General features: G+C 40.3%; 2 protein-coding genes across 2 annotated transcripts in view; both read right to left on the bottom strand.

Annotated features, from left to right (window-relative positions):
* The window catches only part of LOC110706145 (D-3-phosphoglycerate dehydrogenase 2, chloroplastic-like), a gene marked incomplete at its 3' end in the record, with an annotated part of 21,137 nt that extends 9,401 nt beyond the window's left edge, over positions 1-11,736 (bottom strand). The window contains exon 1 of the mRNA XM_021884052.1: positions 10,857-11,736. Coding sequence (XP_021739744.1) covers positions 10,857-11,523 — 667 coding nt within the window. The remainder of the gene's footprint in view (positions 1-10,856) is intronic.
* A 22,887-nt stretch (positions 11,737-34,623) lies between these two features.
* On the bottom strand, positions 34,624-38,169 carry LOC110706134 ((R)-mandelonitrile lyase-like). The gene is made up of 3 exons (XM_021884040.1): positions 37,812-38,169; positions 35,102-36,614; positions 34,624-35,005 (listed from the first exon to the last, which is right to left on the bottom strand). Exons 1-3 carry the CDS (start codon positions 37,942-37,944, stop codon positions 34,966-34,968), a joined length of 1,686 nt encoding a protein of 561 aa, XP_021739732.1. The 5' UTR covers positions 37,945-38,169; the 3' UTR covers positions 34,624-34,965.
* Between the last annotated feature and the right edge of the window lie 33,920 nt (positions 38,170-72,089).

Below are 72,089 nucleotides of genomic sequence, written 5' to 3' on the forward strand. Positions count from 1 at the left end.
AACTGATCCAATCTTCAAAACTAATACGACCTGTCCCAACATCATAGCAGGCGTCCGACGGCATCCCTCCGGATGAAATTTGTCGCAGAGAGCAGCTCCCTTTTGGTGGAATATTGCTCTATAAACTAATTACACGGCACCTATACGACTGTCCCCAAGGGCAACCACGTAGCCGTTTTTGAGACAAGGATAACTCTATCACTAACCAAACCAGTGGTAGCAGTTGACATCTGAGTCAGATGACCGCCTGTATTACTTGGGATAAATGCAGGGGGTAACTCTTGAGTTAATAGCCAACAAACATTGGCGAATCAAAAGGTTCAGCCGGCCTCCGCCGCCTGGTACCTTTACTACTCAAGCAGGAGTGACGGCGACTGAGTAACTCCAAAGTTAACTCATAGTCACTCTCTCAAACTTAGTATGGAGCCTAAAAGGTATGAGTCGTCCGCCTGTTTTTAGCAAACAGGGGCTCTCAACCACTACTCCTGCTAGGTTAACAACCTATGAGTTAAAAGCCAACAAACATTGGCGAATAAAGGGGAACAACCGGTACCCACGGCTTGATACCTCTACTACTCAGTTACTTGGCGACTAGGTAACAATCATGTTTACTTGGTCACTCCTTAAAAATTTAGTATGAAACTAAAAAGGTGTTCATACAGCACCCGTTCACACTAGATTAAATATGGCGGGGAGCAGTCGGCCTAGACGGCCTAAAGTCTCTAGCCTAAAAGCATGACAAGTAGGAAACCACTTTCCTACTTGGTTAATTTTACAAATGACAGGACCGCCTGCCTAAAGGGGATCCAGTCTTTAAAATGGTTCGAATACCGATTGGATAAATGGCCGACTGATCGTCTAGCCTGGAAACAGACAACCAGTCGTCCAGGGGCATAGGCGGCGTGACTAACTATCCGTACCTGTCTGCAACTATTGGCCATGTAAAACAGTCGGTATAGTGTACAATTGGATATCAGAATATTCAATACTTAAACAAATTTGAAGCAAAACAAAATATTCATTAAAAAGAAGCTGGTCATTAAAGACCGGCAAAATATTCAGAGCCCCGGCCCCCTGGCCGGGTAAATACAAACAAACGGCACGCAGGCCGTGGAAAGAAGACATAAAGCTTAAGAAGGGGGCAGATCTTCAATATCAGCAGCTGCCGCCTGGTCAGCACTCTTCTTGCTGGACTCGGTTTCAGCTGCATCCTTCTTTGATGCATTACCCCCAAGCGGCACAAGCGCCACTACCGGCTGCTCCTCCTCCTCCAACGCCTCCTCCAACGCCTCTTCCTCAGCAGCCGCCAGGATCTCTTGATTATATCTATCAGAACACTGGCGGTACGTTTTTTCCCATGAGGCAAAGTCGGCATTGGGGAAGAGGCGGCCCCAAGTCATGCGCTGGATTTGAGCAGAGTCTTCCATCATCTCCTGGACCAGCTCTTTCTTTTCTTGCTCGGCCTTTTCCGAGAGCTCCTGAGTAAGACTCTTCTCCTGGGTCACCAGGCATACCTTTACGCTCGCCAAGGATTTCTCCAAGGTTTCGTATGAGGACATCTTTTGGCGAAGAGGTCTCAGCTCGGCCTTGAGGTTGTTGATGGTCGCCTCCAGCTCGCTATTCCTCTTCTGGGCCGCCTCTAACTGAGCCCGGATAGCGGCGGTAGCCTGCGCCTGATAATAAAGAATATCAATGGTCAGAACTTCATTTTGGGCAATTTGAAACATTGCCTTATCACAGTCAGAGGCGGCCATAGCTTTTGCAGCCTTTACCTCTTTGTTCTTCCGGTCAAGCGGCTTGCGAAGGCCGTTCACTCGGAGCAGGGCCTAAGTACAAAGGGGAACAGGCGTCAGTTTCCAAACAAAAAGAAAACAGGCGTCCTGGAATTCAAATACTCAAAAATATGCTAAGTATACCTCAGCAAGGACCCCTGCAATCCCGTCTAGGTCAAGGGTGCCGACACCCCTGACCGCCTCCCTTTCAGCTGGAGGAACGGCCTTGATCATAGACTTGGCCACCTCGACCAAGTCAGGCTCCTGAGGGCCGGTTGCATCAAGCATAAACAAACGGATTAGACCTAGTAAAGAAGGGAGCAAGTCTAAAATTTACAAGGACAATTTCATACTTCTACGTGGCCCAGCTGGAGTTTTAGAAGAAGTGGCCGGCTGTTTCTCAGCCGCCGCATGTTTCCTGGCAGAACCAGGAGAGCTCGCAACAGTCGTCCTCCGGGCCTTGGGGTCCGGCTGTTGGGAAGAAGAAGCTCTTGGAGCGCCCGTCTAAAAAAGAAAAGAGTCAGTATATACATAAACACAACTCCAAAAAGAGGGTGAAAGGTTCGAAGCCCACCAAGGGTGCCCCCTTGATGGGGGAGTCGGTTGAAGACTGTTGCATGATGGAGGCCCGCAACATGGCCGCCGCAGTCTTGGAGGCGGTAATTTTGCTCATGGCGTCCGCTGCAAAAACAAATAGCAAAGTTAATAAAAGTCATAACAAGAAATGCACGGAACAACAGAGTATTCGACAGGCCGGCTACCTCTTGAGCACCGACTGCTGAGGGCACAGGCGGCCAAAAAGTACTCGTCGTAGAGCCATTTGAAGCTCGGGACGCAGTGCAGGGGTACTTGCTCTCGTACCCCTGAAGTAGAGTTCACCTTCGACTCTACTTTGAAGAGTCCTTTATCTAGGATCTCTTTCTTAGCCTTGGGGGGAACAGGCGGCATGCTGCGGCCGCCTGCAAGAAGGGGCGGATTCCTGTTCCACCTGTTGAAGCGCTTGTTCAGCTCTGTGTCTGAACTCTCAATGATGAGGAAGGTGCTCCGCCAGTCCTTCCATTTGTTTGCTTTACCTCTCGTCATGAGGTAGCCCCTGTGGCTCGTCAATTGATATCAGCCGGTACCGCCTGCCTTAGGGGTCCGGCTGAGGTAGTTCATGTGGGCGAAAGCCTCGAAGCTCGGCTCCACCCCGTGCAGTTCGCACCCGGCCACATAGCCAAGTACGTTGACCCAGGAGTTCGGGGCTAACTGCCATAACCCCAACTCATACCCATCCAAGATCCCCTGAACAGCCGGATGTAGTGGGAAGCGCAGCCCAGCCTTGATGGCCGCCTCGTAGCAGCCAAAGCAGGCGCCATCATAACTGGTACCAGCCGGCCAGACGACTGTGTCTTCTGGATCCGGTATGAACACTAAAAAGCCGGGGCCCATTGTGTGGTTTGCGATAAAGCTCTCCACTTTCTCTTGCATGGCTGTGATCCGGCCCCGAGGTACCGTGCAGTAGTAGGGGGTATTTTGCTCTCGGTGAGAGGCGGATGGCTCCGCCCAATCGTCCCCCTTCTCAACTGCGTGAGAAAGCCTCGCCTCTTGCAGGCGACTGTTTTTCTCTTCTGTGTCCAGAGAAGCATGGCCAGAAGAGCTAGACTCGGAATCTTCCTCTGACGAGTCCGAAGAGAACGACTCCTCCCCTCTCCCGGAGGGGCCCGCCTCCTCTCCTTTAAAAGGAGCAGGAGAGAATGTAGAATTGTCAACTGTAAAATGGGAAGGGGTCACTTTGACTCCTCCCTCAGAACTGCCGGCTTTCAAGCCGCTTTGTTTCACTTCCACATCTGGCACCTGGTCAGATGTTTCACTAATCGGCACCCTGTGGGAGGAGCCGTCTGAGTTTGAGATCCTGACAGTCTTTTTTGTTCTGGCCATCATGCTCTACATAGACACAGATACAGTCGGACTTTGTATAAAGGGCAAAGGGCAGGCGGCACTCCTAGTCCTAGATTCAGCCGTCCCCGGTGACCGGCTGATCACTAACCTAGGTCGTGTCGTGTGCTTCCGTGGTGCCATTTCAAAAAAGAATAAAGTAAAGAGAAAATTAAGAGTAAGAGAACCGACGGTTACCTGAACGAGTGGCGATTGATGAAGTTCTGAAAATCCTTTGCAGTCGGCTTGTCAGAACAGGCGGTAGGCAGAAAAGGTCCAAATTGTCAGAGCAAGTTCAGGGGTCCGAATGTTCTCTCACAAAGTTTTCAAGTGTGAAAATGACCGAAGTCAACACTCCTTTATATAGGCGAAGTGAGAAGGCAAAGGGTCACTTTCAGAATTCAAAATTTTGGCGGGAGAATCTCTCGGCCTCTCGCCGAGTGACACCTGTAGCAGGCCGTCGCCTATTACAGGGCGATACCTGTCACAGGTAACACGTGACTAGTCACGTGCCACCTGTGAGGGGCAAATGATTAGGGGATTTTTCCCCACCAATCACCATCTGACAAGTGGACCAATCAGATTCCGCCATGTGTCCGTCACATGGGCCAATAGGAGCCTGCCACGTGTCAAGCACTGATCCGTCCACCATGGACCAATTACGACACGACACGTGTCCTTCCCATGACACTTGGGATAACCGGTCACCTAGGCCCAACTCCCGAGGGAAGCCCAATCAGTCCAAGGTTAACCTAAACCTAGATTGTCACGTTTCCCGAGGTTATAAATACCTCCCTTAATCCTCATTAAGGGGGAGAACACGCTAAAAACGCAGATTACACACATTAAACACTCTCACCTAGAGAGACCCAATCACTTTAATTTCCGCATTAATTACTCCTTAATCAAGTACTAACTTGACCGTCGGAAGCGGATCTCCAATCATCCGGAGCATCCGTTTGTTTTGCAGGTACAGGCGTCCGGTTCCAGTCTCGGAATTGTAACTCTCCCGCAGGACATCAGAAAACCCCGAAACATGTTCATTACATTTTAATAATATGTTTTTTTTTACTCTAAGTATATGTTCATTACATTTAATAGGATGTTCTTTTCATTGTATTTATATGTTCATTACATTTTTATAACATATTCATTCCTTTTTTTTATAATGAAATGTATGTACCATTGCCTCCACAAACCAGGTATTGTACTTGATTAGTACTTCGTAACAAAAATACATCTAACAATATTGTCTTGATAAACTTTTTTTTTTTTCCGAATTTACCTTAATATAATTATACTGTCAATATCTTTACACAGAATTAAAAAGCAAATCAAATCAAAGTATTAACCATACCTTATCAAAATTAGATCGGTTATCAATCTTTAGTTATTTTTTTAAAAGGTAAGATGAAACACCCTTATCTCAAAATCATAATGTGAGTTCCCCACTAACTCTATCAAACTGGTCATATCTTAGTTAAAATGAACAAGTTATAAGATGCAATATAATGAGCAGATACACAATAAGTCAATAAGAGTAGAATAATTAGAAAAGGACAAGATCCAATTTTCCTCGGGTGTCGAAAATAAGATCTAACCACCAAATTTAGACATTAAATTCTCCAACACAGTACTACTTTAATTCAATGTTAAATTGATGTCTGATCAATAAAAACAAAATAGGAAAAGTAGTTTATGGGCCACTCGCTCTGGACTCTGGACTGCCCACAAGACCAGGCCCACATATTGATGAGCTGCCTTTTGTTTTCGCCGTTTCGGAAAGAGAAATACCAATTTTAAACAGTTTAGTGGTGAGCAAAATAGGGTGGAGCACTTTCGCAATTTCATCATGTTAGTATGGTCTTTGTGACTAGGGCTGGAAAAAGCTGACCCGACCCGATAATCCGACCCGAACCCAACCCGAAATAAATGGATTTTGACAGAGAATTTCAACCCGTTTACGTAATTGGGTCAACCCGAACCCAACCTGAAGTTAAACAGGTCGGGTTCAGGTTGGAAATCCCAACCTGAAACCAACCCGCCTAAACCCATTTATTTAATTGGGTCGGTTTCAGGTCGGGTCAACCCGAACCCAACCCGCCTAAACCTGTTTACCACTCTGTTTTTACAACCTAATTTTTAAATACAGGCCAATTAAGCCCAAACTATCTAATGAAAAACCCTAAAAAAAAATCATACCTCACGCTGCTTTTCATTCAATATTTACTCATTCTCTTTCTCTCTCTTCTCTAGTTCTCTCTCTTTACCCTCTTGTTTTTAATTCTTTTCCATTAAAATTGTTGATTGAAGCTTAGCTTGCTGAATATTCATCTCAACATTCCCAAGGTCATTTACTTGTTAATTTCATTCTCTTTACTTAATTTTTTTGTGTTTTGATACGTTTTTTTCGTCAATTTCAGTAATTTACATGTTATTATGCGTTTTGTTTCTTCTATTTCAATAATTTACTTGTTTTAATCTGATTGAAGTTTGTTTGTTTATGGGTTTATTTGTTTATGCTATTTTTTCATCACTTTGATTATGCGATTTTATTTGATTTTTTATCATCTATTTATGCGATTTACTTTGATTTTTTATGAGTTTATGAGAATATTTCAGCTTGTTTATGAGTTGATTTTTTCATCATGAGTTGGAAGCTTGGAATGGTGTGAATGTTGTTAACTAATTTTTTGCATTTTTTGTGATTTCTCTCTGCATTTGGCTTAATTATTTATTTAATTTATTTTTAATCAACAGATAGTTGACAACCTCATTCCTTCTGAACCCATTGAACATGTGAATCCGAATAAGATGATGAAGATACTGAATTATGTCGAACGCAGCAGCACCTGTTTCGATTTTAATGCCTAATTATTTATTATTTATTTGATAATACCCAGCCAGTTTATCATATTTAATTTTATTGTTGTAGGATTGTATGAAGTGTAATGGAATTATAATGGATTTATGTTTGCTTTGAATTTGTATTTTATGTTAGTTGAATGATACATGTATAAATACATGTTAAACAAATTACAAGGGTATTTTTAAAATAAAAAAAAAAACAGGTTTAGACGGGTCGGGTTCAGGTCGACTCGTTTAAAACCAGGTCGGGTTCAGGTTATTTGACCTGTTTAAGTAAACAGGTCGGGTTCAGGTTGGGGGGTCCTGACCTGTTTATGTAAACAGGTCGACCTGAACCCGACCCGACCCGACCTGTTTGCCATCCCTATTTGTGACCTCTATTTTTTTCCTTTTTTAAACCATTTGTCGTGTATTATTTGCACTATTTTCTGTGTGTTTTTTTTTTAAAAAAGTCAAATCGTGTATCTTATAGGCGAGTTTAAGGAGCAATAGTAGAAAGTAGTAAAATGTAATGGAAGTGGGGTTAGTTGAAAAATAAAAAAAAATCCAAAAAAACAAAAGTGAGTATAAGTGGAAAGGAGAGAGAAAATTAAAAATACTAAAATATGATATAAGGGGATCTAGTGAGGAGGAAAATAGTAAAATTCTAGATTAGTCTCGTGTGATGCACGATTTTGACAAATAATTTGTTAAATTTTTAACAATTGCGAAGTTATTATCACATTGAAAAAATAATATCCAGTAAAAATAATTCAATTTAGTAAAACTAATTTTACTTTAGTAAAATTAATTTCAGTAAAATTAATTTCAATTCAGTTTAAATCAGTAACTTTAAGGAATAAATGTAATAGGAAATCAATAAAAATAATTTTAATTCAGTTAAATTAATTAAGTTCAACAAAAATAATTCTAGTTGCTTCAAAAAAAAAAAAATCCAATTCTATAAAATTAATTTTAGTTCTTCAAATATAAGGTGAAGTAAATAAGGCTTAAGTTTGAATATTAATTAATATACTAATTTTTAAATTACAAAGAAAAAAACATGAAAATTACACATGCATTTTTTTTTTTTTTTAATTTTGGAATTGGAGTATTAGTGAAATAGCTGACCGAAAATTTATCATAAAACAAAAATATAAAATAATTTGATGACATCACATATACTTTAGGTTAGACCTGATCAAACATCGGGCCGGGCTGGGCTGAAGCTAAAAAATTATGCCCACTTCTCGGGCCGGAATTATTGTGCCCAAACCCGCCAAAAATGGTGGGGCCGGGCCTAAAAAATTCAACTAAATATGCATAAAAACGCATTCCCAAACCCGGCAAAAAAAAAATCGGGCCGGGCCCAACCTGATTTCAGGCCAAAAAATTCTGCCCAAAATCAAGCCGGGCCATACTTGATCAGGTCTACTTTAGGTGCAAAAAAATTCTACCATAACTTGACATGATGTTAGTGGTGGTTATTTTAGGAATAGTTGTATATTATTAGAAGTTGCCAAAAAAGAAAATGGAGCAAGTAATAAACACGGCCGCTAAAGGAAAGTGGAACAAGTAATAAAATACGAAGGAAAGTATCATTTATGTATTTTCTCCAAAAATTGTACTTCACTGCCAAAAATTGTTTGGTTGTTGGATGTCGAAATTTCTATTTCCCATGGGAAGTTCCACTTACCTAGGGGGGACTAAGTAAGTTAATTCCTTCATTTTGAGAATGTATAACTTCCTAGGAAGCCCACTTCCTATGTGTTATTGTCAACCAAGCAAGTACACGCATATCCATTTTCTAAGATTCCATGAATTTGTTTGTCAACCAAACAACCACTTAAGCATCAAAACTCTCCTCTCCTCTTTCTTCTCTCCTAAACCCCTCCATTGTTGATTTTTTGAGGGGCTTCCATTGGTGTAACCGGTGGAAAGCCCCAATCGTCCTTGTTTCGCTCTTTTTTTTTTTTTTTTTTTAAAAAAGATTTATAATAATGTTTCTTTCTTTTGAAAGGAATTTTTCTCTCTTGGAAGAAAGGGTTTCCGATCACCTTCGAAAGATAAGAATTTTACAACCTCCTTCGAAAGACAAGGATTCTCTCCTTTTTTTCAATGGAGAATTTATTAGTTTTAAATCCATGATAATAGATCTAATGGATTGTTGTGAAATTATTTCATTGGTGAAAATTTATGTAAGATCGCAAAGGTTATCAAGTTTTCAAATACAATTAGATGAACCAGGAGGAAAACATTAAGGATCGTTAGATTGTCTTTTCAACAAGGCTATATATTTTCAGCAATATAAGCGAGAAATGATTCACAGTGCAAGATCTACTCGACAATCGTAATTTTTACGAAGGAATTTTTTATTTCATTTAAATCTTATGTACTTATTAAAAACGATTGATTCAGATTGCTAAAATTAACGTACACCCGCCTTAAACAAAACTCATGTCTCTCTTCGATTTTTTTTTTTTTTATATATATATATATATATAAATTTGTATCAGTTGTAATCTTCTTATTGAGTAGGAATATTTTTTTTCTACTATAAATATTTTTTTTTGATAAATATGAGCATACTCATGTTAGATGTTTTTAGGTAAGCCTTAATGTGTATTTACAAAATTTTAAATTTTTATAATTTCTTATATTGACAAATATAAAATATTATTGTTTATATATTTAGTAATGAAAATTGTATAAAATAACAAATGATTTCATATTTTCATTGAAAATTCCTAATAAGAGTTATAAGAATTGATTAATTGATGTGGACTGTGGTATGACCAATAATATCCACTTGAATAAAGTTGAATTGTAAGAGTGAGCACCAACAAATGATTACTTTTTATTAGAAGTATAATCCTATGCATATGTGAGGTTTTTACAGAAGGTGTTTAAGAATATACTCCAAAAAATTTAATAGAAGTATTATATCAAGTCTAGATTAATTTTTTTCTTTAAAAGTGAGATACAGTACTTTAATATATACAATTAGGTTTGTTTACTCTCAAAACAAAGATCTAATCTATCAAAAAAAAATTTAAAAAAATTTAGGAAATTTACTATCTAAAAAGGGTATATTTGCTGGTGCCTATATGTCGTGTGACCCAGCAAGACGGCACTCTACTTTCTGTCTACAAAAAGCATTCCAATTTTAATGGTTTATGAATTGTGAATTTGTGATTGCCCCTCTAAAAAGCAAAATCAAAGCAGAAATAAATTTTATAATGAATTACCATTTAAAAAAAAAATATAAGTTGCTTATTTGTGGCGTAAAATCAAAACACAATTTATATATCAGTGGCAAACTTGTAAATAATTGTAATTATTACTTTTTTTTTCATTTGACTTTTTGATAAAGCTGCTAATTTGGGTGACTGGATCAGGTTAATGTGATCATCAGATCGTATCGGGTCCATTTTAAATTTGAATTATGTTAAATTTTTGCGTTCATATAAGTCGAAATCTAAATTAGCTTTTATTTGGGTAGGTTTTGGGTCAGTTTTTAAAACCTTTACCTTTTAACCTTTATATATACAACCTACAATATTTGGTTTCAAAAGTACATCCACTCTTAAATGTTCAACATGTCAATAGAAGAAACTTCATTAATAATAAATTTACTAAAATACCCTTTGTGTATCTAGTGAAATCTAAACTATCACGTGATATATATTTGCTCAAGTAGTTAGAACTTCTCTCCTAATTCCAAGAGATATTAGGATTGATTCTCATCACCTGCCCTTGTGGCTCTCTAACACAAAAAAAAAAAAAAAAAAATCCTTTGTATATACTTGAACACCCGGCCTCCATCCTAATATAACTATTAAGTTTATTTATTTATGAACTTTTTAAATAAATCAACTGTACGTTAAATATTATTTTACATTGATTTTAAAATTATTCCAAAATGTTTAAAAAATGGTTACCATGATATAATAAAATTGTCTATATTTTATTGATAAATTTATATTAATCTCTTTTGAGTAAAAATCGATAAGTAATCAAATTATTCTTAGAAAACTCATTTTATGGTCTATTTACAATAAAACCATACAAGTATTAAGTTAAAATTTCAAAATCACCTTAAATTAACTAAATGTTACCTTTAAGCTATTCCATTTACACTAATATTGTGTACACAAATTTTTTTGATTATTTATTACTATTCATATTATAACTTTTATTATTATTATTTAAAAAATCTAATCCAAAAACGACATATCACCAACCCACAAATACTAATAATAAGGTAAGAAAACAAGAAAAATAAACATAGAAAGGTAGGTCCCATAATAAAATTCATACCAGCTTTCATGGAAGCATCAGCCTGAGCAACATTCCTAGCCATAGAAGTGAGCAAAGCAATCCCATGTTCAGCAGCCGCAATAGTATTAGCCGTCGGTGCATTCACTACTAAACTCCCATGCTCCGTCGCTGCTTGAAGATCCACATTATCAATCCCAACCCCTGCTCTTCCCACCACCTTCAACCCCCCTTTCGCCGCCTCGAATACCGCTCTATTCACCTTCGTCCCACTCCTTACGATCAACGCGTCGTATTTTGTTATCTGCTTGCATAGATCCTCCGGGGTGAGGTCGTATATACAGTCGACCTCACCATACTCGCGTAAAACCGCGAGTCCTGCTTCTCCGAGTTTCTCGGAGACGAGGATCATGGGACGGTTTTGCTTCTGTACCAAACCCGTCCCATTGTTTACAACTGAAGGTTCTTTAGGTTTCGTCGACACGGGGGATGTTGTATCTAGGGTGTTTGTGTTGAGGGCGTTTTTTGTTACTAGGTTGAGATTTTTATTATTATGCTTTGATTTTGTGTAGGAGAGCTTAAGAAAATTATTTTTTGGGGATGAATTATCGAGAAAAGAGAGATTAATTTCATGAAATGATGAATTTTTTGGTTGTTTTTGGTTTTTGAGAGATGTAAATATTGATGAAGTTTTAACAGATGTAGCCATTTTTTTTTTCTGAAAATGTTGATGATTGAATGAAGGAAGAATTGAAAATAAAATATGAAGGGAAAAGAGGGAGTTTCTGAAAAGTAAAAATGGGGTGAGAGGTGAGATTTAAATTGTTGTTAATTCACCAACTTTTGGGAAATCTAATTTTGGGGATATATTTGAAGGATGGAGGTGGGGTCCACATTTATGATTAAGAATGGTGGTGGGTAAAAACTCGATGGAGTGGGAATCCTCTAACTTTAAAGGCATCAGATCATCATCCTATTTTTTAAAGTATGAATTGAAGTACTTCGTATCTAATGAAACTTTTGACTTAAAATTTGGATGTGTTCACTAGCCATGTCTAGTGTTCTTGTGTGTAGCTAGTAACATTGTATGGTCACTAACTCACTATAACACTGATTAAGTAATCTCTGTAATACTACTCGAGTAACCTTTGTAATAGTGATCGAATAACCCCTTTAACATTGACAAAGTAACCCTTATTACACTAATGAAATAATCCTATAATAGCTGGCCACACAGAATCAGCCACATATAAGAATTTGTGTAAGCATTAAATATACTTTCTAAAATAGAATTAAGCTGAGAATTTATGACAAAATCACCTGCATATCGATGTAATTAATGTTAATTAATACTTAATATTTCCTTTTAGAACTTCTTATACATGGCCATCATTTTCCTATTTTATATGAGTTTTTTTTTTTTTTTCTCCTTCCTTCCTTCTTTAAATCTTATCTTATTTAAAAAATTTATTTGTAGTTATTACTCCATAGTTCTTATTTTGTCTTACCTGAATCAATAATTACTTAATAGAAGTGAAAAATAAGGTGAGAATAGAGCCAAACTACTGTCTAAGCTCTAAATTATTGGACACAAATTGAATTTTTTACTATTCCTATATTAACTTTGTCTTTATAATTTTAATTAAGAAAAATTGTTAAAAATAAATACAAATTTTGAGCGGTCAGCAAAAAAAAAAATCAACCTTTTGTTTTGATACAAACTTTGAGGAGTATTACCTTAAACATGTTATTTTACCTGCAACCTGAATGACCGGTTAAATTTTTTTTCTTTTTAATAAATTCATTTAACAATGTAATTAACTCTTAATAACTACTTCAATTGTTGTTAATTAACAATGAAAATATTTTTAAAATTTTCTTCAAAAATAAAATATTAAAAAAAACCATTTCCTCCACCAGCCACCACCGGCGTCAGCCTCCCCCTAGTGTCGGCCATGCCCAGATTCTCCTCTCACAGCGCTGGCGCCGACCCCCCTTCCCCCGCTCGTCATCCCCTTCCCTCTTCCCCGGCGCTGGCCTGAACCACCAAACCCCCTTCCCCAAAACCCTCCCTCTGCCGCAAAACCACCAAAAACCCATCCCTTACCCTCGAAAAACCCTAACCGAACCCCTAGCGATGGCTGGGGAGGTTCGATTAGGGTTTTTGGAGGGTGGGGGATGGGTTTTAGGTGTCATTACTCTCTTGCCTCACAATAAACTACTTTGGCCACGTTACATTATAAGATTAAACATATAGTAGCGTGGCCAATTATAGAATCTTCTGAATGTATAATTTTTTTATATAATATAATTTAAAGTTATTGATAATTAAAAATATTAATGGTCAAAGTTTGGATGATATATGTGCTAGTTAAATTAGCGCACTGTTTTTGAAATAGAGGGAGTATGTAAAATGTTGTCTAGTAGTGTTCTCTTTATTTTTAGATGACACGTTTTGATTTAGAGTATTATTCATATAATAAGTTTTTTTAACACTTTAAACTCAAGAAAAAAAAAAGTTAGTTATGTGGGGACAATGTAAGATTCGTGACAATGTACATAAGAATGAACATAAAAGCTAGCGAGATAAAAAAAAAATGTGAATAGGTGGAGAGTGTGTAAGAAAAAGTTATCCCTACCTTTTTAAAAGTATGAATATACACTTATGAATAGTGTAGGGAAAATTATGCTCCTAAAAATTTTATTTATATATTTACCCCTTTTTAAAAGTATGAGTAAACTTTTATCAATACTGTTGAGACAATTATGCTCTTAAATTTTTTACCTTTTTAAAGTTATGAATATATTCTTATAAATAGTGTAGAGACAATCATGCCCCTAAAAATGTTTATTTACATATTTACGTACCCCTTTTTAAAAGTATGAATAAATTTTTAGTAATAGTGTTGAGACAATTATGATCTTAATTTTATTTTTCGTTTTTTTTTTTTTTTTTTTTTTTTTTTTTTTTACAATATTTACCCATAATTAAATATATTTGCTCTATTTCATTGTAAATTTAATTAATTATTTCTCTTTATTTTGAAAAATCATAAATGTAAGTTTCAATCACTTTGAGAAATTATGCAACAAAATCTATGCTACTTCCAAAAATCAAAAAACATTTTGCGACATATCACTTTGTGGTATTATTATAACGTTGACATCAACCTTGTTACTCCCTTTGTCCCAGAAGACACATTCAATATTACACACATGTTAATGTACTGCACTAATTTAACTTTATTTTTATATAACTAAATATTAATAAAAAATATTATAAAAATTATATTATGAAACTTTATACTAATACCTATCTAATACGGTAACATATTTAATAATAAAATATTTTTTTTTTATTATTATTATGTTAGTATAAATTATGGTCAAAGCTAATACATGAATAGTGAAAAAGTCCAACGTTCTAGATATTTTGGGATGGAGGGAGTATATCTAAAGAATGTGTAATATTTTGAATAGAGTTTGGACAATTATACCTTCTAACATGTTTATTTACTTATTTGTCATCATTATTGTTATTAATTGCCTTAATTTGAACTCTTAAGAATGGTGCATAAATGTTTATACCTAGAAAAAATTATTTACATATTTTGCCTCATTAATGTTACTAATAATAATTGAAAAAACTTTCCAGACACAACTAGCTAGCTATGATACACGCATCGTGAGCGTTAGCCACCCTAATAATATTCAAAGTGTATGTCATGACGGATCTTGAAATTTTATGTAGATTGGGGCAGATTTCTAAAGCTTATTCATACATCAACTTAGATTTATTTAATTTTTGATCTTTAGGACAAAGAATAAGAAAGAAAGATAAAAAGAATTGAATTAGTTAAGAAATAAAAATAAATAAGTGGGCTGCTGCTGGTTTTGAACTTCTAACCTACATTCAATGAGATCTAAGCTAAAACCAAATCAACCAAGTTACCTTGTTTTTTTTATTCTAGTGTAGCTTAAACTTCTTAAATTTTTTTTGGATCATGGGGCAGGTCGTGACCTTGGCTAGCTGGCCACCCCCTGAATTTGTCTTTAGTAAAAAGATTCATAAAGTAAAGAAGTGTACAACAAAGCTTAGATTCGGGGTAATAAATTAAGGGAGTTATAAAGTCAAACTAAGAAAAAATTAAGATTAGAAGTGATTAGAGGAGATGTTATTTGAGAGATTGTGATTACAAATAAAATAAAGTGATTGTGACATGAAGATTGAGGATAAGAGAAAGATGGAGGGATTATTACCTTCATAGTGAGGTTATGATGGTAGTAAATACTAAATACCCACCCTCACCTTACGATACTATTACCCCCAAAATAAGGGATAATAGTTCCTTTATTTTATGCACCTCTCACCTCACTATCACTGCATAATCTCCTTACAATTACACCATTACTATCTCATTTATCTTAAAACTCGCTTTCATTTTCTTTAGTTTGACTTTTATACCCTATCAATGCATTACTCTCAATTCAAACATGACCTAAGTGAAAATATTGTAGGGGTAAGAAAGGTAAGATGGTAAAGAAATTTGTCAGAAATGGAAATATCTTAATTAAGAACGTTATAAGACGGATAAAAAAGGATATGATAAGAACATTATTATCTCTCTTACTTTATCAAACTTTTTTCTTACACCTACTTATCACACCAACACTCTGTCTTCAATTGTCTAAATTCTTGTAAGAATAGTAGATGTTAAGACCGTATAGGACTGAAGATATACTATTTTTCACTATTATAAAGATTAAAACCATATATGTTATGTCAGATGTATGTTCTAGGATTCGTCTTAAAATGAATTTTCAAAATATGAATTTTTAAATTTTTTACTCAAATTATAATGAATATATGCATGATCAAAGATGTACATTGGAGACAATAAATGTTAAACAGTAACCATAGAACAGAGACAATGAAGTAATATCTACTAAAGATAAATATCGAAAAATATATGTGAAATAAATGGAAGTAATAGTATCTAATTAAATCTTTCTTGATATGGTCTCATTTGTTAGACTTTATGAGAATAAGTAATTATTTTCTAGAATAAGATAAATAAACAAAAGTTGTACTATGCTTAGAAAAAAATTAAAATGCCATAGATGGTTGGAAAATTGAATCTGGAAGTCAAATATGACTTAGGTCGCGTTCTTTTCACCAAACAATAATATTTAATAAAAAAATAAGTTCAGTTCACCAAAAATAAGTTCAAACCAGTACAAAAATAAAGTAATTTTATTTCAGTAAAAATAATTTCAGCTCGGCAAAAATAATTTTAATTTGATTAAAATAATTTTAGTTTAGTTAGATGAAAAAGATGATAGAGTTATGAAAAAAAGAATTTTAAAAAGCTTAATTATATTGATGAGTGTACAAGAGTATTTATTGTACATAAGTAAGCATTAGACGATGACTAGATACATTAGAGTATATGTCTAGGTACATTTGACAATCAACCTAATTGTGTAAATCAAGGAGTAAATCAAGGGATAATGATATTGATGATATCAATATCCTTTACATGCTCTTGCAAGACGGACGACGTCCGGACCGACCTTGGATATAATATCGCAAATCTTGTTCATGTAGGAAGTGAAGTGTAGGTGAGAAGGATTGCGTAGTATTGTAATTCTCTGAGAGGGTTTGGAGAAAGGATATAATATGAAAAGACAATGTATAGAGTCTTATAAGTGTGATTTAGCGGCAAAAGAGTATCTATACTACGTATTACTTCATCCATTCTTTTTTACTTAACTTACTTTGACTTTTACACTATTCACCATCCCTCCTTTGGCCGTCTTTTGTGAATAATATGTAAAGAAAAACATATTCATGTGTGATCTTTTTAAATTCGTCTCAATAAATATTATCATAATATATATAAATTTTATAATTTTTACTTATGGAGAATTAAAGTAATTGATCATTAAAGTTTTTCATTTGCAAGTGTGATAAAAGAAACAGGTCTAAAAAAGAACAGAGGAAGTATAAAAGTTAATAGGTTGTGAAAACTAAAATTAGACACACCCTTTAAAACAAAAGTAAAGGCATAATGGAATATAAATATAATCTTTGTCTAATTTATAAGAGTTTCAACACTAAATCTTTTATACTATGAAAGCATTTATTAATCACAAACTATTGGGTGCGGCAGTTCGCGCCCAACTGTTTGTGCGGCTGTTAAGTTTCTCTCACTTGAAACTGCAATATAATCACAGGATTCACAGCCTCATCAAACCTTAGTTTCTCTCTCCTCATTTCAGCTTCAATGGCAGACCTCTAAATCTTAGAGAATTGGATGTCGGTATTCAACCACAATGAAGGAGTATATTTACTAGTGAAAATATCAATCTCTGATTCGCCATTGCCGGAATAAATCTCCGATTCAAGCTTGGAGAAGTTCATTGCTGATGAAACTTCGTAATCGTCGATTGCAGTGTTTTGTTTCACAAGTTTCCGATCTTCTAGAGTTCTTGTATTTTTGCACATTTTTCTTTTTACCCTAATTCAAAGTTGTAGTTAATTGATAATATATTGCCATTGGCTTGAATTTTTTTTTTTTTTTTTTTTTTTTTTTTTTTTTTTTTTGGTGTTTAGAGAGCCACAAGAGCGGGTGATGAGTGTAGGACTTTAGGTACTATAAGCGGAATTTCATGAATCATATTCATACGCACCTAAAACAAGATCGCATGCATAACACTCAAGAATCACATAATTATATCTTTGAAGCGTGAATTCCACGTAGCTATTCGATTGACAAATCAGGGAGAGAATAAAGCCCCAAGCGTGACTCCTCTACTTAGTCCACGGAATTCGAACAAGCGTCCACCAATACTAGATTGGTCAAGTGAAGGGGAAAACCGCGATCACCACCTTTAATGGATAACCGACACCACCACGATCACCACCACCACCGAGCACACCATCGGCGCAGAGAGGGGAGGAGAGAGTCGTGAGAGAGAGAGAGAGAAAAGGAGTTTGAGGGGGTTGGTTTCGTGTTTGCTAATTAGGGTTTCAATTTAACAGTATACTATTCTCACTGAAAACCTAGGCACCAAGTCTAATTATAATCCTATTGTAATTAGACCAGGTTAGGAAGCCCAAAACCCTCCAAAACAACCCATATGGCCGGCCACCTAGAGAGATGAGACCCATCATGGGCCTCGTCCTCTTATACTTGATCTAGGCCCTTTGTGTGACCTTATAGCACCTGTCCAATTAAGCTTTGGCCTATTTTACTAGCCCAAAGATCGTTAGTACCTCTAGCTATGGTATAACGATGACCCAAATGGACGAACTTAATTATCTTCATAATTTGATCCATTATATATCTAGTAATTGCACTTGACGAAGACATAAATCCTTCAATCTCCCACTCGTCTGAGACAAGTGTGCAATATTCAAATTCCTTAAGTTAATATACTTGTCGATTTGATAATATGGTTGCATCTCATGTCGAGATCATATTAATCTACAAATCATTTCTTAAAATCTAAGTTAAAATTACACAACTAAATGATTATTGAGTAATAAATTTGAATGCAGCCACGTATTTTCTGAATTCTCCTTCTTCAAGCGACCATGACACATTTTCTAATTAAATAGGTAGACTCAATCCAATCTTGTGGCAACAAGGCTCCCACTCAACTTTTGAAGTAACCAAGAAACATCTTGTATAGTCCCCTTTTACGGAATGTCGTTTGGATGTACCGTAGTTAAATCAATCATTGAGTGAAATCAGTGTTCCACTCATGTCAAAGGAATCCACTAATATATCCGGAAGTTCTATACTTGAACTTCAAAATAGGTCAATAGTTCGATCATGCATCATTTATGCATATCCATGTGATTGACCGAGCATCTCTATGCCCCTATAGCCCATGAAACTACGCTATCCAATCAATCTTACATGCCAGTCCATTTATTGAAATCATTTATGTCCAATTTAATGATTTCAAACTAGGAACTTAAATAATTTATGAATTTAGTTCACCTGTGGGGTTCCATTCACCAAATCATATATTTGATGATCTCATCAATTCATAATTATTTTGGACATTTTATTTAATATCAAAAACCATAATTAAATAAGAGAAATGAAAATTTATGATTAAACATAATTCTGCAAGTTAATGTATTACTTATGTGATATGTTTTCTCAAAACATATACAACATAAATTACATAACTTGCTTCAATCCAAGAGCCTTATTATAACTCTCATACTTTGGTCTGTGGAAGGAGTTTAGTAAGTAAATAAGTGATATTTTCACTCATATGAAACTTTGCAGATCTTGACATCCCGCTAGCCAATGATCTCTTGAATGAGGTGATATTTCATATCTATTTGTTTGGATTTGTAATGTGACCTGGGCTCCTTTGATTTGGAAAAGGTGCTATTTTTGTCACAAAACAGCTTGATCCAAACTTCCTCCTTAGCTACTTCTCCTGCAACAAAATACTTATATTATGTTATTGAGTCTGCGACAGTGCTCTGCTTTGAACTCTTCAAGCTGACTGTTCCTCTATTCACACATAAAATGTACCCAAATCAAAATCTAAGATCATCTTTGTCTGTTTAGAATCTCGCATCCGTATAACCTTTTTGACAACCAGTTCACTTTTGCCACCTTAAACTAGAGTCATTCCTTTAGTCCTTCTTAAGTACTCAAGGATTTGTTCTTAGCAGTTTTCAGTGTGCTTATTCTGAATTTGCTTGAAACCTGCTACACATGCTCAAGGCATATGTAACACCTGGCCTTGTACATATCATGGCACATATAGTGAACCCTATTGCAGAAGCATATGGTACATTAGCCATACAACTCAACTTTTCTAGCTTTTGAGGGCATTGAGTTTTACTGAGTGTAATACCATGAAACATGGGAAGAAATCCTCTCTTAGAGTCTTCCATTTCGAACCTGTCAAGAATCTTATAAACATAAGTCTCTTGACTTAGTCAAATCATCCTTCGAGACCTTTCTTGATGTATCTTAATTCCCAATATGTACTTGGCATCTCCTAAGTCTTTCATATAGAAACAACTCTGATCTTCAACCATTACTTGATTGACTCAAGGATTGATATGTCATTCCCTATAAGTAGTATATCATCTACATACAAGACTAAGAAAACTAGATTGCTCCCACTAAACTTCTTGTATACACAAGATTCTTTTTGTTCTTTAAGGAAATCAAACTGTTTGATTATTGCCTCGTTGAAACGAATGTTTCAACTCCATGATGCTTGCTTCAATCCATAAATGGATTTCTGAAGTTTGCAAAACTTTCTAGGATTTTCTAGATCTACAAAACCCTTAGGTTGTGTCATGTACACATCCTCCGTCAAGAAACCATTCAAGAAGGTGGTTTTGACATCCAACTGCCAAATTTCGTGATCGAAAAATTTCAGCAATCGCTAGAAGAATCTGAATAGATTTAAGCAACCAATGGGTTTGACCACTGTAGGACTTTAGGTACTATAAGCGGAATTTCATGAATCATATTCATACGCACCTAAAATAAGATCACATGCATAACACACAAGAATCACATAATTATACCTTTGAAGCGTGAATTCCACGTAGCTATTCGATTGACAATTTAGGGAGAGAATAGAGCCCCAAGCGTGACTCCTCTACTAAGTTCACGGGATTCGAAAAAGCGTCCACCAATACTAGATTGGTTGAGTGAAGGGAAAAATCGCGATCACTACCTTTAATGGACAACCGACACCACCACGATCATCACCACCACCGAGCACACCACCGGCGCCGAGAGGGGAGGAGAGAGCCGTGAGAGAGAGAGAGAGGGAGTTTGAGGGGGTTGGTTTCGTGTTTTCTAATTAGGGTTTCAATTTAACAGTAAACTGTACTCACTGAAAACCTAGGCACCTAGTCTAATTATAATAGGATTATAATTAGACTAGGTTAGGAAGCCCAAAACCCTCCAAAACAATCCCTATGGCCGGCCACCTAGAGAGATGAGGCCCATCATGGGCCTCGTCCTCTTATGCTTGATCTAGGTCCTTTGAGTGACCTTATAGGATTCGTTTAATTAGGCTTTGGCCTCTTTTACTAGCCCAAATATCGTTAGTACCTCTAGTTATGATATAACGACGACCCAAAAGGACGAACTTAAGTATCTCCATAATTTGATCCATTATATATCTAGTAATTGCACTTGACGAAGACATAAATCCTTCAATGAGAATCGATCCCAAGATTTCTTGGAATCGGGATGGGAGCTCTAACTACTTGAGCTATTCCTCACTCTCGACTTGACTTGTTTATGAAAATTACATGGTCGTTTCCATGGCAGTTGGTAAGCATTTAGTGTGTGCTTCTCTTTCTCACTCACTTCTCACTTTTATTATTATTATTATTATTATTATTATTATTATTATTACTACTACTACTATTGTTATTACTACTATTGTTATTACTACTACTATTATTATTATTATTATTATTATTATTATTATTATTATTATTATTATTATTATTATTATTATTATTATTTTTATTAGTATTATTATTATTATTATTATTATTATTATTATTATTATTATTATTATTATTATTATTATTATTATTATTATTATTATTACTGTTTCGGGGTTTTTTGATGTCCTGCGGGAGAGTTACAATTCCGGGACTGGAATCCTTGCGCCTATACCTGCAAAACAACCGAGACTCCGGGTGGTGGGAGCTTTGCCTCCGACGATCAAGTTAGTACTTGTTTGAGGAGTAAACGGTGCGGAAAGTAAAGGTGGGAGATCTGGTTCCTCTAGCGGAGGAGTGATCAATGTGTTTTGGCTTCTCTAGGTGAGAGTAGTTAATGCTTAACCTCGTTTAATGAGGATTAATTAATGTATTTATAGCCTTGGGAAGCGTGCCCAACTTAGGTTTAAGTCAACCTAGGGCTGATTGGGCCTCTCCCGGAAGTTTGGCCTAAACGGCCATATTCCTAGATGACAAATAGTAGGCCACGTGGCGTGGCACGATTGGTCCATGGTGGACAAATGGCTGTGTGCCACGTGGTAGGCCCTAATAGGTCCAAATGGGGGACACTTGGCAGGGCCTGATTGGTCCACGTGGCGGACACTGATTGGGCGAGGAAAATCCCCTAATCATTTTCCCCTCATAGGTGACACGTGACTAGTCGCATGTCACCTGTGATAGGTGTCGGCCTGTAACAGGCGACGGCTTGCTACAAGTGTCGCCCTGTGATAGGCCGAGAGTTTTTTCCCGCCTTATTTCAAATTTTGGGAGTGACCCTTCGTATTCTCATTTTACCCTATATAAGGGCATGTTGACCAAGTCTTTTGTTCACATTTTGCGAAATTTTGCAAGAGAACTCTCGGACCCCTTAACTTCAGCTCTGACTTTCTGGATGACTGTTTTTACCTACCGCCTGCTTTTATTAGACGCCTGTTCGACCAAGCTTCCTTTCAGAACTTAAGTTTCAGGTAACCGTCTGTTCCTTTAACCCCTTTTCTGTTTTGCTTTTGCATTTTTTCTTTCTATTTGAAAATAAGGCCTCAAAAGCATCTGACACGACCTAGGTTAGCAATCATCCGGTCACCGGGGACTGTTGAGTCTAGGACTAGGGGTGCCGACTGCCCTGCGGTACTTCAAACTTTACGCAAGTCCCGGAATCCAATTGTCTTTGTATCTATGTAGGACAGTATGGCTAGAACCAAAAGAACAAAAAGGATTGAAAACTCCGATGGCTCTTCATTCCGAGTTCAAGTTAGCGAGCTATCAGACCAGACGCCTGACACTGCCGGGACCCGAGGTGGCCCTGCTGCTGAGAGCTCTGAGGAGGGGGTCAAGGTGGCCCCTTCCCATTTTGCAGTTGACCTAGTTGGTCAGCAGTCGGCCCCTTCTGAAGAAGAGGGGTCGGCCCCCTTACAGAGGGAGGAGTCGGGCTCTTCTAAAAGTGAGTCCGAGTCCAGCTCTTCAAGTCGTCTGTCTCCAAGTTCCGAAGAAAGACATTCTCGCTTGGATGAGGCAAGGTTATCTCACTCAGTCGAAAAGGGGAACAACTGGGCAGAACCATCCGTCTCTCATAGGGAATTGAACACCCCTTATTATTGTCATGTTCCTAAAGGCCGAATCAAGGCCATGAAGGAGCGAATAGAGACCTTTCTGTTGGACCATGTGATGGGTCCGACTTTTGAGTTATTTGTGGCGGACGCTGAAGATACAGTCGTCTGGCCTGCGGGGTCTAGTTACGGGGACGCCTGCTTTAGATGTTATGAGGCGGCCATTAAGGCTAGACTCCGCTTTCCTTTACATCTGGCAGTTCAACAAATCCTCGATGGGTACGAGGTGGGGCTCTGGCAGTTAGCCCCTAATTCCTTGTTCAACATCCTTGGCTATGTGGCCGGGTGTGAAATGCATGGGGTGGAGCCGAATTTTGAGGCGTTCACCCATATGAAATATTTAAGTCGGACCCTAAAAGCAAGCGGTACCGGATGTTACCAAATTACGATCCACAAGGGCTATTTGATGACAAGGGGGAAGGAGAATAAATGGAAAGATTGGAGAAACACTTTCCTCCTTGTTTCCAGTCCCGACACGCTTCCGAACAAGTGTTACAATAGGTGGAACAGGGATCCGCTTCTTCTTGCAGGCGGCCGTAGTATGCCGCCTGTTCCCCGCCGAGCCAAGGAGGAGATCCTTGATCGAGGACTCTTCAAAGTAGAGATAAGAGCAAACTCTACTACTGGGGTACGGGAGCCTTTAAATTGTGTTCCCAAATTTCAATGGCTATATGATGAATACTTTTTGGACGCTTATGTCCTTAGCAGTCGGACCTCCAGAGGTAGATGGCCTCTTGTGCCTCTACATGTATTACTTGACTTATTTTTGTATGTTTTGCTAACTCTTTTGTCGCCTATTTTCGGTCGAAGCTATGGATCAAATCTCTGCATCAAAGAAGGCGGCCGCCCTTCTTCGGACCTCTATGATGAGCCTCAAGCGGACCTCATCCAATTCTCCTACCAAGGAGACGCCCATAATGAGTTTCTGCTCTTCCGAGTTTCCCTTTGAACTCTTTTTTGCCATTACTGACTTTCCTGTGGTTCTGTAGGCGGGCTCGTCCAAACCCTCTTCCTCCCAATAGCCGGGCTCAAAAGTTCGGAAAACGACTGCTGGGAGTACGCCTAGATCTGCTAGGAAGCAGTCGGCTGATAAACAGCCGCACACCCCACAAAGTGGGGGCAAACAAACACAAGTCCCTAGGGACCGACCTCCAAGAGGTATAACCGACTCCTTCGACCCTTATTAAATTTGTATTAACCTTTTCTTCAATACTCTCTTCATGTTCTGATACTTTCATTTCTAAATGCAGGCGGCCCTCAAGAACCGGACTTGGTCCAAATGGCCAAGTCTATGGTTAAGGCCATCCCTCTAGAGGAGAGGGATGCGGTCAAGGGAGTCGGCACCCTTGACCCGGAAAGTATCATGGGTCTCCTCGGAGAGGTATACTTAGCATTTTTTGTAAAATGTTGATTGACTTCGCTTGCTGCCTGTTTTTGCAAATCTGACGCATGGTGCTCCTTTTTCAGACCATGCTCCGCGTTCACGGCCTTCGTAGGCCGATCAGCGCTAAAAACAAAGAGGTAAAGGCTGCTAAAGCTTGGGCCGCCTCTGATATTGATAAGGCAATGTTTCAAATTTCCCAAAATGAAATATTGACAACTGATATTCTTTATTGTCAGGCGCTTGCCACTTCTACAATCAGAACTGAGTTGGAGGCGGCCAAAAAACGAAACGAAGAGCTGGAGAAGACGGTCAAAAGTCTTCGAGACGAGCTACGTCCACTCAAAAACATCGCCCATAAGGCTGAAGGTCTGCAGATGTCTCTGGACACACTCAAGGAGCGCTTGGAGAAGCAGGAGGCGGCCATCACCAAAGCTCTTAATGCGAAGGCCGAGACTGAGAAGCTGGCTCTAGCCTAGGCCATGATGGAGGATTCGGCTAATATAATGAAGATGACCTGGTTGTCCCGCTTCCCAAAACCAATAGAGACGGATGCGTCTAGAGCTCCTACCCGTGAAAACGAGTCAACAAAGGAGGATGCTTTGAAGAATCAAGCGCCCATCGTTGAGCTCGATCAGCCGACAGTTGAAAATTAAGCCCCTCCCAATGTTTAAAGCTTTTATTATTCAAACTTTACTCCGGCCTACGTGCCGTTTGTTTTTTTGTATCTTTACCTGATGAATATTTTGCCGGTCCTCATAGCCGGCTGTTTTATGTATGAATTCGGCAACCACGTTTTGGTTGCCTTTTATCACATCTTGTTTATGCTCATTTTTGCCAAGTATAGAGGGTCCTTGATGTCTGCTTGAATGCTATACCGATTGTTTTTGTATGCTCTCTCTCTCTTTTTTTTTCCCTTTTTTTCTTTTTTTTTTGAATTTTGTAAGCCAAGTTTATTAAATACTGACCGCCTATGCCCCTGGAAGACTTATTGTCTTGGCTCCAGATTGGCAACCAGTCGGCCATGTATCCATTCGGTTTCCCAACGTATTTTAAGAATTACGTTAGGTTTGCTCAACTTTTTCAAGTTAAAAAGGAACAGGCCGCTTGTAAATGGGCCGCTTGTTTGCTTAAGTAGAAACAGAGTCCATGCTTTCTTTAGCTAGGCGGACTTATCATAGCTCTTTGAATCCACACCAAGTGTGATAGAGTAACTATGAGCCATCTTTGAGATTACCCATTCGTCATTTTCATGCTTGAGTAGTAGAGGTACCAGGCGGCGGAGGCCGGATGGCACCCTTGATTCGCCAAGTGTTGCTTGGCTATTTACTCAAAAGGTGTTCACTTAGTAGGAGTAGTGATTTGAGAGTTCCTTCTTGCCAAAAAGCAGACGAACTCTATATGCCTTTTAGGTTCCATACTAAGTATGTTGGAGTGATTATGAGTAATCTTTGAGATTACCCAGTCATCACCTCTCTTGCTTGAGTAGTAGAGGTATTAGGCGGCGGAGACCGGCTGATCCCCTTGATTTGGCAATTTTTGTTGGCTATTAACTCGGTACCCCCTGCACTTATCCCAAGTGATACAGGCGGTTATCCTACTCGGATGTCAACTGCTAACACTTGTTTGGTTAATGTTAGAGTTATCCTTGTCTCGAAACGGCTACGTGGTTGCCCTTGGGGACAGTCGTCTAGGTGCCGTGTACTTAGTTTATAGAGAAATATTCCACCCAAATGGGAGCTGCTCTCTGCGACAAATCTCATCCAGAGGGATGTCGCCGGACGCCTGCTATGATGTTGGGACAAGTCGTATTAGTTTAAAGATTGGATCAGTTGGCTTGGTGCCTGGACTGACCATCCGGCCATAGGCCTTGTTTAGTTCAGGGTGAACAAGTATAGGAGAGTAGCCGACTGTAAAGTTACAGGCGGCATGCCCCTATGAAATAGTACAAAGTAAAGAAAATGGAGAGTAGCCGTCTGCCCATGGAACAGTCGGCATGCCTCTCTGTTTAATATAGATGAAGCAAATTTTGCTAATTTTATTAGCTGCTCTCGGCAATTACATAATTCAAAAGTAATACTTCTTTAAATTATCTACATTCCAAGTTCGAGGTAAGGGTTGGCCGTCTATTGTATGCCGTCCCTGACCTCTTCATAGATTTGGTAGGGTCCTTCCCAGTTGGGAGTTAATTTGCCTAACTCATTAGCCCTACCGACTGCTTCCATCTTTCGCAGTACAAAGTCCCCCACTTTGAGTGGACGCATGTGTACCGTTTTTTTGTATGCCCTTGTCATTCTCAGGCGGTAGATTTCATGGCGAAGGGCTGCATTGCCCCTCCGCTCTGGGAGTGAATCCAGTGCCAGGCGCATGGACTCCCAATTTGCTTCTTCATAATATAACATTATACAAAGAGTTGGCTCGTATTGTTCAATTGGTAGAACATCTTCTTCCCCATAAGTTAGGAGGAATGGAGTTTCTCCAGTCGCCCCTTTTTCAGTCGTCCTAATGGCCCAGAGAACGTGTGGTAGTTCATCTGCCCATAGGCCGCCTGCTAGTTCAATTTTCTTCTTGATACCGTCTGAGATGATTTTATTAAAAGCTTCTACTTGGCCGTTTGCTTGTGGTCGGCTTACTAACGTAAAGCAGTGAGAGATTCCTTGGTCTCCCAACCAATTATTGAGAACAGACGTCTCAAATTGGGGACCATTATCAAACACCATAGACATGGGTACCCCGAACCGAGTTATGACGTTTTTCCATATGTATGAGATCACATATTTTGTCTTGATACCCTTAACAGCTTTGGCTTCCACCCACTTAGTGAAGTAGTCGACTGCTACCAATATGTACCTTCTGCCGCCTGTAGCAGGCGTATAGGGACCTAGGATATCCATGCCCCATTTAGCAAATGGTGTGGGACTATGGATGGCCGTGAGGTCAGTGGCCGGACGATGGATTAACTTGCCGAACCTTTGGCACTTGTCACATTTTTTCACCAACTCCATGACGTCTGCTTCTAAGGTAGGCCAAAAGTAACCTTGCCGCCTTGTTCGTTGAGCAAGCGACTTGCCGCCTGTGTGAGAAGCGCAGTATCCGGAGTGCAGGTCTTCTAAGACCTCTCGTCCTTTTTATAGGGTAACATATTTCAAGAAGGGCTGAAGATACCCTATTTTGAAGAGTTCCCCCTTTCGCATCTCAAAGCTAGATGCTCGCTTTTTTAGTAGAGCCGCCTGGGAACGATGACTCGGCAAGGTGCCGGATGTCAAATAGGCTCGGATGTCATCCATCCAAGTTGAACTTCTATTAAGGATTCCAATAGGTTCTTCCTCAATGCTTCGCTTTTCCATAACTTCCCAGAAAACGCTCCTTGGAGTGTCACAAGAGGCCGAGGATGCCAACTTTGAGAGAGCATCCGCCTGGTTATTCTTGGACCTAGGTACTGGAGATAAATGAAACTCTTCAAGTGACCCGGCCGCCTGTCATACCTCCTGCAAATATTTAATCATGGCCGGATGGGTTGCTTCGAATTCACCGTTGTACTGGCTTACTATCAATTGTGAGTCAGAGTAGGCGTCTATTTTTCTTGCCCCAGCCGCCTTGCACATGTAGATACTGGCCAATAAAGCTTCATATTCCGCCTCGTTGTTTGAGGCTTGAAAATGAAAACATAGAGCATACTCGTACCTGTCGCCTTCTGGCGATTGACATATGACACCTGCACCACAACCATTCGAAGTGGAGCTCCCGTCCACATAAACCTTCTAGACTTGGTCTAGAATTTGAGAATCAGAGGGCCGAGTCATCTCTACTATAAAGTCAGCAAATGCCTGTCCCTTCATGACTTTTCTCGGCTCGAACGTAATTTCAAGGCTCTGAATTTCTATTGCCCATATGATCATTCGGCCTGACGACTCCATGGTTGTCAGTGGCCGCTTGATTGGCTGATCTGTGTATACCACTATCGAATGTGCCAGAAAGTAAGGCTTCAATTTTCTAATTGCCATGAAGAGAGCAAGGCCAAAATTTTCCACTAGGGGGTATCTCAACTCGGCATTCTTCAACACGTGACTGACAAAATAGACCGGGAGTTGTCAGCCGTCCCTCTCAGCAAGCAGGACGACACTTAGAGCATGGTTAGACACTACTAGATACATATAGAGCACTTCTTTGGGCAAAGGGCTGACCAGCCTTGGTAAAGAGTGCAAATGTTCTTTCAGCTTTTGGAAGGCCGCTTTAGCATCCGGCCCCCATTCAAACATAGCTTTCTTTTTAATTGCCTGAAAGAAATAAAGGCATTTGTCGCCTGATTGACTGAGAAATCTTCCCAGGGCCGCTAGACAACCTGTTAATTTCTGGACCTCTCGGACTGTGCGGGGCGACTGCATGTCTATGACCGCCTGCACTTTTTCTGGGTTAGCCTCTATGCCCCTTTGAGTGATAAGAAATCCGAGAAACTTCCCAGACTCAACTCCAAAAACACACTTCTTGGGATTGAGCATGACTTGGTGCCGCCTGAGTGTGGTGAATGTTTCTCGGAGGTCGCCCAAATGGTCAGTCTTGAGTTTAGACTTCACTATTATATCGTCTATGTATGCCTCGACGTTCCTTCCAATTTGATCAAAGAACACCGTGTTTATCATTCTCTGGAAAGTGGCCGGGGCTTTCTTTAAACCAAACGGCATGACCGTGTAACAGTATAGGCCCTGACCTGTGACAAAGGCCGTCTTCTCTTGGTCTTTCTTCCATAGAGGAATCTAATGGAAACCAGAGTAGGCGTCCATGAAACTCATTAAGGCGTGGCCGGCTGTAGAGTCGACTAGACTGTCGATCTTGGGCAATGGATAACTATCTTTGGGGCACGCCTTATTCAAGTCTGTGTAGTCCACACACATGCGCCAGGTACCATTCGGCTTTTTCACGAGTACAACATTTGCAACCCAGTCAGGGAAATAACACTGCCTAATGAACCCTGCATCAAGTAATTTTTTAACCTCAGCGGCAGCCGCTTGGCTTCTTTCTTCACCATGTTTCCGTTTCTTTTGCCTGACTAGCTTCTTTTTCGGATCCACAGCTAACTTATGCACTGCCAAGTCTGGACTGATACCTGGCATCTCATGTACCTCAAATGCAAAAATATCCTTGAATTCCTTCAAAAGTTGGTGAAAATTATCACCAAGTGCCGCAATAGCAGTCGTCCCAATCTTAACTGTTCGGTCAGGGCGTAAGTCGTCCAGACGACATCCACATGTTCACCAGTCGGCTGAGGGCGGAACTCGTCAGACCGCTCCTCGGCCAATGATTGCTATCGCTTTTCCTTTCTTTCGGCCCCAGTTGGGCAGCCTTTCTTTTCTTGCCGCCTGCTGCTTGGGCAGGCGCATCCTCCTTGATTTGCTCAAGGTCCGTTTTCTCTCCACTTGGGCCAGTAGTCGCCACAGTGGGTTTAATATCCGAGAGGTAACACTCTCGTTCCATTTTCTGGTCTCCCCTTAGGGAGCCGACTGTCCCATCATCCTTCTCAAACTTGAGCAGCATGAGAGATGAAATGATGACAACTTTCGAATTGTTCAGGGTGGGTCGCCCTAAGATCATGTTATAGGCCGAGAGCTCTTCAACAACTAAGAACCGGACCACCATGTGACGACCCTCCCCTTTCTCACCCAGACGAATGGGTAGATCCACTCGTCCCACTGGGTGTACAACGCTTCCTCTAAACCCCACTAAAGGGTGAGATACCGGATGTATGCAGTCAGGTTTGTACTTGAGCTTTGCCAAGCACTTGTTGCTGATTAGATCAGAGGAACTGCCGGTGTCTATGAGGATCCGGCCAACTCTCTGGTTGGCCACTTTATATTCAATAACAATGGGGTCGTCATGCGACCCCCTAACGCCTCCCAAGTCTTCCTTTGTGATGACAATTTCTGGGAATGAACTCTTGGAGGTCCGTCCTTGGTTGACGGAATTAACATCTAACTGCCTAATGTTGTCTTTGTTGCCCCTGATTGTGGGGCTGCCTCCTGCGAAGCCGCCTGCTATAGTATAGAAGACGACGTCGTTAGTGTCAGAACTGTCAGCCGACCTGTGCTTCTTCTTGGCCGCCTGATTCTGTTTAGGAGGAGCATTCCCCTTGGACTTCTTGACATAGGAGTCAAGATCACCTTTTTCTGCCAGGCAGTCCAGAAAGCGCTTTAGGCTTATACACTCATTGGTTTCATGACCAATGTCTTCATGAAAATGGCAGAATTTGCTTTAGTTCCGGTTGCTAATCGAACCTTTCATGGCGGCCGGCTTCTCAATTGAGATCCGGCCCTTGATTTCATTGAGGATAGCGTGGCTATCCTTGTTGAACTCATACTTGGGAGAGTATGGTTTATATTCTTTCTTCTTTTTCTAGGACGGTTGTTCAGAGGAGTCGGCCGCCTAGATATCTTTTCTCTTTTTCTCTTCTTTGTTTGCCGACTGCTTTTGTCGGGCCTCTTGCTATCCGACTGCTTCCCAGTATTACAGAAGTCAGTTTCCTGAATATAGGCATCCGCCTCCATCATGGCCTCTTGGAGGGTGGTCACCCTTTTTCTGACAAGGTCAAATTTGAAGGTCGACCCGTCCTTAAGTCCTCTGAAAAAATCAGTATAGGCTACCTCATCCGGCAGTCCTTGTATCCGAATTCTCATCAGGTTAAACCGCCTGATGTAGGAACGGAGTCCCTCCTTCTCTCCCTGCTGTATTGTCCGCAAGTCAAGGGTCGTCTTCTTAGCAGGAATGTTCATCGCAAAATTGGAGGTAAATAGGTAGGCCAGGGTCTTGAAATTGTTTACGCAACCAGTCGGCAGGTTGCCGAACCATTGTTGAGCAATGCCCTTTAATGTGGCTGGGAAGCACTTACACCATGTGGGATCATCCAACCCTTGAAGGTACATAAGGTTAGTGAACGCCATCAGATGATCTTCTGGGTTTTTAGTGCCATCATAGGCTCCTACCAACACATTCTTCACTTTAGCCGGCTGGGCGGCCTCAATTATTTCCTTGGAGAAGGCGGACGGCAGTTCTCCAAGTCTAAGCAACCTAAGTTGCCAGTCCAAAGGTTGGATGTTTCTTGCCGCCTGTCCTCCAAACAGAGTAGGCTGCATGAAATATTGAGGTTGCGGCACGTATGGCTGGGGTGGCACATGCGGTGCCGCCTGGTTTTTCTGAGAGTCGGACCGGTGGGAGGTACCGCTTGTCTGGCTCTCATAGTTTGAGTTTGAATACCTCAAGGAGGTATTGTGTAAACTGTCTCGAAAATCAGACATTGAGGCCGACTTTGAGAGTCGGTCACTCTTCTTTTCTGCTCTAACAACGTTCGAGCATCAGAGTATGTTCTCTTTGACCCGTCCGGTTGAACATAACGGATGGGCTTTCTCTTTCCTGGTGAGGGAAAGTGATAATTCGTTAGGTCAATCACTGGCGGCTGCCTTGCCCCAGGCTTTGGGTAAGGGGTCGCCTCACGATCTTTTACAAGCTTCTTCCTCCCAGACTGGGAGGGTCTTCTGGCCGACTGCTCCTTGTATGGAGCAGTCATCTTCTTATTGATGAGATCCTGGATCTCCCCTTTGAAATTATTCATGAAAGTCATGAGTTCACTTCTAGTAATGGGGGTAGATCCCTCGGCCGCCTGTTGATGATCAAACGGCTGGCCGACAGGTTTACTAGATCCATCCAGGCAATCCTGTCGTTCCTTCCTTTCCGAGGAACGAGTCCGTCTAGCTCTTAAGGTCCCGTCTGGGGCCGTGTGAGTCTCGACCTCGACCTCATTGTTAGTATCCCGGTCACTATAGACCTGAGGGTTGTCCATAGGACGCTTCTCGCTTTGATTCGGTACAGACTGTAATGCCATCTCGAAAGTACTCTCCCCACAGACGGCGCCAAAATGTTTCGGGGTTTTTTGATGTCCTGCGGGAGAGTTACAATTCCGGGACTGGAATCCTTGCGCCTGTACCTACAAAACAACGGAGACTCCGAGTGGTGGGAGCTCCGCCTCCGACGATCAAGTTAGTACTTGTTTAAGGAGTAAACGGTGCGGAAAGTAAAGGTGTGAGATCTGGTTCCTCTAGGGGAGGAGTGATCAATGTGTTTTGGCTTCTCTAGGTGAGAGTAGTTAATGCTTAACCTCGTTTAATGAGGATTAATTAATGTATTTATAGCCTTGGGAAGCGTGCCCAACCTAGATTTAAGTCAACCTAGGGCTGATTGGGCCTCTCCCGGAAGTTGGGCCTACGCGGCCATTTTCCTAGATGACAAATAGTAGGCCACGTGGCGTGGCACGATTTGTCCATGGTGGACAAATGGTTGTGTGCCACGTGGTAGGCCCTAATAGGTCCAAATGGGGGACACTTGGCAGGGCCTGATTGGTCCACGTGTCGTACACTGATTGGGTGAGGAAAATCCCCTAATCAATTACTATTATTAATATTATTATTATTATTATTATTATTATTATTATTATTATTATTATTATTATTATTATTATTTCAATTTCTATTTTACTGGGTTTTTCTTTTTGATTTTATTTAGTGAGAGAAAATTTCATGTGGTGGCGTGAGAAAATTCCATTTCTATTTTGATTTTGATTTTGATTTTGGGTTTTGAATTTCTGGGTTTTGATGCATACCAGCTACAAGGTTGTTACTCATATTAGCCAATAAATGACGCATATCAGCCAATAAAAGGAACATATCAGCCAATTGATGTCTGATATTAGTCAACATTAGGGATATATCAGACATTAATAAAAACAAAAGGAACATATCAGCCAACAAAAGGAACATATCAGCCAACAAATGAAGAATATCAGCCAACAAAAGGATGAAATCAGCATACAAAAGCAACAGGTAAGCAAACAAAAGCAACAGGTAACCAAAACAAAATAAACACATCAGTCAACAAATTGAAACATATAAGCCGACAATTAAAATATACATATCAACCAACAAAGTAAATATATCAGTCAACAAAATAAAGATATTAGCCAACTAAAGAAACATATCAGCCAACTGATCCAAACAACCAACACGAAAACCATATCAGCCAACACATGAAACATATCAAGCAACAAATAAAATATATCGGCTAAGCCTGCCGCACATAATTATGCGTGCGGCAGTCTGCACCCAATACCATCTCTTTATTAATTTACACCATATATTATTCTGGAGGAATAATGTAATTTTTTTATTTAAAATAATGTAGTTTCATTTTAAAATAAAACAGCAATTCGATTTTATTTATGGTAATATAACATAAAGGAAAAAAGAGGCGATTTTCAAACATTAATTAAACCAAAGATTGATCAAGAATTTTTGAAAGATATGAATAGAAAGAAAGAAATAGTAATTAGATGCAAGAATAATGAATGATTATATTACAATAATAATAGAGCTAATTTAAAAATATTGAGGGTCCATACATAAAAATCCTTGAAAGAATTTTCTCTTTAATTAGCCACCATGCTTTTCAATTAGCATGTATGGACTCTATGGAGTACATAATTTTTCAGTACTTTTAGGAAGGGTTCTTGTATGTCTCTTTATCAAGTGCTCAAAGTTAAGGGCAAGGCCCTACATTAAACTAAAGTCAAGGTCCTACATCAAAACATACGTGAATTACCTTGTGCCACCAACAATGCTATCATTGCAAGACATCAATATTAGGCCTACAACTCAAGGAAAAAAAGTGGGTTGAATTTTATTATTGTACCTAAACAATTTTAGTATCTTGATTTTTTTATGTTTTTCTTAAATTATCTTATTTGAACTTATTTGAATTATAGTATTTTGTTTGAAGTTAAATGAATTCATTCATTTGAAATTATTTGAATTGTAGTAATTTGTCTGAAGTTAAATGAATTTATTGTAAAATAACTATAAGTGGAAATAAAGTAAAAAAACAAGACCTAAATTAGCGCTTTTATGACATTTTTTGTGATATGCAAGGTTTGTATATCAAAAAACAGATGAGTTTTTATATCCCACAATACATTGGTACTACTAATGCTGCACTTTATTTTCTCTGAAAGCTAGAACTTAAAGACCTCTCTAACTTGAAACACGATTGCTGATTAAATTCGTCAAATGAAACGAGGCTCCAATTAATTTGCAATATATAAATTTCCAGAATGTTAGATTTTCACTGTTTTCTAACCTTAATCACATAGCTTGACACATGTATTCAAATCACATCCAGATGAAGCATGTCTGACCGCCGAAGAATGCTAGTTTTGAGATCAAGAAGACATAAAAAACAATGAACAGAAGAGGAGAAATGGGCAAAAGGAAGAAAAGTCAATCGTAAGTTGGGGTTGTAATTCAGATGTAATGATCAAAATCTAGATGTATGGATACTTGGATAGTATCCCATAAAACTTTGAGATGACCCAAATCATGGGCACAATGGTGCTCTATATAGAAACAACTCCTATGTATGTACAGCCTCAGTATTCTACTATTGGTGCAGCTAACGAAACAATTTCTCATACATCTACCAACTATGAACAAAAAAATAAGCATAAAAGAATCATACACCAGCAGTTTGCAGTGTATATTGAAGGAACAAATGATGTGCATCTACTACTGCTTGGATTGGCTATGGCTACCCCAAGTCCACAACGGACATTTATCTTGTTCGTTCTTGAAGCAACTTCAGTCCCATATATCTGGCAAAGAAAATAGACACTTTAGTCGTTAAGAACATCACACACTAGTAGAAAATCTATAAGCTTATATAAATAGTTTACAGCCACTTCACGTACCTGCCAAGCATCAAAAGGGTGGCTTGAGGATTAGTTCCCGGAGACACTGTTAATATTGAGCCATCAATGATTCTGAGCGCATTGACACCAATCACCCGAAGATCAGTGTCCACAACCTTCCCAACGACGCATCCACCATGGTAATGCCATATAGTGCTCACAGTCCGGCGACAAAATTCACCCATTAGTGTGTCATCTGATTGGTCTGTGGGTAGTGCAGGTCCTAGAAATCTGAAGTCTCTACCTCCAGCCCATGTAAACTTAAAATCTTCCATGGACCTGGTTCTTAGAATATCCCCTATCTTACGCATGCCAACTATGCACAAATCCAGGTCTTTTGGGTCACTGAAATAGTTAAACCTGATGCTTGGATTGAGCCTAACATCAGTGGATGCCAGCCGAAGTGAACCAGATGAAACTGGACCAGAAATTTTCTCCATGATTGTGGCCACAGTAAGATAAAGAGGAGAAGATGGTGACCATGCAAAAGCAGGGTGGGTAAGGGCAGCAAAGGGGATTACATTTGATGCAGCTTCCAGGTACGCTCCTGATTCAGTGATGCCCACAACTTGAATAAGTGAATGTTCTAAAGGTGTTGGAGGCACAATTGATATTCCATTTCTTGGGTTGTCATAGAGAAATTGGCCCACATAAGGCGAGTGATGGGAAACTGGAATACCCCATGATGACAGGTATGGCCTTGAACCAACTCCGCTGAGTAAAAGAAGCTGAGGACTCCCAATGGCTCCAGCTGAAAGAATAACCTCTCCCTGACCACGCACCATTGCATGATGGTAATGCCCCCGTGTATCACGGTACACCACTCCGATTGCTGACAATTTTGAGCTGTCAGCTGGAGAAGATGTGGCAAGTATAATCCTCTCTACATTTGCATGGACAGCTACCTTTATATTTGAAGCTGTTCCATAGTTCAAGAGGTCTGCAGCACTATGTCTTCGGCCAGAGCTATCGAATGTGGATCCACCAATTTTTGTTCCTAAAACATGTTCCAAACTGAAATCATTATATGGACTCACCCCAGCTTCCAACAGGCTATCTCTTACAGAAGATTGCCAACTTCTTAAGTCAGGTCGGAACACAATAGCATTCTCCACCCATTCATAAGACTGATTCACCATTCTCAAATCCCAAGTAAGGCCAGATTTGGCATAGAACTCTTGATCAGCTCTGCTGTAAAACCCAGCATTTATAACACTGCTTCCACCAAGAACCCGACCACGAGTATTGGGCACACCCTCCTCTGAAGTAAATGCTTGTGCAGGAGAATCAAATGGATCAATCTCCAAAATGGTGGCCAAGAAGCCTTCTTGGGTCATCAAGTTTGGAATCCCATATGGCACTCCTCCTCGTTCCAGCAACAGTATCTTATAATTCTGTGACAAGGTAGCTGCCAATGGACATCCAGCTGTTCCACCTCCAACAATTATATAATCATAGTAGTCTTCCACAGGGAATTCAGTAGCATTTGCAGTAAATTGAAGATAAGCAGGAGCTACAGAGGACGATAAATTTGCATCAGAAAATTATGTACTGGAAGACCACAAAACCCTTTCCTATTGTAAGAATTATGAACATACAAGCACTCAAAAAATTATATGAATTTCTGATGAAAGTATGAAACTACTCAAGAAATGTACTTAAAAAGTATAGCATACTACACTGCATAACAAATTTGCTAATTGAATATGTCTTAATAATTTAAGCTAAGTGCAGATTGTTGAGCATAAATTTTTCAGGTTGTTGACAGGCAAATTGATGATCATATCAAACTCTATATGCATATCTTTGTACAAAGCAATGACTACTTAGTCATTCCACTAATCCACCCTCCTGATCCAATTACAATTAAGCATATACTCTAACGGATCAGATCAGAAAATACAGGCCAATTGATAACAGAAGCATACAAAAATGTGAGCTCAGAACATCATCTGATATAACCGCAATTAAAATTCCACAGAACAGGCTATGTAATTAATCGGTAAATGATTATTTGATATCTAAATCAAGAAAAACAGAATCAGAAACTAAAATTAGGCTGGCCTGTAAGCCTTTACTGCTGCTAGGGTCAGATTTCTGAACCATCCAAGAATTTTTCCCATAAATTTTAATATTGTTAATTAGATCAATAGAAGTAAATTGCAAAAGAAATTGGTTGAATTGCACAGAAAGTTCAACCCATATTAGTATATCAGAAATTTCATACACATTTTTACAATCTTCTTGACACTCAAACTTAAGATTTTTCCAAAAATCGAAAACTACACAATTAGTGATATTAAAATTACAACTGCTGAACAATACGAAGTATAGATTACTTTTCTCGACAAATGGAATGTGGACAAACCCTAATCTACTAATAGACCAAACACCAAAACCTGTATTTTTTTAGAACTATGATCACCAAGCATATAAATAAGCAACATAACAGTTATAAGTCATGAATTATACAACATGTTTCAATATAATGCATCAACTACAACACCCAAAATAATTATAGCAAGCTAAAACAGTAAGAAAATTGAAAATTACATGCATAAAAAGCGTACTCCAAGAAAAAGGGTACCTAAAATCGAAACCCAGAAATCTTGGAAACAAAAGAGTTTTTTCAGAAGCATTTCAACGAAAAGGTAGTGTGCATAAACAAAATGGTGAAATTAAAGCTTAAGCAGAGAATTTGAAAACATACCCTCTTGAGGTTGTGCTCTACTAAACCCAAACAAAGTAAGGAAGATCACAATTACGAGCAATCTACTGAAAATTTCGCCATAATACAATCTGGGTATCTCCATTTCCGCCATTTTCTTGTGAAATTCCTCCATTTCTTGGTGTTTTCTTGAAGAAGAGAGAAATGGGTATTAAAGGAAACGAAAATGGGTAACCCAAATACGCAGCTATGGAGTTGCAGAGGTCAGTCAGAAGAGAGAGAAAGGAAGAAAGAAAGAGAAAGAGGGAGAAGGAGGTAGTGGGTGTCGCTAGAAATTCGGTTAGAAATTGGTTTTGGTGTAAGATTTTATAATGATGATCAAAAGAATGTTGTAATCTTAACCGTCTTTCGTATCCTTGGTTTGTCTGTTTCTGTGCAATTCACCCGCGTTTTATGTGTTTTGTACTTCGTAGATTCTCCTTTGTTTTTTAGGTTGTGACTGCCTAAATGGGGGTCAATGGGTCATTCACCTAGTGAGTCCAGCATATTGCACGACACGACCCAATCCGACATAAAATAAAGAGAGAGCCCCAATTTCTCAATTTAGCAAAAGTTCTTTCAAATTAACGACAAATGTAAATAAAGTTTGGAAAATTTGTCAAAAAAAATCTTTTATATGCATCATTTTGCGAAAAAAACCTTTTAAAGCTTTTTCGTAAAAGAAAACCTGATTTTTAACATTTTAGCAAAAGAAAACTCAATTGTGAATTTTTTTTGTTGAAGACAACCTAATGTCTCTAATTCACTTAATTAAGCTCTAATTTCTTCTAATTATTCTCTAAGTCTCACCTAACCATTTATTAATTAATTTAACTTATAAATAAAATAAAAAAACCCAAAACCACCACCCCCACCACCAACCAGCCACTCCCTCCTTTTCCCCCTCCCATGGCAGCAGCCCCCTCCCCCGAACCGAGCCACCGCCTTGAACCCCCAACTCCCGGCGACCCACCTCGACGGCCAGCCGACCCTGCTACCCTTCATGCGCGCTTACCCTGCTGCAACCCTCCCCCCTCCCTAAACCCTAAAATCGAGCAATTAATGGGTGTTTCCGGTCAGGTGGCACGCTTTTTCTCCCTCTTCCTTTTCTCTCGTTGACTCACTCTCTCTCCCTCTTTCTCGCAGTCGCTGCCGCGTCGTCGTAATCTCCGAGGATCCTCCGCCACTCGATGTTGATGCTCTCATCGCTGTCTAAGGGGGGAAGGTGGATGGTCGGTGTTTAGGGTAAAAATACCCTAAGATACGTGGCCCAATAAAGGCCTGCCACGTGTCAAGCTTGCAATGGTCAGCAAAGGCCCAATCCCTTTGCGACACGTGTCATTTTACCCTAATTGAGGTACAGTTCTCCCTACTATAAATAGTAAGGGCAGACCTCATTAATGGAGATCGAATCATTTTCCCAAAAACCAACAAAACACAAATCCCCTTGCAAACGCTCTCAAATAGAGAAGCTTTTATTGTCTTATTTCCACATTTAGAAAGAGACTAACTTAATCTTCGGAGGTGGAACACCCCAGCCCCAGCCGGAGTATTCCGTTATTTGTGCAGGTACAGGCGAAGGAAGGAGCATACTAGGAAATTGTAACTCTCCCGTAGGACACATAAAAAACCCCCAAACATCTGGCGCCGTCTGTGGGGAGAGTACTTTCTAGATGACTTCAGAACCGGTATAGCCGGGTAAAAGTAGTCAACCTGCTGGTGAGGTTGAGGTCCACTCGGACCAAGACACAGCCGACAATCATGAGATTGAAGCCTACACAGCAGCCGACGGTTCCTTCAGAACCAAGCATACTCGTTCCAAAGATAAGAGGGAACATGCAGAGCAGCAGGCAGGCCCAAATCATCTTACCAGGGGACCGCTTGGGTTAACACCTGCTTCAGAGGGAGCCACCCCAGTCTCCAGAGATGAACTCATGAACATGATGATGAGCTTCAAAGGAGAGATCAAAGGCCTTTTGGGCAATACAGCCGGCCCCCGTAAGGGTCAGGCGGAAAAAAGGCGCCTTGGTAAAAAGACTGCCAAAACAGTCAAGGGTAGAGCATCTACCCCGCATCCGAAGTCAAATATGCTGGCTAGGCCCTTTGATTTCTCAAAGATACACACTCCCATAGATGGAGTCAGAAAGCCCGTCCGGCACATTCAGCCGGATGGAACCAAGAAAGTCTATTCTGATGCCCGGACGCTCATTCAAGATAAAAAGACTCAGCGATCCGAGTCGGCATCAACATCGACCTTTCGAGACAGCTTCAATGCCACATCAGGGAGGCACTCGAGAACAAACAATGACAGCCGGACGAGCGAGGTTTCCGCTCGATCCGACCCTCATATGATCCAACCGGCATTGCATGGAACACCATACACACCTTTTGGATCTCCCTATGCCCAACCGGGTCTTTTCGGGGGGCATCAGCAGCCGCCTCTCCAGCCTATGGACTGGCAGCTCCGGCTGCTCAACCTTGGGGAACAGCCAACGGTGTTTTCCAGGGAAATCACCAAGATGACCCAGCCGGCTAAGATCAAAAACGTGTTGGTAGGTGCATATGACGGTACCACCAACCCGGAGGATCACCTCATGGCATACACCAACCTGATGTATTCGCAGGGTTTGGATGACGCCTCATGGTGCAGGTGCTTCCCGGCAACGTTGAAAGGGATTTCTCAACGTTGGTTTGGTAACCTCCCAGCCGGATGCATCAATAATTTCAGGACCTTGGCCTACTGGTTTACGTCCAACTTTTCTATGAACATCCCTGCCAAGAAAACAAGCCTTGACCTAGGGGCAATCCAGCAGGGAGATAAAGAGGGGCTCCGGTCATATGTCAGGCGGTTTAACCTGATGAGGATCCAAATCCATGGATTGTCTGATGACGTTGCCTATACTGATTTCTTTAAAGGCTTAAAAGACAGATCAACTTTTAAGTTTGACCTGGTTAGGAAGAGGGTCTCTACTCTTCACGAGGTGCTCATGAAGGCGGAGGCCTACATTTAGGAATTGGAATTGTGTGCTGTGAAACTTCCAACGGATTACAAAAGATCCGATAAAAAAGAGAATCGGCCTACCCAGTCGGCCAAAAAGGAAGACAAGAGAAAGGGGGTATGGGCGGCAGACTCATCCGGAAAACCTTTCCAGAAAAGAAAGAGGTCGGATCCGTATGTGCCCAAGTACGAGTTCAGCAAGGATTGTGCCTCCATTCTCAACGAAGTAAAGGACCGGATGAATCTTGAAAAACCGGCTCCTATGAAGAGTCCCTTAAGTGCCCGGGATAAGAGCAAATATTGCCTTTTCATGAGGAAATTGGCCATGACACTGAGGGTTGCTTTAGCCTCAAGCGGCTCTTTGACCGACTGGCTGACGAAGGGGCTCTCAAATCATACCTATCCAAGTCAAAGGGTGCTCCGAAACAAGGACCACCCCCAAAGACGCTGGCTACTCAATCGGATATGGATGAGGATACCATCCTGACCATAGCCGGCGGATTTGCTGGAGGCGGGCCTACCATTCGGGGCACAAAAGATAACATTCGGAAACTGGTCAACTCAGTAGATGAGGGTCAGTCGTCTGAATATTCATTTCCGGAAGTTAACATCTCCGAGAAAGATAGAGGAGAGGTCAGGCGGCCTCATGATGACCCAATAGTCATCGAGTGCAAAATTGCCAATCAAAGAGTTGGCCGAATCTTGATTGGTACCGGGAGCTCATCCGACCTCATCAGCTACCGGTGCTTGGAAAAACTCAAGTATAAGCCCAGTAGCATGCATCCTGCCTTATATCCTCTTGTAGGTTTTGGGGGAGGAGTAGTACATCCGGTGGGCATGATTGATCTACCCATCCGGTTTGGAGAAAAGGGAAAGGGCTGGCACATGGTTGTCAAGTTTCTTGTTGTAGGAGAGCTGACTGCCTACAACCTGATTATTGGCCGCCCAACCCTCAACATCTCTAAAGCAGTCATCATCCCATCTTTAATGTTGATCAAATTTGAAAGGGATGATGGCACAGTCGGTTCCTTGAGTGGGGACCAAAAGATGGCGAGAGAGTGTTACCTCTCGGACATCAAACCAACGCTTGACACAGACGGTCAAGAAAAAGAAATAGTTGAACTTGACAACTGTGATCAAAGCCTACCGGATACTAAGCCAGCCGGTAAAAAGAGGAAGGCGGACCAACTGGCGCCTGTAAAGGAGAAACAATAGCAATCACTGTCCGGGGAGAGGCCAGACGGCCTTCGCCCCCAGCCGGCTGGAGAAATAAGACATTGTCCTTGAAGACAGCCGGCCAGACAGAACGGTCAAGATTGGAACGGTTGCGTTTGAAAGTTTGGGATCAGATTTACTCCTTTTGCTGAAGGAGTTCAAAGATGTGTTTGACTTTGAAGTAGAAGAGATGCCGGGTGTAAGTCTGGATCTTGCTGTTCATAAACTCGCTGTGGATCCTAGGAAGAAGCCGGTCAGGCAAAAGAAAAGGAACCATGGCGAGGAAAGGTCCCAGGCGGCAGCAACCGAGGTCAAGAAACTATTATATGCTGGGTTCATCCGGCAATGTTACTACCCGGACTGGGTAGCCAATGTCGTCCTTGTGAAAAAGCCGAATGGAACCTGGCAGATGTGTGTAGATTACACGGACCTGAACAGGGCTTGTCCAAAAGATAGCTACCCGCTTCCAAAGATAGATCATTTGGTAGACTCTACAGCCGGCCATGCCCTGATGAGTTTCATGGATGCCTACTCCGGCTTCCATCAGATACCCTTGTGGAAGAAAAACCAAGAGAAGACGGCTTTCGTCACAGATCAAGGGTTATATTGCTACATGGTGAAGCCGTTTGGGTTGAAGAATGCGCCTGCTACTTTCCAACGAATGATGAACTCGGTCTTTTATGATCAGATTGGAAGGAACGTGGAGGCGTACATCGATGACATGATAGTCAAGTCAAAGCTACAGGCGGATCATCTAGCCGATCTCCGAGAAACCTTCACCACCCTCAGGCGGCATAAAGTCATGTTAAATCCAAAAAAATGCGTCTTTAGAGTTGAGTCTGGGAAGTTTCTCGGATTTCTGATTGATCAGAGAGGCATAGAGGCCAATCCGGACAAAGTGCAGGCGGTGATTGACATGCAGTCGCCTCGTACCGTCAGGGAGGCGCAAAAGCTTACCGGTTTCCTGGCGGCATTGGGGAGATTCCTCAGCCGGTCAGGTGACAAGTGCCTGTATTTCTTTCAAGCAATCAAAAAGAGGTCGAGGTTTGAATGGGGTGAAGAGGCTGAGGCGACATTTCAACGGCTGAAGCAACACTTGCATTCTTTGCCAAGATAAGTGAGTCCCCTACCCCAGGAGGCTCTCTACATGTACTTGGCCGTCTCGGATCATTCCTTGAGTGCCGTTCTCCTTGCTGAGAGAGACGACAACCAGCTCCCGGTCTACTTTATAAGTCATGTCCTCCGGAATGCTGAACTTCGATATCCCATGATTGAAAAATTCGGTCTGGCTTTTTTCAAGGCAGTCAAGCAGTTGAAACCGTATTTCTTGGCTCATCCGGTTACGGTTTACACTGACCAACCGCTCAGAAGGCCTATGACCACTTTAGAGTCATCCAGAAGAATGATTAAATGGGCTGTGGAAATTCAAAGTCTAGAAATCACTTTTGAACCCAGGCGGGCAGTGAAGGGTCAGGCGTTTGCCGACTTCATCGTTGAAATGACAAGGCCGATACAGCCGGATAAAACTGATCAAGTTTGGAAAGTTTATGTAGACGGGAGCTCTACGCTGAATGGTTGTGGGGCAGGCGTAATTTGTCATTCTCCAGAGGGGGACAAATACGAGTACGCTCTACAATTCAAGTTTCAAGCTTCGAATAATGAAGCTAAATACGAGGCCCTGCTAGCCGGTATCCGCATGTGTAAGGCAGCCGGGGCAAGGAAAGTTGACGCCTGTTCTGATTCTCAACTCATCGTTAGCCAGTACAACGGCGACTATAAGGCCACCCATCCGGTGATGATTAAGTATCTTCATGCGGTCAAAGAGGAGGCTGGGGCATTTGATGAATTCAATCTAAGTCAAGTACCTAGATCCGAGAATAATCAGGCGGATGCATTATCAAAACTTGCATCATCCGCCACGTGTGATACGCCTAGATCAGTCTTCTGGGAAGTCATGGAAAAGAAAAGCATTGAACATGACCCCATTGGAGTTCTAGATCGAAGCTCCACTTGGATGGACCCCATCCGGGATTACCTGGTAGACGGCACTCTACCAGGTGTCTCATCAGAGGCGGCCGCTCTTAAAAAACGAGCATTAAGCTTCGTAATGCACAAAGGTGAACTTTTCCGGAAGGGTTACTTGCAGCCGCTATTCAAGTGTGTTACCCTAGAAAGGGGAAAGGAAATACTGGAAGATCTGCACGCCAGCTTCTGTGGATCGCACATTGGCGGGAAGACCCTAGCCAAAAGAGCTAGGCGGCAAGGATACTTTTGGCCTACCCTCAAGGCAGATGCATTAGATCTGGTAAAAAGATGTGACAAGTGCCAAAAGTTTGGCCGGCTGATCAGACAGCCGGCCACTGATTTAACAGCTATTCACAGCCCAATTCCCTTTGCCAAATGGGGCATGGATATTTTGGGGCCATACACTCCTGCCCCAGGCGGCAAAAGATACATCTTGGTGGCTGTTGATTACTTCACCAAGTGGGTTGAGGCCGAGGCGGTAAAAGGCATCAAAACTAAGGATGTCATCTCCTTCATCTGGAGAAATGTCATCTCCCGGTTCGGTGTACCAATGTCAATGGTCTTTGACAATGGCCCCCAGTTCGAAACGCCTGTCCTAAAGACTTGGCTACAAGATCAAGGGATTTCCCATTACTTTGCATCTGTTGGTCGTCCTCAAGCAAACGGTCAAGTTGAGGCTTTTAACAAGCTCATCTCAGGCGGCATAAAGAAAAAAATTGAAAAGGCAGGCGGTCTTTGGGAAGAAGAGTTGACTCATGTTCTTTGGTCTATCAGAACTACTAAGAAGGGGTCAACCGGGGAAACTCCATTTCTTATGGCATATGGCACCGAGGCGGTACTTCCTATTGAATTATATGAGCCAACACTTCGAATCATGTTATATGATGAAGAGGCAAATTGGGAAGCCATGCGCCTGGCATTAAATACTCTTCCTGAAAGGAGGGGCAACGCCGCCTTGCGTCATGAAATCTACCGTATGCGAATGACGAGGGCCTACAATAAAAGGGTGCGTAAACGCCCCCTCAAAGTTGGAGATTTTGTTTTACGGAAGCTTGAAGCAACCGGTAGGGCACACGAACAAGGGAAACTGACCCCAAACTGGGAAGGACCCTACCGGATTTTTGAAGAAGTTCGAAACGGCACATACCGCCTGGAAACCCCAGACGGAATGCGGCTGTCTCGTACCTGGAATGTAGATAACTTGAAAAAGTACTACTTCTAAGGATTTTGTAATTTTTTGTAAATAGTATTGAAATGTGAAAGCATATAGTTTCCATTCATACAATTGTATTTGCACCTGTCTAGTGTAAGATCACAGACGGAAGAACACTTGTTAAAACCACTGCTCCAAAAAGAGCAGTCATCCGGCGACACCCATCTGGGTGAAATCGTTGAAGAGAACAGCTCCCTTCCGGGTGGTACATTGTTCTAGCAATCCAACAAATCAAACGACATTTTCTTAAAAGAACCTTACAGCCGTTAGAAATGATCCATTGTATCTAGGTTTCACCCGGCAAGGATCCAAAAGAGGTCCATCCGGCAGAATGAAATTCCTAGGGGGTTACGACAACCGGGTATTATCTAAATACAACCCATCCGGTATGTTATTTAAACAGCCGGGGTAGGGTTAGATCAGTCACTGATCACCCATCCGACCGACAATGAAATGGTTGCCTATTTAACAGTCAGGGCAGGGTTAAATCAGTCACTGATCACCCATCCGGCCGACAATGAAATGGCTGCCTGTCTACTGTTGGAGTAAATAGTTAGCCATTTCAGGGGCATAATATGGTATCATCACTTCATACGGCATATATAGAACGACTGATCATGTAAACCGGATGAGTAAATAAACATGAGAAAAAAAAACGCATTCATACGCAAATAGTAGAAATAGAAAAACCGACTGCGTCGGTTAAATAGATTAAATATTTAGAAGAATGTTAACCGGACCCCCGTCCGGGAAAGATACATCAAAAGATACTCGGCTCGCAGGCCGGAAAAGGAGATAATTGTTTATGGTTGTTACTGTTGAGCTTGTTGTTGTTGAGCTTGCTGCTGTTGAGGAGCCGGCTGTTGGACTGCATCGACTGGAACTTCAACCGACTGCTCCACCACTTGCTGATCCTCCGCCTGAGCATCCTGATTAGCCCCATCTGGCTAAATCACATTGTTGTGCTCAACCCACTCGTCGAAAACGGGAGGGGGATCAGTTCCGAGCACCTTGGCCTAGTAAACTTCAGAGGCATACTGGTATCGAAGATTCCAGTATTCATACTCGAAATCCGGGTGGATCAGGCTCCAAGCGAGCTTCATTAGTTCTTCACAGTCGGCCTCATTTTCAGCAATCAGGCGGAGTTGTTCCTGTTCCAGCTCTTTCTTATGAGCTGCCTGATTGTTAGCAAGTTCAGTCACCAGCCGGCTATTGTCCTTCCGGAGATTGGCATTTTCCTTGTCAATATTCTCCAGGGCTTTAAGGTCAGTTTGAAGATTTTTGACCTGGAGCTCAAGCTCATCAACTCTCTTCAATGCCGCCTCCCCAGCCTCAGCCGCCTTCCTCAGCAGTTCCTCCTATTGCAACTTCCTTTGTTCAGTTTCCAAGTCATATGAAATGGCATTGAATTGGCAAACGTCAATACTCTCAGATGCGCGCTTCTGAACGTCTCTTACCTCCTCCTGCTTCTTGCGAAGAGGGACGCTAAGCCCATCAACTCTCAGCAGCGTCTGCAGCATTAGCCGGAAAAAGTATTAGGAAAGATTAAAGATAAAATACATGCATCCGGTAAAAAAGGGCATTGCTTAAACATAGGCCATCCGGTTTATGTACCTCAGCAAGAAGAGAAGTGATCCGGTCAAGATTGACCGTGTGCACAGCCGGCACAACTTCTCGTTCTGACCGAGTGATGGTCCTGACCATCCTCTTCGCATACTGCTGGTAGTTTGGACGGCTGGAGGTGGTATCTGCAAGCATAGAATCATCTGTAAGGTATTGGGCATATGCCTCGCCAATATCCAGGCGGTGTCCAGAAGAATCTCCGGATTGGCTTGCTTGGGTTTTTACTCTCATATGCCCAAGCGGCCAGGGGGGATCGAAGGCAGAAGTGTTACCTCTCTCGGACTGTGGGGTCAAAGCCCCCCCAACCGCTAATGAACCGGAGCCCGTCTGAGTACGAGCAACCGGTATTGCCGACTCCACCACCATTTCAAAGTGGGGAGTGAACTGCAGGCTCTTACCTCCAGTTGTTGGCCTGTCCTTGTCAGACGTCTTTTGTTTATGACCTGCAGCCGGGGCAGGAGCCGCCACCCTAGGCACTTTGGCGGCTGGCGTGGGAATAGTCCTAGCCGGACGTTTCTGCATACTCGCTACAGAGCGAGGTATGACTTGGCTCCCAGCCTGAAAACAGTCACAATAGGAAGCATCCGGTAAAAACCTTGTATCAAGGTAAAAAGTGCATCCGGTAAAAAAAAAAGGGGATGGTTCAGAAAAGACTACCTCGACATTTTTGGCGGCCATCACCGCTTTCTTCTCCTCTAGCTGTTTCTTCCTCAAGAGGATGGCAGAGGTAGCCGGAGTCTTCTCTGGCGGAACCATTCTTTCTGCTTCTTCTGCAAGAATTAAGTAAACATGGTTAGAGAACAAACAAAGCATACCCATCCGGGAAAGACTTGATAAATTACTAAACCTACCCTTGCTGAACATAGTGCTCAATTTACAAAGTGACAAAAAACCCTCATCCTTAAACCAGTCCGGATGGGGCACCCAAAATTTGGGAACTACGATCTCACCCCCGTCGTCTAGTGGGGCGGTTGTCTTTAGAAAGAGACCTTTCTGCATTATCTGGTCCCATGCCTCTCCTGGAACTCTAGGGAGAGCGCATTTCCTACCCATTAAGGCCGGGTGCTTATTGTATCTACGCAGCCGGCGGTTGAGTTGCGGGGAGGGGGAAGAGACTACATAAAATTTACTCTTCCAATTACTCCACTTGGACGGCTTGTCCAAGGTCATCATGTACTCTGGAAGCGTGGTGAGAGTGTACCACGCATTCCACCCACCCGTCGCTCTGCTTAAATAATGCATGTGCGCAAACGCCTGCCAGCTTGGCTTGACACCCTGCAGTTCGCTGGCGGCAATATATCCAAGAATGTTGACCCATGAATTAGGGGTCAACTGCCATACACCTAAGTCATACCCCTTCAGTATGGCTTTTATGTAGTGATGGAGGGGGAACCGGAGGCCGGCTGTAAACGCCGCCTCGTAACAGCCGAAGAAGTTGTCGGCATGGTCCACGTCGTCGGTCCAAACGACGCTTGCCTCTATAGGCGGGACGACCACTTCCCATCCCTCTCCAACCGGTTTTTTCTGTAAAAAAGCAGGGATTGTGGAGTTCAAAGTGACCACATCCCTGGCGGACACGGTCATATTAGTCAGGTCACCCTTAGCCGGCCATTTGTAGGCCTCTTCTTCAACGGGAGCCGCCTCTTCGGAAGACTCTTCCTCAGGGCCAAGGCCGGACTCCCCATTATCAGCCGTCCCTTCCCCGGATCCTTCTCCGGACCCCTCTCCGGATTCCTCAGCGTTGGAACCAGAGCTATCCAAGATACTGTCACCCGGGGTACTAGGTGTACTTGGAGAATTTTGCGGGACTTCCTCATTGGGAGCCACCTCAGCCGGTTCCTCGGTTTTTTCTTGATATAAAGGGTCAGCCGGGTCAGCGGCTGCATCTTCAGACTGGTAGTCAGGGTCGATTACCGTCACTCTGATCCGAGCCATTCTGTCCTGCACAAGAACAGAGACGGTCGGATTCGAAGGTCGTTCCAAGCACCCCCAGACGGCAATCCCAGTCCTAAACTCAGCCGTTCCTGGTGACCAGCTGACCACAGTCGTAGGCTGTGCCGTGTGTGCATTGGTGGAGTCCATATCCTAATGCTATGCAACCGGAAATAAAAGAATGTGACAAGTATGGGATGCAGGCGGTACCTTTGAAAATTGAGATTTGATTAAGATGATGGCTTGAAACCTCCACAGGCGGAAGTCTCTGAATGTGTTTGAAGCTGAAATAAAGAAAAAAGGATCAGATATATTAAATGGACTCATTCAAAAGACCCTCATACGGTTAGATGCCGGATGGGGTCAATTTGTATGTTTGAGAAAAAGCTAGAGGCTGCTCAAACAACCCCCATACGGTTATATGCCGGATGGGGTTTATTTGTATGTTTGAGAAAAAGCTAGAGGCTGCTCAAACAACCCCCAAACGGTTATATGCCGGATGGGGTCTATTTGTATGTTTGAGAAAAAGCTAGAGGCTGCTCAAACAACCCCCAGACGGTTATATGCCGGATGGGGTCTATTTGTATGTTTGAGAAAAAGCTAGAGGCTTCTCAAACAACCCCCATACGTTTATATGCCGGATGAGGTCTATTTGTATGTTGTTTGAGAAAAAGCTAGAGGCTGCTCAAACCACCGCCATGCGGTTATATACCGGATGGGGGTTATTTGAATGTTGTTTGAGAAAAAGCTAGAGGCTGCTCAAACTATCCCCATGCGGTTATGTACCGGATGGGGGTTATTTGAATGTTTGAGAAAAAGCTAGAGGCTGCTCAAACCACCCCCATGCGGTTATGTACCGGATGGGGGTTATTTGAATGTTTGAGAAAAAGCTAGAGGCTGCTCAAACCACCCCCATGCGGTTATATACCGGATGGGGGTTATTTGAATGTTGTTTGAGAAAAAGCTAGAGGCTGCTCAAACCACCCCCATGCGGTTATGTACCGGATGGGGATTATTTGAATGTTGTTTGAGAAAAAGACAAGGCTGCTCAAACCACCCCCATGCGGTTATATACCGGATGGGGGTTATTTGAATGTTGTTTGAGAAAAAGCTAGAGGTTGCTCAAACCACCCCCATGCGGTTATGTACCGGATGGGGGTTATTTGAATGTTGTTTGAGTAAAAGCTAGAGGCTGCTCAAACCACCCCCATGCGGTTATGTACCGGATGGGGGTTATTTGAATGTTGTTTGAGAAAAAGCTAGAGGCTGCTCAAACCACCCCCATGCGGTTATGTACCGGATGGGGGTTATTTGAATGTTGTTTGAGAAAACGCTAGAGGCTGCTCAAACCACCCCCATGCGGTTATGTACCGGATGGGGGTTATTTGAATGTTGTTTGAGAAAAAGCTAGAGGCTGCTCAAACCACCCCCATGCGGTTATGTACCGGATGGGGGTTATTTGAATGTTGTTTGAGAAAAAGCCAAGGCTGCTCAAACAACCCCCATACGGTGAAATATCGGATGGGGGCTATTTGAATGATGTTTGAGAACAAGCCAAGGCTGCTCAAACGACCCCCATACGGTTAGATACCGGATGGGGGCTATTTGAATGTTGATTAAGAAGGCAAATGCTGCTTAAATAACCCCCATGCGGTAAAATGCCGGATGGGGGTGCATTGAACGCATCTTAAAAACTTCTTTGAAAAGTCCAAAGAGACAAGGATGATGACCCAACCGGCTTCAAAACCGGTTAGGGTTTTTGAAATCAGTTCTTGATAAAAACTTAGAAGTACCCCAGACAGTGTTAAGCCGGATGGGGGTGTTTAGAATGCATAATGCTTTAAAATTGAAAACCCCTCAGACGGGGCTATGCCGGCTGAGGGAGAAGATTCAACAAATGGGATATGGGTTAAGGGCCTCCCAGGCGGCATGCAACCCGGATGGGGTGAAATGTTTGAAATCGTCAATGCGAAAGTAAAAAGAAAAAGGGCAGCCGGTACCTTAGAGATTGAAGTAAGGGCACCCAACCGGTCGCCGGATGTGCTTAATTTGAAAGTGCCGAATGTAGGAAAACTAAGGAAATAATGCAGCCGGTAGCAGAGCGCTCTTAGAAATTTTTTGAAAAATATGCAAAGTGAGGAGGAGAGAGAGCGTGTCTTGTATTTATAGAAAGGAGCAGAAGGCGAAACGATGCCTTCTGCCCTAAAAACTTGAAATTTGAAAAAAGGAGGGAAGGAGACGAACCGTCTCCTCCCATGCGTCTGACACTTGTCACAGGTGACACGTGGACATTCCACGTCACACCTGTGAGGGGCAGATGTTTAGGGTAAAAATACCCTAAGACACGTGGCCCAATAAAGGCCTGCCACGTGTCAAGCTTGCAACGGTCAGCAAAGGCCCAATCCCTTTGCGACACGTGTCATTTTACCCTAATTGAGGTACAGTTCTCCCTACTATAAATAGTAAGGGCAGACCTCATTAATGGAGATCGAATCATTTTCCCAAAAACCAACAAAACACAAATCCCCTTGCAAACGCTCTCAAATAGAGAAGCTTTTATTGTCTTATTTCCACATTTAGAAAGAGACTAACTTAATCTTCGGAGGCGGAACACCCCAGCCCCAGCCGGAGTATTCCGTTATTTGTGCAGGTACAGGCGAAGGAAGGAGCATACTAGGAAATTGTAACTCTCCCGTAGGACACATAAAAAACCCCCAAACAGTCGGGGTTAGGGTTTAGGGAAGGGGAGGGTTGCAGCGCGGGTAAGGGGGAAAGGGAGAGAGGTCGGCCAGCGATTCAGGGTGGTGGCTTAGTTGGGGGGAGGGGGCTGCTACTAGGGGAGGGGGGAGGAGACGGAGAGGGTGGCTGGCTGGTGGAGTGGTGGTAGGGATGATATGGCGGTTTTTATTTTTATTTTTGTTTATAAATTAATTTAATTATAAAATGGCTAAGTGAGAGTTATAGGATAATTATGAAAAACTTAGAGCTTAATTAAGTGAATTAGAGGCACAGGTTGTCTTCAACAAAAAAATTTAACTCCGGGTTTTCTTTTACGAAAAAGCTTTTAAAAGGTTTTTATTCGCAAAATGGTGCAATTAAAAGGTTTTTTTTGACAAATTTTCCATAAATTTTATCAATGTTTTATACTATGTTTTTGTTGAAATTAACCATTAATTTCCATGATCTTCCTCTTCCCATCCACCTTCATCTTCTTCACTCTTCTTCCCACAACAACTCCATTAAACGAACTCAGCTTTTGTCCACCTACATTTTCTTTATCCCCATCCATCTTCCATCGACACTACACACTAACATTTCCATCATTTACGACACCTTTCGTCTCCACCGACATATCCACCATAATTTTTAGCGGCTTCACCGCCGAATTAAACAAAACCCTAAGAAATAAAGGTGAAATAAAGAGCATGATATGGTTATCCCAAAATATAGGGGTGTCATTTTCCTCTATTGAAGCAACCCAGCCTTGAACTTCTAAAGTCTATATTTAAGAAGCTCTCTGAATTCTCAAGTCATTATTTCATGAAGTTGACTTTTGTTATTGCTATTATTACACATTTACCCCAATTACCTACTCAAAATGACAACAATATCCCTTTCAGATACTTGTCATGTTAATTAATATGAGAAACATAAAATCACCCTAAAAAACAAGGTAGGGTATGTCCATGGGGTAGGCATGGCATGGTACGACACACACGTGCGTGTCAGGCTAGAGCACATTTTTATTTGGGGAAATACGAAAAGGCATGACATAGAATTACATGCCATAATACACATAAAATTTAGGTAAATTTAATAAAAGTTTAATAATAGTTTCCAATATTTATAGTTGGGTATCGCTATTGATTAAGTAAATTTAATGTAATGGTGCTTATAGCTTAACTTAAACTTAAACTATAAAAAGTCGCACACACAAGCACGAGTCTAAAAATAATATGTCTAGAGGCCATCACACAAGGGCTAGCTGTCATTTAGATATGTGTGAGTGGCCGACCAACTAGGTAGACATAAGAAATAATGCTCTGTTTGGTTCATCTGATTTCTCTTTATTTTATATAAACTTATTTTATTTTATTTGAACTTTTCTGAACTTATATTATTATGTTTGAAATTATTTTATATTGTTTTAACTTATTTTATTTGAATTTTCCAACATTAGTTTGTGAACTTAGTTTTTTTGTATGAACTTATTCTATTTTATTTAAAATTATCTAAACTTATTTAATTCTATCTAAACTTGTTTTATAAATTAAGATAAAATAAGTTGAAATAAATGGACTAATTAGTTAGATACATATATTGGATATATAAGTAGAATTCTATTGCACATACATTATAGAGAGAAAATAAGAGAGTTTCTTCGTCCTTTGTTTGATCTAAGCTATCAAATATCTTGCTCTATGATTGTGCGATTGCCTAAAATTAGCCACTATAGCTCAACAGTTGACAGGGAGTGGACTTATACCTACCAAGAATCTTGTAGTGTATACGTTTAAGAGTAGTGCAATGTAAACAACCTAAGCGAAAAAGAGGGCTTGATCCCTAGGTTCTTGAAAATGGGTTTATCGAGTTAACAAGTTGATAGGGGACATTGAGATGTTCTGAAAAATTAATGTGAATGTTGTTGGATACTATTTGAGTAGATTAGTTTATTTGAAGGGCAAAAAAATGAATGAGTTGTAAAGATTATACCCAATTCTAATGAGGAAGTGAAGACAACAACAACTAGATATGTTTTGCCCATCAATTTTTTTTTTTTTTTTAATTTTTAATTTTGGCAATAACCAAAAGTAGAAGAGTTTTATGGATTCGGAGATGGGAACATTCTCCTTGACAAGGGTACTAATTAAAGTTCTTTGTGTTTTCTAGATTACACTTGAGGCGGTGGGCAGAAAGCAACTCAAGGTGAAAAAAATTGAGTGGAGATTGATTATGAATTTACAACTAAAGTTGTTGGGGCAAGTCTTTGAGACTTTTGATGATTTGTATGAATCAACATCCCATCTATCTATATACTTTGGAAAATTAAAGGATGTCGAGTTTAAGGGTGTAAATGAGAAAAGAAGGCATGTAGAAGGTTAAATGATAACAACCACTAAGATAACACCAAAGAAATTTTAAGAAACACAAGATTAATAATATTTTCAAGCTAAAAGTATGATGGAGCCATGGAGGTAACATGAGTAATGGTTGGATTTTGAGAAGTTCTGGAATTGAAAAGAAATAATGAACTTGAATTATTAGTATTGTTTAACTATGTATTTGAGGATTTTATGAGGTGAAAAATTAATGTCAAACTTGATTGAGTTCAAATGATGAAATCTTAATATAATTTTGTGAATGGATTGATTAAGAAGATAAGGTGAAATTAGTTCTGACTCACAAAAAGATTTATTTTAAGAGTTTTAATGGAAAACTAGTGACATGTTGAAAAATGGGAGACCGAAGCACGCCAGGATCATAACTATGATGAGGTTGGCTATTTGAATAAAGAAGTGCGGCTCTTTCCAATTTTATAATGTACTATTAGAGTACAAGATTGTGAGGGGCACTATAACTCAACGATGTAGAGATAGATTATCAGCTTGGGGGGCTCCTTCTTCTCTACTTAAAACTGGGTAGAAATGGTAGGAGAATCCAATATCATGGTTGGGCTTAGAATCTTGTTAGAAATAGCTGGAGTTGAGGAGGAATGTTCATGAGTGCTATCATCCACATCCTTCATTGCCTTACAAGGAGCAATCTCATTGAAGTATGATTCTACTTGTGAAATTTCTAGTGCAGCACCCACATCCTTATCACCATCAGAAGGCTATAATGTGTTAACCTTCTTAAGCTCAACTTGATTAGTTTTATCCTCTTCATGAGGGTTATGCTTAACATCCTTGTTCTTAGAAGTCTGACCTCCTTTCTTTCTCCTTTTCTCATTACAATGGTAAGTCTGAGAAGGGACTTGAGGTTCGTGAGGAGGTGACTTCACCATAACAAGTTAAAGTAGCAATCTTCTCTAAAGAGTCTAATGGGTTTGTTGCAAGCAAGTTCTTCTTCTTCTTCATCGCTCACAATTATCACTATGTTGGAGGGATTGGTTTTTCCCTGGCGACTTCCTTTTTCTCTTGTTGCTAATCCTAACATAAAGAAAGCAATGCAAGTGAGTAAGAAAAAGTATAAGAAGCTTGGATAAATGAGAGTTAGGATGTTATAATACACCGTATTTTTTATAAGTATTTTCAAATTTTTTGTAATACCCCGTATTTCTTATATGTATTTTTCAATATGTATTGTAAATTTGTAATGCCTCGTATTTTTTATCTGTATATTCTAATTAATTAAATATTAATTAATTTATAAAAGGATATTTTGGTATTAAATTTGTTATTTGAATTTTAGAGCCAAAAGTGTATTCGAATTTTGGCGCCAAATCTATTTTCAAACATAATTAATAATTTGGATTTTTTATAGAATTAATTATCCATTTATTTATATTATTTTATAAAAACCAAAGATACATATAATTTTTGGATATTTCACAAAATTTTAAAAATATGATTTTCATATATTTATTTTGGTCAAATTTTTATTAAAATTTCCTAAACTAATTATTTTGTTAAAATCCAAAAATAAAGAATCACTTTTTGGATTTTGTAAATTAAATAAAATCTAACTTTTATTATTTGATTGGTCTGAAATTATTGAGAAAATAAAATAAATAGGAAGCTTGGAATCTTCAGCCCTAATAAGTAATTAAATAGATTTTGTTTGATTTAATAATCTTACCTGAAATTAATTTTCCTAAGTTTTTCTATTTTCATAAAATAATATTTTTTATTTATGGTCATATATATATTTTGATACTAAATTTCCTATACTTATTTTCCATGCAAGCTTTATTTTATTTCCTTAAACTATTTTCATGATCATCTTACAATTTTATACTTTCCATAACTTATTTCCTACTTATTCTTCAAGTAAGAACTTAAGTTAATTTTTATTTGTCATCCAATTAATTACCTTAAATCTACATTTTTCATATTTCTTCCTTCACGAGCTTACCATAATTCTTGTAATCTTACAGCTATAAATACCCCCTCCATACCTCTCATATTCTTCACACTTAAACCCAATTCTATTCTTCTCTCTTATTTTTTTTTCACTAAACCTTTTTCTACTTTTCTGCTCCTCTTTTTCATCAAAATATTTGCCTGTATACATTTAAAGCCACTTTTCAGGCACTTCTGGTCGTGTTTTGGCCTTTTGTGATGTCACTTAGGAGGAAAAATTGGAATAAAGGAATTGATTTTCAATGATTTTGTAATTTATATAGATATTTATTGGATTTTTAGTATGGAATTTTGAACGTTGGATTTATTGGAATTATTGAGTTGGAAATTAAAGAATTATTTGAAAAGGTTATTTTTAAGAATTCATGTTATCATGGATTTCATGAATTTAGTATTCAAAGCTATTTTAAATAAAATAAAGTAAATTTTGGTTCGCTCTGTTTACCATATTTGGTAAGCAATTGTGATTTTAGGTGGAGGATGTGCACATTTGAGATCATGGGATTAATTCACATAGTTTAAGTTTCTTATTAAAGCATCCTCTTTATTTATGTTGAGTACTCAATAACAATGATTGTTTTAATCAATTATGATAAAGTTAGAGTCGTTTCCCGCTGCCAATTTTAGTATTGTGGTTTTCTTAAAGCAGCCTTGTGTAATCATGCGGTGGTAATATGCTCACTTCTATCTCTACGGTATTATATACATATTATTATAGTAATTCTGTAGAGGGAGATTTAGGGGTGTTACAAAATCGTATCAGTATGCTGGGTCTTAAATTGGTGGTAGACTTAAGAAGGCATATAGGATAGAGTTTCGCATTTTATTTCTTAAAGTATAACTATTTTTATAAAAACTATTTTCCACTTTGAAAAGATGACTGAGAAAAGGATGCTCGAGTTCTCATATTGAGGCTATAATGGGTACGACTCTCTGTCTAGGAAAGGCTCGCCCCGGCGCTGTGGATATCTTACCTGGAAAACGCGGATCGACCTTCCAATATCATGAATCGAGTGCGTTATTTTTTTTTCGAAAATAAAATGAATTGAAATTATTTGGAGTTTGAAAGTTGTCTGAATGTATGTGCATACAAGTTGGTATAATTATACTTTAGTTAGTACTTGGGTTTCTCAATTTTGGAGTTTTGATGCCCATAGTTGGGAAATCTAGAGTTATACTTGTTGATTTATATGTATAGCTTCAGGCAAATGAAATTTATGAGTTAAATTTCTTATGTATGTGAAATAGCATTCCTTTGTTTATGTGTATTGAAAAATTTATTTACATATGTTTAATTAAATGTTGGAAGAAGTAAGAAAGAAATTCTTTAATATTAATTATTTGAAAGACGAAGGAATCAATGTTAGGTACCTTGTGACAAGAATAACTATATTTGCTCTATCTATCCATGAGAAATATGACCCTGAAGTTTTGACTCAACCTCCGTGGCTAGTACTCGCTCTTAGCCCTAGCTCATTTGCCTAAAGTTAAGAAGTATGAACCTCTTTTGAGAAGTATGGAGGGGATGTGGTTAAGGATGATGGATGTTGGAATGAGAAGCACCATTAAAAGGATAAATGGCTAGCAACCTGACTAGTTTCAAAAGTGATTTTCACTACCTTGAACGTGGCTATGAACCTAGGAGAAGAGTTGTGAAACCACCAAAGCTTGGGGAGAACCAAACCTTGAAAGAAATGAACAGCTTCATTACTTGAACTCCCAACTAACTTTTGTTTATTGAAGACTTCACATGGAGTTTGTTTTCTCTGTTGAAGAATCCATACCACCTCTTGGAAGGCATTAGATTTATCCTTCTCCTTCTCCTACTCCAAATTATAAGACACCTACTTCACATAGGCGTCCAAGCGCAAAAGCCAATTTTCACATTGCAAAAAAGGCCAAAGTTCATGATGCTTCATATTCAAATAAAAGATCACCAAGCCCAAAGTATCATCCATCTTTTCCAAAGGTCCAAAATAAACCATTATCTTGCTTTCAAGCCACTTGTGGATTTACTAGCCCACACAAATCCCAAATTAAAGCCTAAATACAAGTTCACGCCATACTTGAAACTACAATGACTACAATCCATCTTTCTTGAATGGGCCAAAATGAAAGGAAAAGGCTAAGAGTGATGATCCTGATTATGATCCTTACGAGGATGAATATTCTGAGAATTCTAGTTGAGTGATTGAACTTTATGCTATCTAGTTATTGCTTCCAATAATTGCCTTAGATGACAAGTTGTACTCTTCAATTTGAATTATTAATGAAAAGTGAAGTTATTTCTTTGAATTCATTTATGACCTTGAATGAATTAAATTTTTATGTGAAGTATTATTCTTTTAGTTTTCAAAGTATGGTACGAATACTCAGGAATTATGTCTTTAAGAGAGGAAAATAGGTGATCTTGTTCCAAAGTAGGCAAGGTCCATGGGAAGATAACCAATATAGGTGAAAACATCACACAAGTGGTGAACCAAGGTGTAATACCCTGGAAATTTCTTTATTTTAAAAATACTCATTTTACTCTAAATAAAACCCTTTTTAGAAAATAACCAAAATATTACCGCCACCGTGATAACGGCTAAGGCTAATTTTCAAAGTCTCACAGCGGAAGTCTAAAACATAAAAACCAACTTTCAAAAATAAAACTTGAGTTCACAACCTCAAAACAAAAGTATAATAAAACATTCACAAGTTGGAACCAATTCAAACATGTCCCTTCTTAAAACCAATTAAAAAATAAACACAACAACTATTTCACCAAATTCACTAAATGCCATCAAGTTTTTCAAAATTCACCAAATGCCATTGAGGTTTAGTACAATGTCACCAAATTCCATTTCCGTTAGTTGACCGTTAGTTGACCCCACCACTTTCCACGTGTCATCTTCTGATTGGTCCGTTTTAAAAAAAATTAAACAAAAATTAAAAAAAAAACAAATAAACAAAAAACCCTTGAAACCACCCCTTCCACCACCCGTTCCCTGCCGCCGAACCTCAAAACCCTGCCGCCGGCGACTTGCACCATCATCGGCAGGTGCGCCGGTGGCCTCCGAAGCAACTCCTCCCCTTCCCCTCCTCTTTCCCGTCGCGAAATCCCTCCCCTCCTCTCCACTGCAACCAGTCACAACACCACAAAAAATTCTCCACCTCTCCTCACCCGTCCCCTATCAGCCCCCAAACCCAATTTACATTTCCCTAACCAAAGCTTCTCCAAACTTTCGTTTCACCAATCACCGTCGCCGTTAAATCCCGCAATTCCATTGCATTAGACCAATCTAACGCCATCAAACCCTGGCAATTCGCAACCAAAACCGCTAAACCATTCCTAGTGAAAGACATCGACCTCGACAGATCGACTAACTAGGTCGAACAAGTTTGTGTCGGGTTTTGAGGGTCGAAGGGGGTGCGAGGAAAGGGAGGGGAAGGGGCTGCTGGAGTCGAAGGGGTGCGAGGAAAAGGAGGGGAATGGGGCTGCCGGATTTTGAGGGTGAGGGTTGTGTGGGTGGGTGGCCGGAAATGAAAAAGGGAGAGGAAGGGGGTTTTGGGTGGGGTGGCCGGAAATCGAAAAGGGGAGGGGATGGGGTTTTGGGTGGGCTGGCTGGTGGTAGAAGGGGTGGGGTGAGGATTTGGTGGTGTTCTATTTTTTTTTTTTTTATTTTATTTTAAACTTTTTTTAATTCTTTATTTTTTTTTAAAAAATTATTAATTTTTAAAAAACCGACCATTCAGAAGGTGACACGTGGCAAGTGGTGGGGTCAACTAATGGTCAACTAACGGACATTGACGGTCAAGTAACAGAAATGACATTTAGTGATATTGTACTAAACCTCAGTAGCATTTGGTGAATTTTGAAAAACTTGATGGCATTTGGTGAATTTTGAAATTACTCAGTGGTATTCGGTGAAATAGCCGTAAACACAATATTGTTATTTCATAAACAATAGCCAATAATTCAAAAATACCAAACTAAGAAACACAACAAGTAACTCTTTGCACTCTATCCTATCATGGTACTCATGCTTCAAGTACTTGTTACTTTCTCTTTATTTCAACCCTCTACTCACCATATAAATGGGTCATAGTAGGGCCAATCCAAAGGAAAACCAAACACAAACACAGAGGTATGAATCAGCAAAGCTGAGTACATATGCACCACACTAACATGAATATCCTAGCACTAGTAGAATAACACAAATGCGCACCGGTTCAAAACCCCCTTTTGAACCGGTGTAGATTTGAGGGACGCCAACAAAAAAAAAAAAATTTAGCACCGGTTTAATAACGTGTTATTCGCATCGGTTCTGTTCAAAACCAGTGCGAATAATGGCCCAAAAAATTAAAAATAAAATAAAATTTGGCACCGGTTCGGTTCAAAATCGGTGCCCTTAATGCCCTAAAAAAAAAACAATTGGCACCGGTTCGATTCAAAACCGGTGCCCTTAATGCCCCAAAAAAATAAAAAAATAAATTTTTTTTTTTTTTGCATTTTTTTCACTAAAATTGATATTTATGTAGGGTTTCGTAGTGACCCGACACTACGCGGAAGGAAACCCATCTTAATTAAAACAATTAACAAGCATATTAAAATTAATCAAACAAGATTAAGAACAAGAATTATACCTTTGTCGCGTGCTTCGCTCCCAACGAGCTCTTACTTCAAAATCCCGAAAACACGAGATCTCCGACGGATCGTACCCTCGACCCGACCCGAGCGTCCTAAGTCTTGAAGGTTAGTCAAGACTCGGAAAAAATAACTATGAGTTTTACGAATTAAAGGTTTACTCTTACTTAGAGTTGCCTTTTTAATTCCACTCAAGGTTGTTCATTTCCCAATACCCAAGCATGGTATTTATAGGGAAAAGAACCCTTGATTTTTCATCCTCCACCAATGTGGGAGTGTTGAAAATCAATCATTTATTTAATTTCCAAATTTAATAAATAATCAAGTTAATCATATTGCGACAAGTGGCATGGTCTCATGCAAAAGAGTGGTGGCCAAGGTTAGGTGGGGGACCATATGCCTTGCTCCCCAAGGCCTTGATTCGGTCCCCACACCCTTGCAAAAAACCGGCTCAAGGAGGGCTAGCTGGCTGCCAGCTAGCGTGCCAGCTAGGGCTGCCAGCTAGTAGTGCCTTGCTGCCCAGCACCCCAGCCAGCCAGCCAGTGCGTGTTGCTGCTGGGCTGGTGCTGGTGCTTGTGTGCTGGCGCTGGGCGCTGCTAGCACATAGTGCTGGCACTAGCCCCAGGCAGCCCACGCACAAGCTAGCACGCACACTTTCCTTACGCGCTATTGCTAGCACAGCCAGCTAGCTCGAACTAGCCTAGCATCCACATGGTTAGACCATTGTGGTGCTACGGCTACACTCATACTTGTCGCTTTGTGATTTTGCGACGCTCGGTCTCGACGTCGTAGGCTCGATATCCGACGTCTGTATTCGTAAAACTCTGCTGACTCATTAAATCCTTTCGGATTAATTCGTCGTCTCGGATCGGTGATTCGATTGGGTTCGACCCGAAGGGTTCAATTAAGATTAAGCTGTAACATCAATTGTACATTGATATTACTGATCGGAAGCGGCCTCCACCTAGGAATTCCGATCACTTGACCTTACTGAAGAATTAGCTCCGTAATAATTCTGAACCCTCTATCGGAAGAATACACTTTTTGGAAGGACACCATTCCTTTCAATCTCCCACTTTTCCTTCCAGACAAGTGTGCATACAGTGTATAGCCCATTTCCGATGTCACTTAATGTTTCTTCGTGAACTATAAGGTAAGATTCTTTGTCATCCTTATTACGTTCAGAAGTGTTTCTAGATCTCCAAGTTCGACTGTCAATAAGCAGATGATTTCTAAAATCCATCTGAGCACGACCATGCATTTTCACAGTCTCGCTCTTCGAGCGGCCTTGTAAACAACAAAACATTTTCCCTATTGTTAGTAGGGGGACAATCCTAGTCTTGTATTGTAAGTTCCTCTTACTAAGAGGACATAGTCTCCTGAGTGTTCCCGTTATGATCCTTAGTTACGGCAGACGTTAGGAAACATCAAAGAGTCTAGTACTCAAACAATAAAACTTCACAATACTCATGGTCGGAGGAAACAAGTTTCGATAGTCATAATGAGAAATGTACTTATGACAAAATTTATAAATTCTTAAAGTACTCTCATAGGTCTTATCCAGTACAGTTCCAAACTGTGCCTGTGCAAATGATTTATGACCGTCACGTCCTTGCAGCACAAGAAACGGTGATGTAAATCATGCTACACACTAATCTATGGCGGTCATCAATCGTCCATCTGTTAGATGACCTCGATTAGGGAAAATTTTTGATTTAAATATTCAACGTTCACTTAACAGGTGTTTCTTTATCCAAGACATGGTCTTGATACCCTGTTTTGAATATTTTCGTAAATCGAATGGACTCATTATTTAATTCTAAACCACAATTAAATAGTAATGGAGTGAATGATTATTTTGCACAAAAATTAATTACTCCATTAATGAATGGTTTTAATAAAGTGTCTTACATTAAATATCCTATTTAATTAAAACATATGTACAGGGAATTTCAAAGCCAGTCTCCAACATGCTTGATTCCCATCGCCTCAATGTTCTTGTTGTGTTTCACTTGAGGCAGGGGTTTAGTCAAAGGATCGGCTACATCATCATCTGTGTCGATCTTACAAATCCTAATTTCACCTTCGGATTTCCATTCCCTTATCATGTGAAATTGCCTTTGCACGTGTTTGACCTTCTGGTGCACTCTCGGCTCCCTGGCCTGAGCGATAGCTCCATTGTTATCACAATAAAGGTCTATCGGCCCCTTGATTGAGGGTACAACACCAAGTTCGCTAATGAACTTGCGAATCCAAACAGCTTCCTTGGCAGCTTCTGAAGCGACCAATTACTCGGCTTCAGTTGTAGAGTCTGCAGTGGTGCTCTGCTTGGCACTCTTCCAGCTAAACGCTCCTCCATTCAGACAGAATATGTACCCCGACTGTGACTTGAAGTCGTCTCTGTCAGTCAGGAAGCTAGCGTCGGTGTAACCTTCATCAACCAGTTCTTTGTGGCCTCCATACACCAGGAATTTATCCTTGTTCCTTTTCAGGTACTTAAGGATGTTCTTGGCCGCAGTCCAATGCACCTCTCCTGGGTTCGATTGGTATCGACTCGTTGCACTCAGGGCATACGATACATCTGGCTTTGTACATATCATGGCATACATGATCGATCCGATTAGCGAAGCATATGGGATCTGATTCATTCTTTCTCGCTCAACAGGTGTCTGTGGACACTGTTTCTTGCTGAGAGTTACGCCATGGGACATGGGTAAATGCCCTCTTTTGGCATTCTCCATGTGGAATCGAGCCAGTACCTTATCAATGTAAGTACTCTGGCTTAATCCAATCATCCTCTTAGATCTATCCCTGTAGATCTTGATGCCCAATATGTACTGTGTCTCTCCTAAGTCCTTCATTGAAAAGCACTTTCCCAACCAGCCCTTTACGGACTCCAACAATTTTTTGCTGTTTCCAATGAGAAGTATGTCATTGACATACAGGACTATGAATGCAATATCACTCCCACTGACCTTCTTGTATACACAAGATTCATCTGGATTCTTGATAAAACCAAACTTGCTAATGGCTTCATCAAATCGCAGATTCCAACTTCTGCTGGCTTGCTTCAGTCCATAAATGGACTTTTTCAGCTTGCAAACCTTTCCAGCGTTGCCAGGATCGACAAAACCTTCTGGCTGTGTCATATACACAGTTTCTTCCAAAATTCCATTAAGGAAGGCGGTTTTGACATCCATTTGCCATATTTCATAATCGTAATATGCAGCAATCGCTAGGATGATGCGGATGAATTTTAGCATTGCAACTGGTGAAAAAGTTTCATCATAGTCGATCCCGTGGACTTGTCTATAACCTTTTGCCACCAGTCTAGCTTTGTATATTAATACATTTCCATCCTTGTTTGTCTTCACTTTGAAGATCCATTTGCAACCAATGGGTGTATAACCCTCGGGAAAATTCACCAAGTCCCAGACTTGATTTTCAGACATGGAGTCCATCTCGGATTTCATGGCCTCTTGCCATTTTGCAGAGTCGGGGCTCGTCATAGCTTGCTTGTATGTCGCCGGCTCATCACCATCCATGAGTAAGATGTCCTGATCATCGGTTAAGACGATACCGAGGTATCTTTCTGGTTGAGATCTTTGCCGTTGCGACCTACAAAGGGTAATCGGTTGAGCATTTTCATTGTCTGTTTGATTCTAACTAATCTTCTTAGATGCTTCTAAAGTATCTAGATTGTCAGTTTTGTCAGGTTGACATTGTTTCTCGTTTTCTCGAACTTCGTCGAGTTCGATTTTCCTCCCACTTGTCATTTTGGAAAGGTGATCCTTCTCCAAAAAGACACCATCACGAGCAACAAAAACTTTGTTCTCGGATTTATTGTAGAAGTAATACCCTTTGGTTTCTTTTGGATATCCCACAAAGAAACACTTATCCGATTTGGGGTGAAGTTTGTCCGAATTAATCGCTTGACATATGCTTCGCATCCCCAAATCTTGAGAAAAGACAGCCTAGGAGATTTCTTAGTCCATAATTCATATGGAGTCTTTTCAACAGCTTTTGACGGAGCTCTATTCAGTTTTAGTGCTGCAGTTTGTAGCGCATGTCCCCAGAAGGAGATAGGGAGTTCACTAAGACCCATCATTGATTGAACCATGTCTAACAAGGTTCGATTCCTCCGTTCGAACACTCCGTTCCATTGAGGAGTTCCGGGAGGTGTCAACTCTGAAAGAATGCCATTTTCTTTCAAGTGATCGTCGAATTCATGGCTCAAATGTTCGCCACCTCGATCCGATCTAAGTGCTTTAATTTTCTTGCCAAGTTGATTTTCAATTTCTTTCTGAAATTCTTTGAATTTCTCAAAGGATTCAGATGTATTTAACATTAAGTAGATATAGCCATATCTACTATAATCGTCGGTGAAAGTGATGAAATATCGGTAACCTTGTCTTGCGGGTGTGCTCATTGGTCCACATACATCCGTGTGTATTAGACCTAATAAGTCACCTGCCCTTTCTCCCAACTTGGAGAATGGTTGTTTTATCATCTTGCCTAATAAGCATCCTTTGCAATTTTCAAACGACTCTAAGTCGAATGAGTCAAGAACACCTTCTTGAAGAAGTTTCTTGATGCGCTCGATGTTAATATGGCCAAGATGACAATGCCACAAGTAGGTTTGATTCGACTCGATGGTCTTAGTTCATTTTGTATCATTCCTATTTTCTTTGTGAAAGAATACAATTTAATTTGAACATATGTTTGAAAGATAATCTTTGAAACAACTACGTTAGAAGTCTTTCATTTTCAACATCTTGGTGTCCAACACCATTGATCAAAATATTCTTCAAAAGCATGACAAAACTAGGATTAGTTTTAATTACATCTCAAAGACAAAATGGTGCATGCAAGCACGACCGAAAAACCATCTTCGTCGTCTTCTTGCTCTTGCACCAACACTTGATAAGATTCTCACTTGGTTCCTAAAAAGGCAACATGAAGTGAGTCATACTTGGTATCCAATACCTTATGATAAGCTTAATTCACAAGTGTTTAGGAAGATACCTGAGGTAGTCGGAGTGTTCCCCTCTTCCTTGAAGAGCATGCATTCTCTCTTGTAGTGGCCTTGCATGCCACAATGGAAGCATCTCATCTTTGCCTTGACCTTCTTGAACTCCTTCTTCTTAGCTCTCAAGGGCCTTTCGGTCATTCTATAGGTGGTGGCTTGGCTAAGAAGTTGCACCACCTCCTTGAGGGAGTGTGTCTCCTTTTCCGCAGCGATATGCACTCTAAGTGCATCATAGCCCGAGTGGAGTGAAGCAAGCAAGATATGCCCCGCCATCTCATCTTCCAATGGGATTCCGAGAAGCTGCATGTGTTTGAAGAGTCTAGTCATTTCAAGCACATGAGGTCGGAGGGGCATGCTGGGTCTCAATTTGGCATTGTAGACCTTTGTCCAAAGCCGGCGTCTTTCCTTAGCAAGACATCCCACGTTTGGTGGCTTTATCCTCATGTTTGAAAGTGACCTAGTCAGGTCAAACACGAGGCCATCAAAGTTGCCATTGTCACTCTTGGTGACTCTTACATTGACAACGTCCTCAAGTGCTTTGAGGAACATGTCTGGGAGATAGGAGGTAAGACTTTCCTTCCAATCTTCCAGGATGGAATTTGCCATAAGTCGTGAGACCTTTTTGCGATTGGAAGACCATTCTTCATAAGCCTCATCGGTCATGATTCCTTCGGCAAAGAAGCTTGGAATGGGAGTATCAAGAGTATACTCCAAGGAACAATTTCGGAGAGTTCTCCTGAGTTCCTCCTCTCATTCCTTGAAGTTGACCAAGTTTAAGGAAAAGGCCAACTTCTCGGGGAGTTCCGGGCACATATGGTTGTTGTTTGAGTTACTTTCAGACATGGTTCTACAATTGAAAGAATTTGAAGTGAAAAACCATTCATAAATCAATAAGTTGAATTTAAAACGTTTATGCATATATTCAATCTTATTGAGCATTTTATCCACGCATTTTAAAATTGTCCCTTATGGGCGAGAATAAAATGATTCCGAGATCCCAAAGATCAAGAAATGGTTAAGCATGCTTTGGCTTGTCTTAATCATTAAATATCTTAAGGTAAGCAATCTAATTGCTAATAGCTCCAAGCTACTCTCGGTTTGATAAAATGTCGCATCTAATGCATTCATGACATTTTATCTCTTTTGCCACGACATCTAAGGACTCCAGACTGAAATCGTTGAGTTTAACCAAGACAACTTGTATACCTAGTATACCTTACGTTCCTAGGGAAGTAGTGATGCCTCGCTTTGGCGTAGTCCATCACGTACGCGCATTAGTTCGGTAAGTGTTGTTCTTGGAACGGCAAATTTTAGCTCAATATTATTAAGGGACCTAGGGTTTCTATGTTGGTTGATTTAAGTGAACTTAACTAATTGTCGCAACATAATAGAAATCCTAGACATGCATCTAGCAATCATATATAATAACAATATATAAGGCATAAAATAGATGCATTTGGCAACTAGCATGACCCCTTGAAATCTTCAATTTCCATGGGTCTTCATCTTGGCTCCTCTTCGTCGAAACGCCATCTTGAGACATCTTGGCCTAAATAAATAAAAGAGGCTAGCTAGAACGACTAAGATTAATCTAATAGTACAAAAATACTTAACGGTTCGCAGACCGTATTTAGATTTACAAAAATACATAACGGAACACAGTCCGTATTTTCTATTCTAGTCGGGCCCCACTAGTTGCCATTTTGGAAGACCTATTTTGAATAGCAATCTTCCATTCACCCATTCACTATTTGTGAATGGCCCATGCAATTTTACAAAATACATAATTAAACACGCAAAACTAGTAACTAACTTAGGTGGTTAATCCAATTAACGCGTCTAATTAAAACTAGTCAAAGTTGTTTAATCCATTATTTCTAAACGCAAAATGCTAACGCACTTAATTAAGTTCCCACTAAATTCCGCATCCGTACTTAATTAATCCGATTAATTAAGTCGGTATATCCCATAATTTGTCAAAATTTTGCAAAATCGAAAATCGAGGTTTTTAACCTCGTTAAATAAATACATAAATAAATTTAAAATTTAAAAATTTGCAAAATTGCATAGCTCAAACCATTAAGCAATAACTTCCACAAATCCCCTAGTGGGTGCGCACCATGGCTGCTAGGCAGCCCATGGCCCTACGCCATGGTGCGTGGTGCTGGAAGCTAGCAGGCATGCCTAGCAAAGCCTCCCTTGCTAGCTAGCTCCAACAGCATGCTACGCATGCTAGCTGCTTGCTAGCGCAGGCAGTAGTGGGCTGGCTGGCTGGGGCTTGCTGCCTCGCTACCCAGCAGCAGCACAAGCGAACCAGCAGCCTAAGGCCCACGCACCAGCACACGCACTACACAGCTGCCTCCTCGCCACACAACAGCGCACAACAACATCATGGCACACCCTGAGCACACCATAGGCAGCCACATGTGGGCTGCTGGGCAGCCAGGCTAACCTTGGTGACGCTTGGGTGTTTTTGCCTTGATTTGCGTGCCAATTCTCGAAATTTAATTCCGATTTGTGTGTGACAATAATTAATTCTAAATTTTTTTTAGAATTAATTTGAGGGAAAATAAAATAAAATAAAATTAAGTCTTACTTATTTAAAATTTATTTTATTGGTGCACAAGCCTAAATTATCCAAAATTTCAATTTTGAACAAAATTAGGTCTAACTTTATGCTTAAAATAAAATGAGCTATGTCAAAAATTAATCTTGCCAATATGCAAATTAATAATGGATTTGACAAATGGGAGTTGGAAAAATAAATTAACCATCCAATGATAAAAATTTTCCAACTTGCATACTTGTGTAAAATACCAAGATTACATCTTCCAATATGAAGATTAATCAATTTTTACTCACAAGTAATTGAACTTGATGGATTTTATTCAACCATACATGAAAAATCCAAACTTTGTTCAACATGGAATTTAGGGTTAAGGGTTCCAATCATTTAAACCATTAAAGATTAGAACTTTAACATTACTTGGGAACTTAAAATTACAATATCACAACAAGTATTCACACTTTGTTGCAATTTATTTGCAAAATTGGTGAAAAACAAGTTTATGTGAAAAATGGTATATCAACTTAAGCACTAATAAAAACACCATTATTATGCTTAAGGTTATTTTAAAACCAGAAGATTAGTGATGCAAATATGCATTTAATCTAACCTTGTAATGCTTGCATTAATCAAGGCTTAAAAAGAATTAAATTTTTTGTTGAAAAACGAAAAACCCCAGAAAAAATGGGTTTCTGGTTCGAATTTGGCTTCTGGACAGTCAAAATAACTATTTTTGAGCCAAAATCTGGGTTCGACAGCCAAATCGAAAATAAAATCGAGTTTTAAAAGTAATTAAAACGAGCATCTAATCTAATTAGAAGAACATGAACCAGAAAAATAAATTCTTTTAAAACACCTTAATTAAAAAATAATTGCAAAAATTAAAAGGAGCGTGGCTCCGATACCGCTGTAGGGTTTCGTAGTGACCCGACACTACGCGGAAGGAAACCCATCTTAATTAAAACAATTTACAAGCATATTAAAATTAATCAAACAAGATTTAGAACAAGAATTATACCTTTGTCGCGTGCTTCGCTCCCAACGAGCTCTTACTTCAAAATCCCGAAAACACGAGATCTCCGACGGATCGTACCCTCGACCCGACCCGAGCGTCCTAAGTCTTGAAGGTTAGTCAAGACTCGGACAAAATAACTATGAGTTTTACGAATTAAAGGTTTACTCTTACTTAGAGTTGCCTTTTTAATTCCACTCAAGGTTGTTCATTTCCCAATACCCAAGCATGGTATTTATAGGGAAAAGAACCCTTGATTTTTCATCCTCCACCAATGTGGGAGTGTTGAAAATCAATCATTTATTTAATTTCCAAATTTAATAAATAATCAAGTTAATCATATTGCGACAAGTGGCATGGTCTCATGCAAAAGAGTGGTGGCCAAGGTTAGGTGGGGGACCATATGCCTTGCTCCCCAAGGCCTTGATTTGGTCCCCACACCCTTGCGAAAAACCGGCTCAAGGAGGGCTAGCTGGCTGCCAGCTAGCGTGCCAGCTAGGGCTGCCAGCTAGTAGTGCCTTGCTGCCCAGCGCCCCAGCTAGCCAGCCAGTGCGTGTTGCTGCTGGGCTGGTGCTGGTGCTTGTGTGCTGGCGCTGGGCGCTGCTAGCACATAGTGCTGGCACTAGCCCCAGGCAGCCCACGCACAGGCTAGCACACACACTTTCCTTACGCGCTATTGCTAGCACAGCCAGCTAGCTCGAACTAGCCTAGCATCCACATGGTTAGACCATTGTGGTGCTACGGCTACACTCATACTTGTCGCTTTGTGATTTTGCGACGCTCGGTCTCGACGCCCTAGGCTCAATATCCGACGTTTGTATTCGTAAAACTCTGTTGACTCATTAAATCCTTTCGGATTAATTCGTCGTCTCGGATCGGTGATTCGATTGGGTTCGACCCGAAGAGTTCAGTTAAGATTCAGCTGTAACATCAATTGTACATTGATATTACTAATCGGAAGCGGCCTCCACCTAGGCATTCCGATCACTTGACCTTACCGAAGAATTAGCTCCATAATAATTCTGAACCCTCTATTCGAAGAATGCACTTGTTGAAAGGACACCATTCCTTTCAATTTAAACACTAACATATATATTAAGTTACATATTTTCATTAAAAAAAGTCGTAATATTACAATTTTCGTCTAAAAAAATTAAATAAAATAAAATTCTGTATATGGGATAAATCATTAAAAACAATTTGCTTTCCCTTCTTGTTATAATTATCACCACTACATCAAAATAATCTGCTGCCCACAACCACCATCTTCTCCATAGCATCCCTTAGCCTCTTCCCAAGATGACTTCACCACCTCTTTGTTCCCTTCATCGAGAAGCCAACAAGTTTCAAACATGAAGCTTCGTTTCTTCTTCTTCTTCTTCTTCTTCTTCTTCTTTTTTTTTTTTTTTCATGTGGCTGTTGTATAGGAAAGTAACAGTGGAGCAAGTATGATCCGGCTTGTATCAAAGTAGATGTACTTGCCACTGTATTTTCATCACAAATCTCTATGTGACCAAGCATAAAGGCTATAATATTCGCATGCTAAGCTAACTATTATGGACTCAACAACTGGTAAGCCATTCTAGGCTTACACCCGGCGTCCGAGGCAGCAACAACAACAAAACTTTGGGCAATAACAACAACAACACATTGAGCAGCAACAAAGCAAAGAACAAGACAACAACAACACATTGGGCAGCAACAAAGCAGAGAGCAAGCAAGCAGCGACAATACATTGTACTAAGTAACAAGTAAGCAGGTGGCATAGCACTTTTGTGAAGAACCCAAATTGAGTAAAGAAGCAGGTTTTTCACTATTGAGGAAATATGAATTTAGACTCATATTTCCCCACTTTTGTATTGGCTATTTTTAGAGAAGTTATAGAACATAATGAAATATTTAAGTAAGCTGGGACAATTGCAAAGGGTATCCAGAGAATAGTAAGGGCCAATTGAGAGTGGTAACCTCAAGTTACCTTGCGAGTTATATCCGTAAGCTATTACATCTTTTGAGTTACATTGTAGTTCCTATGCATTGTAATTTTAGTTATAAGACCCTATTAATCTACTGCTTGTTGTTACAATTATAGTTTGTATCTTGTCTTGAATATACTTTTGTAATACTTGGCTGTGATAGGAATCGCGGGAGTGGGCCGAGACAGAGTTGCCGGGGTGGTTGCACGGTGGTGAGCCACTAGTCTCTGTCACTAACCTAAGACTGATTTCATTGTGCGATATGTATCCTTGTCTTTCAAGTTTATATCTTATTGTCTTTATGATTCTCTCAATCTCCTTATGATTATGATTTAAGCAGAAAAGGACCGGGAATCATTTCCTAATTGTCTTGTAAAATTGAACAGAATTAAAAATCAGAGAAGCAATGGCAGTAGAGAATGTACAGTCGATGTTAATACTTAGTTTCTTGGTTAGCAAGCTGTTCTCATGAAGCAGTATGAAACTATTAGTAAAGTGTGTGCTTTGATGTTTCTTTTTATTTTTTTTATCATCTTTGGCAGTTTGGCCAGCATAATATATGGGATATATATTTCTAAGAAAAGATGAATAAATAAGATAAATATTAAGATGCCAGAACTTTACTAACTAATGCAAGAAATTATGTATGAGAAAAATGTGCACATTTAAAGGTCTGAGATGTCCCTATGCATCATTAATAATAAACCCATAAATCAGTTCACAAATCTGCCCAAAAGTCTCAACAAATTAAACATAAAATGTATTGATTAGAATCTAATGGCAAATAGGTGATGATTATCATTTAGGTGTACTATCTCATATATTGGACTTTCATCATAGACATATGGATAGGAGACATATGGATAGGAGAAAAAAAAAGGGAGGCCATTTAAGAGTCTCAGTTTCCCCATAACTATCACTGACAACCCACCTTCTTCCATGACTACCAATTTTTCCTAAAGACTACAATCCTAGAACATAAA

This window comes from Chenopodium quinoa, unplaced genomic scaffold (assembly GCF_001683475.1).
Source record: "Chenopodium quinoa cultivar QQ74 unplaced genomic scaffold, ASM168347v1, whole genome shotgun sequence".
Classification (NCBI taxonomy): Eukaryota; Viridiplantae; Streptophyta; class Magnoliopsida; order Caryophyllales; family Amaranthaceae; genus Chenopodium; species Chenopodium quinoa.

Excerpts from the sequence above, each read along its gene's own strand:
- LOC110706134 (XM_021884040.1), bottom strand. The coding sequence starts at position 37,944 with ATGGAGGAATTTCACAAGAAAATGGCGGAAATGGAGATACCCAGATTG. Across the intron at positions 36,615-37,811 it reads TAGAGCACAACCTCAAGAGG|CTCCTGCTTATCTTCAATTT; the intron begins GTATGTTTTCAA and ends CGTCCTCTGTAG. Across the intron at positions 35,006-35,101 it reads ACCCTTTTGATGCTTGGCAG|ATATATGGGACTGAAGTTGC; the intron begins GTACGTGAAGTG and ends TTTCTTTGCCAG.